At 43.9% G+C, this 71,270-nt stretch overlaps 6 protein-coding genes across 7 annotated transcripts in view; 3 read left to right on the top strand and 3 right to left on the bottom strand.

Moving 5' to 3' along the window:
* Positions 1-321, top strand: part of dtx3la (deltex E3 ubiquitin ligase 3L a) — a 2,556-nt gene extending 2,235 nt beyond the window's left edge. Inside the window, exon 4 of the mRNA XM_029458223.1 lies at positions 197-321. Coding sequence (XP_029314083.1) covers positions 197-266 — 70 coding nt within the window. The 3' untranslated portion in view covers positions 267-321. The remainder of the gene's footprint in view (positions 1-196) is intronic.
* A 21,749-nt stretch (positions 322-22,070) lies between these two features.
* pde1ca (phosphodiesterase 1C, calmodulin-dependent a) lies at positions 22,071-31,768 on the top strand. The gene is given in 18 exon segments (XM_029458245.1): positions 22,071-22,352; positions 24,627-24,637; positions 24,639-24,678; positions 24,813-24,972; positions 25,139-25,252; positions 25,657-25,839; positions 26,025-26,091; positions 26,298-26,414; positions 26,621-26,761; positions 27,350-27,450; positions 27,653-27,781; positions 28,018-28,119; positions 28,307-28,427; positions 28,564-28,645; positions 29,127-29,247; positions 29,827-29,972; positions 30,253-30,480; positions 30,848-31,768. Coding segments are annotated over 18 exon segments (2,109 nt in total). The 5' UTR covers positions 22,071-22,267; the 3' UTR covers positions 31,009-31,768.
* A 901-nt stretch (positions 31,769-32,669) lies between these two features.
* Positions 32,670-34,548, bottom strand: ppp1r17 (protein phosphatase 1 regulatory subunit 17). Of its 2 annotated transcripts, XM_029458243.1 has the most exons (5): positions 34,525-34,548; positions 34,258-34,402; positions 33,814-33,904; positions 33,378-33,536; positions 32,670-32,806 (listed from the first exon to the last, which is right to left on the bottom strand). In XM_029458243.1, exons 3-5 carry the CDS (start codon positions 33,881-33,883, stop codon positions 32,736-32,738), a joined length of 300 nt encoding a protein of 99 aa, XP_029314103.1. In that variant the 5' UTR covers positions 33,884-33,904; positions 34,258-34,402; positions 34,525-34,548; the 3' UTR covers positions 32,670-32,735. The 2 variants fall into 2 exon arrangements, with proteins under 2 accessions (XP_029314103.1, XP_029314104.1); XM_029458244.1 differs by lacking the exon at positions 34,258-34,402 and having other exon boundaries at positions 34,525-34,543.
* A 908-nt stretch (positions 34,549-35,456) lies between these two features.
* LOC115025816 (uncharacterized) lies at positions 35,457-42,555 on the bottom strand. The gene is made up of 6 exons (XM_029458290.1): positions 40,704-42,555; positions 39,166-39,293; positions 37,893-38,004; positions 36,995-37,273; positions 36,269-36,319; positions 35,457-35,713 (listed from the first exon to the last, which is right to left on the bottom strand). The coding sequence occupies exons 1-5, from the start codon at positions 42,243-42,245 to the stop codon at positions 36,272-36,274; spliced, it is 2,109 nt and encodes a 702-aa protein (XP_029314150.1). The 5' UTR covers positions 42,246-42,555; the 3' UTR covers positions 35,457-35,713; positions 36,269-36,271.
* Positions 42,529-53,359, bottom strand: itprid1 (ITPR interacting domain containing 1). The gene is made up of 11 exons (XM_029458291.1): positions 53,014-53,359; positions 52,114-52,165; positions 50,641-50,678; positions 49,358-49,411; positions 48,376-48,424; positions 46,347-46,424; positions 46,039-46,241; positions 44,980-45,485; positions 44,283-44,343; positions 43,398-43,510; positions 42,529-43,182 (listed from the first exon to the last, which is right to left on the bottom strand). The coding sequence occupies exons 1-11, from the start codon at positions 53,123-53,125 to the stop codon at positions 42,568-42,570; spliced, it is 1,881 nt and encodes a 626-aa protein (XP_029314151.1). The 5' UTR covers positions 53,126-53,359; the 3' UTR covers positions 42,529-42,567.
* Positions 53,360-58,712: 5,353 nt separating this feature from the next.
* neurod6a (neuronal differentiation 6a) lies at positions 58,713-61,590 on the top strand. The gene is given in 3 exon segments (XM_029457781.1): positions 58,713-58,922; positions 59,514-60,395; positions 60,397-61,590. Coding segments are annotated over 2 exon segments (930 nt in total). The 5' UTR covers positions 58,713-58,922; positions 59,514-59,519; the 3' UTR covers positions 60,451-61,590.
* Positions 61,591-71,270: the final 9,680 nt, after the last annotated feature.

Genomic DNA, 71,270 nt, shown 5'->3' with positions numbered 1-71,270 from the left:
AAATACAGTTTGATATGAACTCTACACATTGATGCATGAGCACTTTGGAGAGCTGCAGGTAAGTAGAATAAACCTGTGTCCCTGGAACTAAGTCCCCGGGTGGGAACGTGAATATTCTTTCTGCATCACACAAAAGGTCTGAGAGCCATTGCACTCAATGTAATGAAGTCATCGTGTCTCTGTTGTGCTCCTTTAGTGACGGCTACCCTGATCCTGAATACCTGAAGAATGTGAGAAAGCTACTGAGGGATAAAGGCATTGAATAAAACACAACACACACTGCTGGATGACAGACGCAGATCAAAGTGCAGTTTATGAATGGTCAGATTACCGATGATATAAATAACTCAAGTCAATGTGTTATCTTGAGTGTAGTCTGTGTATTCTTACATTATTGAAGTTCTTATCCTTGAAATATATTTATTATAACATTATTATTATTGTGTAATTAATAAAAAATACTTTTAAAACTGAACATATGGAGTCACGTCGTATTGTTTTTATGGGACAATATAAATGGGTCATTTTGGGTTGAATATTTAATTTAACTACACTCCCTGTAAAGACACATTAGGTTATACAATCTATTTGTTGTTTAAACCTCATCATATATTAAGACAGATGCCAAGTTTCAGGTCTAAATAGGGTGAAAGTATCATGTTTTATTAAATGATTAATTAAATAATACTAAAGTTATGTTTTTCCAGATGTTTGTTTAATAGATATATAATGAAATGAATAGATACATTTAGTTTTATCAGTGTTCAGCTGCAAACTAGTCTTAGATTCTGAGCCGACTGACTTCCTGTTGGCTTTCCACACATGTGAATATAAATACGATATAAAATCATTTCATTATCCGCTTCTTCTAGACTTTCTAAATGTTAGTGGACCAAATTAATCAAATTCTGACAATAAAGAGTTGTTTCGGGGGGTGTGTGATGCTCAGAAGTATGTATTCATGATTTTACAGCCACTCAGTTTCAAATGGGAACGATGCTTTTTGGGCCATTGTTACGTTTTGACAGGGAGTTGCAATACCCGGTGCAGCCATTACGGCAAAATCACTTAGTCCAGCACGGTTCTCTCGGGCTTGCATTGAACTCAGACAGGGGATACCATCTCCCCCCATATACAACTACCTGTAATTAAAGTTCTATACTTAGGTCATGTGGTTACAACTGAACAATCTCATAACAGCTGAGCTAAACTCCAACTAATGACGAGGCCACGAGATGCTTAAAGATAAAAATTAAACATTTACTGTGACACATAACTTGCTTACTTTAGAATGACCTAAACTGTGGTACTAATACGATCGCGTTGGGATTTACTCCGTGACCACGCTGACGTATGCTGGGCAGTCGTTCCTCGTGATTTGATCATAATATTTTGAAATATTTTTCTTCGTTAATCTGAACATTGGTTTCTCCCCACAGACGCCATTAAGACATTAGGGGATAAGAGAAGTACCACAGCCCAACTGTTACAGAGTGGTGGTGGGAAGAGCTCTGCTATTTATTGCTCTTATTTTTCTCTTCTACCTTTATGCCCTACCTAAAGCCTTGCCGCTCCCTTATTGGTCCATATTGCCAAGCGTGAACTTTCCCAGTTTAATGCAGGCCTGATGTTCTCTTCAAACTGAATTACAGCCAGGTCCTTGCACTCACAATAAAGTATAATCTCATTTGGGAGGCCTCTGTCATCCCGGAGCCTCTTAAACCACTTTCTCCTGGACGCTCACACACACACACTCATCTGTCCACCACTGGCAGGTCACACAGTCTGTCAAATCTGTCAACACACACACACACACACACACACACACACACACACACACACACACACACACACACACACACACACACACACACACACACACAAACACACACAAGGATGTAGTATTGTTTGTAGCTCCAGGGGAAGCTGTATACTCAATCCCAGTCTTTTGAGCTGAGGGACGAGGAGGCTCATAATTTTTTATTTGCTATGTCAAGATTGTTCAGTTGTGCAAAAACTATAATCCTTTCCTTTACATATTTCCTTCCAGTCAGCTTTGAAAATATATAACAAGTGCATGGGATTTAAGCCTAAATGTGCAAATTGTGAAGTTCAACCAAAGCAACACGACATAGATGTTTTATGTGTTGGCGTTCTCCTTCCTCCTCTGTCATCACTGTCCTTTTGTTAGTGGTGATGAATGGTCCACAGCAGTGTTTCATTAAGCGCTTTAATTTGGCCCACAATTAGACTCCATCCCTTTTGGAAGACAAAGCAGATCGCGTGGCTGGTAATTACAAGACTTACGATGGTGGATGTCTAAGACGGATGTCATCTAGATATCCATGTTTTCTTCCCAAAGAAAGCCAAAATAAAATGTATCAGACAATTTATAAGAGAGAGAGAAATAAGTAGATGGATAGAAAGGAATTCAAAGACACTTAAAAACAACAACTAAGACATTAAATATAAACGGTAAAACCAAGACCTCTGCGTTTTTAATATCTAGAAATCTTTGGAATAAGATGGCCAGCAAAAGCCTGTGGATCTTTAGAGAGGCAGTCTTTCAAAGAGTCACCATGATGCTTCCTTTACATTTATCCTCTCACCCTTTATCTCTCAATAAGCAGCTCTTCCTACCCTGCCCACTCACTCATCACAATGCTATCAGAGCAGAGGCCACAGCCAGACAGTCACCTTCCCCTGTGCTCTCACGTTATCTCTTCACAGACTCAACAATGACCTATGTAGACGTATTGTACAGTGAGGTTAATCCCAGTCATGCTAAGTGGAATTGTATGTGTGTGTGTGTGTGTGTGTGTGTGTGTGTGTGTGTGTGTGTGTGTGTGTGTGTGTGTGTGTGGCTATTTGCACAGGCTTCCAGGACTCTACCAGATCTTCTGTTATGTGATAGTATCTTCACCCTTCTTTCCTTTTTTCTGCTCAGGAATTCTCCCCGCCGAAGATGGAGATGTGCGATAGCATATACATGAGAATGTCCTAATGTTTGTACTCTCCGTCGCCTTGCTCGCTATTCAGAGAGAAGTGAAGGAGTTTTAGAATGCTGATTCCCTCCGGACACAACCATTCATCCTGGGCCAAGGAGCTGCATTTGGTCTTTGTGGATTTTACGGCCGGAGATGGAGGCCTTTTACCGTCTGAAAAAGAATTCATGAATCTGAATGTGGTTAAGAGTGAGTGAATGTCACAGATTTTATGTCAAAGGTGCTGATATAAAAGCGTCTTACTGCTTACTTGCAAATGCATCCAGCAAACTTACGAATGCATAAAAAAGAGACTTTATGCCTTAGTCAGGGTTGTATAGTCAATACTTTTGTCAAATATTATTAAATATATTAAACATAGGTTTTGGGATTAGTTGGTAATATAGGATCCATTTTTTTCCCTTTAATTATTTGGTACAGGAGAAATTATTTGTTATCACGTATAGGAGAATTAGTTTGCGGCTATACCAGCTACCGACAGTCGAGAAAATATACTGCGTGCCTTTGGTGGTCCTCTTTCATCACGAACCGTACACTGCATTGGTTTCAGTTTATTTAAGTTTCACAATTAAATATAGAGAGAAACTAAATCAATATACTTCAGGGATGTCCATCACAGTGTGGACACAGTACTTCCTCCTCCCCTCTTTCTCTCTCTGGTGTCTTCCCTCTGACAGACTCATATCAGATCAGGTCTGCTTTCTTGATGTTCGGTAACCAATCAATAGCACAAAGGGCCACCACGAGACCTTTTCAGACATGGAATACGTAACAATGCTGACTTCCTCAAGCAGTTAAAGTGATTTTATGGTCATGGGTTTCTTTCACTTTAATATTTCTTACGGCTTTATTCAGACATGAAAAGCTCCTGAAGTTTACAGATGACACCACCCTTTATTGGGCTCATTCGCCTGGTAGTGCAGATGGAACCACGTAGAGCTCAACGCTCTAAAGAGAGTGGAAACGGTTGTGGATTCCAAGAACAACTGAGCCCCAAGCGACCTCGTGTGACTCCCCAATCACCACCCAGGACCTTGAGTGGTAGCTAAACATCAGCTCTTTCACCCAGAAAGCACAACAGTAGATGTACTTCCTTTGGCAACCTGGCAAAGTCAATGATGGTGCATCCTCATCTCCCCCCTCACCATCGTGTACGCTGCTGCAGCATATCATTCGCTCTGCTGAGAAGGTAATTGGCTGCAATCTGCTATCCTGCCAGGACCATGACGCGAGCAGGAAAGAATATATGGCCGACCCTAGCCACCCCAAACACTTTTTGAACACTCCCCTCTGGCAAAAGGCTTGTATACATAGTGTTGCCTAGTTCGAGATGATGATATAACATTTTATGCAATTATTTCAGAAGGTAAGGTGATACCCCGATGATATCATGCTCTCTCCTAAGGTACAGTGATCACGGCCCACTGCTTATTGGTGACTTTTCATCAGACCAATTGGGTATGTACCATGTTAGGATACGTTCCTTTAAAGTTGAAGGTCTTTAGGACCCCCTGATAGAGTGGTAAAGGCCAAGATGTCTGTTGGTGTGGTCAGGTAGTTCCCGAAGGTGCTCGCCCTCTCCACAAGTGTTCTGTTGATTCTCAAGGGTGTGTAGTTCCTCTGCTGCTTCACCCCCTTGTACGTGTCCAGGAAGTACAGCAGGAGGCTGAATATGCAACAATTTTACAAGGATAGTTCCTGAAGATTAATAAATGGAATTAAGTTAGATTGACAGATGTATGTCAACATTTAATTAATTGTTCTGTGAGCCTAAACGTGTGTTCCAAATGTTGACAGCCAACACTGAACAACATTGGTGGTTACAGTTCCTTACTGTAGAGCTTTGAGTTTTGATCTGCTTTGCCTCTAACATTGTATTCACCTGAGGGTTGGTTCTCCACCTTGGCCTTGAACTTACGCCTCAGGGTTTGTGTCTGTTGTCTGGATCTTGTTGTAGATGGATGGGTGGTCATGCTCTGCCTCTAAACAGCACTCCTCCGCCCTCCCATTCAGTGATTAATGGTCTTTTAGTTGACAAATCACCCCTGAGAAGGGGGTAAGCTAGACAGACAATGGCTGCTAGACAATCAATGCCACAAGGTTTCTCTTTCACCCCTTTGAGTCAGAGCTGTCTTTTTTCAGAGCCCAGTTGTTTCACTTTCATTCATTTTCATTTTGAATATGTGACGTTTATAAGTCAAACAACCTCGTCCTTGTTTCAATGAGGACAATTGAAGCCAGCATGAGGTTCTAAGTAAAGACTTGTTTCACAGTGGATAGAAGTGCCACAGATTCAGTTATGTTATGTTATGTTATGGCTGCATCATCCGCCACATACTCTCACGTCAGAGTTTAACATGTTATTAGTTGAAGCAACTTTCAAGAGGGTATACTAACTGTCTCAAGGGTCGAGGGTAAGCCTCAAGAAAATGTTTTTACAGCAATTAAATCTCCCCAAAGATCACATAATCAAACGTGTACGCAAGATCAGCTAAATTATTATTTATTATACAATTTATTATTACATTCTATCGTTTTATCAATTCAAAACAACAACATTGGCGTCATACTCCTCTGTAATGTAACATTTCATTTATGTAGGATTATTTTCTTTTACGTTTCATTTGACCTTTTCATGTTGGATAATAAACTTTTAATAATGTACAATGTTAATTATGTTTCACTGTGATGAACCATAAGAGAATTCTTCAATAATGGACACACACACACACACACACACACACACACACACACAGCGGCATAAAGGTCAAACCCTGGAGAAGATTAGTTCCTCCATATTGAATTATAAATGCGATCATCTTCTCTGTGAGGACGTTTTTCAGGTTAAACAAACGGTGAGCAGATTAGTCTGAAACCACCAAAACCAATGACCAGCATGATGTCATTCTTGACACCTCTCAGTTTAGCACAACACAACTGGGTCCGGGCAGTGTCACATCACAAGGGGGTGCATATGCATCAGTGTCACAGAGATAAACAACTCACCTGTCATAAGTTATCTATTAAACAGATTGCAAATTGAGCGTGCAATTATGCTCCAGAGATCAAAACTTGCATGGAACAGCTCAAAGACGTGATGTTGATGACCTGCACAATTATAATTGCGTGTAGAGGCCCATGTGACAGATGAGCACGGCATCACAATCTGGTGAAGTCTGGTGACCAGTGAGGTCACGACCTCCAGGTCTCTCACCAGTTACAGCTGACAGGAGGGACGGATGTGAGTTGCGAGTGCTGATTCCACCGTTGGTGTAAAAAAAATATGTCGCTGCGGAAACATTTCTTGCACAGAGTTCACATTTTCAGTTATTTAATGCGTTTCTGTTATATTCAATAGAAATATTCCAACCAACACATTTCCATCACCTCATGCTCCCTTCTCTTGTCTCTCAAATAACCCGGCCAAATTACCAGGCACTTCGTCCAACTGCCAATGTGTCAGTTTGCATGTGATGTCATCACGCAGACAGTTTCGGGGGAAGGGAACTCTAAACTACAGTGAAAGAAAATATGAAACCATTTCTATCAAACTATTTTGTATTTCAAATACATTTATCAGAAACACTGCCCATGCCTGCCTCCAAAGGGGAAATTAATCCCAAGCTGCTTGTTAACTAAAGACTCCTCATCATGATCTGAAATGCAGACTTAATAAAGTAAAATGTTACGTCTTCGGACCCTTTATCTTCTACTAATTGCGTGTTTCACACACACACAAAGGCGCCAGACACCAGGACATTCTGTGCAGTATCTATGATTGCCAGGGATCCATTTGCTTCCTGAATAAATGTCACTGTGCTGGGATTTGAGGAGCCAAGGTGAGTGATTTCAAGGAGAGGAAAGAGGAGGGGATATAATGGATGACGTGGCACTCGAGCCCAATTCCCTCCACTTACTTTATAAGAAAAGTATTTTGCCTCAGCACTAATGGTTGAAAGATATTTACCCTTTCTCTTCTGCCTAGTGGAGCGGCAGTGAGAAGAGAGACTCGAATACAGAAGGAAACATTTAGAGGATATATTGCGTCTTTAAAATGATATAGGTTGCACATTTTGGTCAGAAAACCTCAGTTCCTTGTGGCTTACTCGCTCATATCTTTCCCTTCTCTTTCATTTGTGTCTTTTGTCTCTTCCACGCATTTGCTTCTCTTTTCTCCTCTTCCTTTCATGGCTTCTCTCTATCTGCACATTCTGGTCTCTGGGCTCCAATAAATGTCACCCTGCATCATTCACCCTGACCGGCGGCCAATTCCAGCCAGACGACTCAGATATGGCTTGTAAGAGGCAATCCATCCTACCTAGACCCTCACTGTTTTCATCATGGTCTCTCTACCACTGCATTCCCTCCTTCTTTCCTCTCTTTTTATATATCTCTTGGCTCTCTATGTCTCTCCCTTACACTAGCTAATTACCACATCATTCTTTCAGTTCTGCCTGTTTAAGTGTCAGTTCTCCATAGCTTGCATTTAAAGCAGTGGTGTCCCTTTCTAAGCATTGTCTGGGGGGGGTTCACTCTGGCAGGATGTGGGGGTAAAGGTAATATTTCTAGCATGTGTGAGAGACTTAATGAATGAATCACCGGGTGAGGTGGAAGAGATACTCCTGGTGCTTTGGGGGTGATGGTTACGGAAAGAATGAAGATGCCTTTGTCTTTGAAATTGCCTTTCATACATCAGCGTCTATCATTAGGTTGGTTGATACTTTGCTCTGTTGACAACTATACGATAAGAGTAAATGTCTAATGTTAGCGGCCCCTTGAGGCTGCAATGTTTATTACATTCAACCATGCGGCAGGATGACGGACTAAATAAAGAAAAACCAATGGGGCTTCTGCCGTTTGATAGTTAGATCATCGTGCACAGTGGATTTGGCTGGAAACAAACCTGCACATTCTCGATCCTCCACGTACCTGCTTTGATACATCCATCACCATTTTCTTTAGATTCTTTAAGTTGTTGGATTGTTGGATGGTTTGTGGTAAGGACGTGTCTGGATGTTTTGAAAAGGTCGTCGATCTGGAATGTGTCTAAGTCTCATGTCAAGGAAGGACTCTCATTATTCATTTCACCTCTTGGCTCACAGATGTTGTGCCAAGTGTGAACACATTCTTTAAGGCAGGGGTGTCAAACATGCGGCCGGGGGCCAAAACCTGGGCCGCCAGAGGGTCCAATCTGGCCCGCGGGATGACTTTGCAAAGGGTACTTCTACTTTCTTGCACTAAAACGAAGGTTTTTGTTATTTACAGGTTATTATGCTGTGATGTTACTGGTCCGGCCCAATTGAGATCAAATTGTGCTGCATGTGGCCGCTGAACTAAAATGAGTTTGACACCCCTGCTTTAAGGCATCTTTTCTGTATCCAATAAATGCTCTCTAAATAAACCAGACTTTTTAATTTTGTCGGGAATTCGTATATTCCAAGCAAGTTACTGGCCACCTTATGCCTGACCTGTTAAAGAGTGTTGTACATGTGTTATGCCAGCGGAGGGAGGGAAATTGTAATTAGTGAATAGTAAAGAAAACTTTTTTTTTAATTGACGCCATTTTTGTATTATATGGTGGATATATTCTCAGCAAAAAAACAAAACACTCCCTTATAAGTGCCAAATAGTACCCAATGTATTAAAACTCAAGACCTTTGTACAAATCATTTTGATTGTTATCTTTAGCAATTCAAGGATGACCAAACATGATTATGGTCAACTAAGTATGAATAGCACCAAGGCCAATGGGAGAACACACAGCACTCCTCCCCAAAGGATTTGCAATTCTTACGTCAGATGTTTAGTCAACAAACTATATTAATCATTGGCAGTCTAGATGAGCAATATGTCTGTGTCCCTGGTGTCAATGCAATATTTAGCCATTGCAATGATTTATCATCTACAGAGAACAGTAAAGGTTATTCAACACGATGCTGTGTGTGAATCTGTGCACTGCCGATCAGTCCGGTCCTCTCAGGCATCTTAGTTGTTTTAAAACAGGTTCAACAATGCATAAAGAACACAATATAAAAGGTATTCTGTACCTGGGAAACAACTATGCAACAGAAACTAAACAACTTCTTCATGTTTAGTTCATGCAAATCATGCTCAGCCACACACACAGAGCTACAGATCCACGAGAAGCCATGTAGAGATACCACTTTATATCTGTACCGTATCCGTTCGCCCTGCGATAGACTGGAGACCTGTGCAGGGTAGACTCATGGATTTACACTTTGTGTAATTCCACCAAGAAGAGGCTTGTTAGTGTAGCAAACTGATCTGGACCTTTCTAAGTCTTTGTTACCCAGTTTAACAGATCATTACTCTGGACTATCCAGTTACCATTTCTTTTTAATACTCTATTGGCATGTACCCACGTTAATCTCAGGCCAAAGCATTCATCTCACCATCCAGGCCTCAGATCTGCTCTGACACATCTGCTGTCAGTCACTGGAAGCTGAGACCTGCACGGCTCATGTTACACGTCTTTCAGAAATAAAGGATGACTCACTCAGTCAGAAACAATAACTTTTCTTTGCTGGACCATTCAGCATTTTATAAGATATACTTATTCTTTTGTTTTACAAGAAATGCAGTAATAAACACAGAATAACCTGAAATAGCTATTTAAATGGGAAAATACATACAAAAGTCAGTGAAAGATTAAATCTAATACTATGATGTGATGGTTTGACTCGTTAATGGACAGTAAGGACCCGACCAATATGATCAAATGTGAGCGCTGCTTATTGCATCTTTTCAAAGCACCATTTAGATCCATATAACCCACTCGGGTGCCCAGTCACCTTCCTGTCTGCTCCCCCTTTTCTCAAACTGTCAACCCGTTGACAGGAGCCGGCCATGTTGGATGAGCAAAGTATCCAGCTGTGACAACCATTTATGTGTGATTAATGGGCAAGCCATCGCCCAGTGTGGGTGACTAGAGGTCAAAGTGACATCAAAACCTATGTAAATCACAGCAATTTGTCCATGACCATGAACCGTCTATTTCCTGATGGATATCCAGGGATTCTGATTGCCGATATGGTCAAGTTTGCATTTAATTTTTTTTTTACAAAAGGATTATTTGTGTGTAGAATCAACTGTTCAAGCACAAAACAAATCCTGGTTGATTGCTCACTGTTACATCCACACGGTGTAGCTAGGGGAAGAGGGGGACAATAACACAACAACCAATGATTGAGCGAGTCAGAGTGAACGTGTATAATTGTTTATTTGTTGAAATGAAACTGGTTCCAATGAACTCTCAAAAGTAAGGGTGAGGAAGGGACCAAATGGTTGAGGCAAACAAAAGAAATAAATATAACAAAAGCCTTCACTAACTGATCTAACAACAAGTGTAAAACACATACAGAGGTGACAACAACCTGCTAAACTAGTGTTTCTAACAAAGAAGTCTCTACGTGGATGAAACATCTACAGGGTACGCCAATTTACCTAAATCCACAACCTCACACGTTAACACAAACATAGAATTGTATATCATTTGCTTGGTCAAGGACGTCAGCAGTAGACCCCGACGCAGGCTGACAAGAGGCCAGCTCTTCCTGGTCCTCCTTTATTGAAGGCCCTTCCTCCTGATAGGCCAGCCAATCAGGTAATCAACACCTAATTAGAGCACAGGTGAGAGAAGAGGGGGAGGAGAGAGAAAAACACAACCTGCCTGGCACGTAACACCTGCAATGTACGGCTATAATAATGATTCAAATAAGTGAAGTGTGAATAAACACTTTCTTACCTCGTTTTTTTTGGGTCGTTTTTCCCCCTCACTACTCCCAGCAGCTGCAGGAGGCCGACATGTACACTAAATAAGCTTTGATAAACTGTACACGGTTAAACCCTCCTGCACAAACAGTTGCACAGACTGAAGCTAACAAGCTAAGAAACACAGCTAACAAGCGTGCTAGAGTTCGCTCACAATGAATGCCAGAAACTTGTTGTATTGTCGACGTCTTTTGTCAGCAGTAAGTTTTAATAAATAGGTGATGAGGGACTGACAGTGGCAATTATTTTAATTTAAACTCTCACTCCTCAGAGTTCCTGGTAGGATATGGCTGATTTGGCTATTGAAAGACTCAGAAAAACTGAGAAATGTAAAAGAAATGTGATTTTGGAAGCAAATTGCAATTATCCTGTTAAAAGTGACGTTTTCCCCCAATGCTTAAAAGTTACACACACAAAACAAACACATTCAACCAAACAAGTCCAGCAGACTTCCACTCCTGAAGTTATTCCATGTGATTGCATTTGTTAAGTACAATACAACGAATAAGAAATCAAAGCTCGAGGATTGTTCGGTTATGTTTTTAGTTGTCTTTCTGCACTCGTACATGCTCAGCCCATCTCAAGCACACAACACACACAGACACGCGCACGCACCACCACACACCACACACACACACACACACACACACACACACACACACACACACACACACACACACACACACACACACACACACACACACACACACACACACACACACACACTTGCAGAGACTAACCACATATGCACACACACTGCCTGATTATTATGGTTCAGTCGCCTCCTCCCTCCACTCACTTCCACACCCTCTGAACATTGTTTGTCAAAGCCCCGCCTCAAATCCAACCCTCTTCCATGTGAAAGGGAATTACAATAATTTGTCATTGTTCTGCTGCGTGGCCCGGGCGGGAGCAGAGGGTACGAGGAGGCAATCAAACAGGAGGAGGGACTTTGGAAAGAGAACAAGTCAAGGATTTTTGATTCATCGCTTTGTCTCAACAACAGAGATTAATATTTGAATGTAATTATTACTTCCCTGGCTATTACTGAGCATACGAAATTAAATCATCTGTGTAAGAGAGAGATTGAGTAAAACACAGGTATTTCATCAAAGCTTCAACAGAACTGGAGGAGGTGGTATCACTTACTTGCCAAATGAAAGAATGATTGGATATGTTGAGCGGGCGAGGATAAGGAGGTACCGAGAATCCTAATGAGGACAAATGTCATTATCTTGAGCAGGTGCTCTGCCTGTGATTCATTTGGCCACTCTGCTATCATTTGGCGAACATCAAATGAGGCGTAAAGTAATAGCAAAGTGGGAGATTGTTTTGTGTGATTGAATTGGATTTTATACAATCACTTCAATCACTTTCCAAAGCTCAAAACAAATCCAAATGATGAGAAAGTGAAGATGTGTCAGTTGATCGTTCTCACAAATATCTTTTAATTTGTGGAGCAATGGACATTGTTAAAAAACACTCCGTTTGTCTTCGCGTACACGTGATAGTTAAGGACACTGAATGTGATTATATTGAGGTTAAGTATAGTAAGATCTCTATACATTAGCATTTAGTGTCCATGTTGTTTGTTGTTAGTTACAAACCATCTCTAAATGTGACGTCCCAATAACTCACATCCTTAATCTTTAATCACATATCGTTGGATGGTTTTATTGTTTGTTTTTATTAATGGACAGAATTAATCCCAGAGACGAGTCTGCTCCAGTGTTTCCTGACTGAATCAACACATACCCTATTCAGTATTGGATTTTGTGATACTTTACTCTTCCCATAGTGTCACTATGTCAGTAAGCAGTTTGTGGAAAGAGCCTCTCGCTGTCTGATTTTCTTCATACATCTATAGTCCGTGTCCTTGTGGGGAAGGCAGCTACTGAATTGACACTGGAAAGGGTCATTGCTTCCTGTCTCATTAAAGCAACAAGGAGAAGCGGCTCTAGTGATTTCTACACAAACGATCAAACACAAGGTGCATCAAGCTACTGTAACGTTCATCTGCTCCCTGACCAGTTCAACCACTCGATGATCTGTGTGGACCAAACAGAATCGATCTGTGTGGTTGAGCGACTGGTGAGACGCTGAGGACAGTTAAAACTTCTTGAATACGATTCATCAGTTTATGTTGGGTTATGGATAATTGTTAGCTGAACTATTGTTGTTGTTGGTAAACTGCTACAGTGGAGAAGTTCTTCTTCTGGTATTACCGCACAGCTCCAGGTATTGTTACGTTCACCCCCATCTTTTGGACTGGAGTTCTAACCCGGATTTGCATCTAGCCATGAAAAAAAAAGACGAAGATGAAGATGAAACCCTTTCCACTCGGCCCTGTTCCCCAAACAGCATTGTGATTGACAAGTTGCTACCACAGTGTTGTCTGGTTTGGGTGTTGTCCATGTTTGTTTTTCCACCCTCCCCCTCGCGTCACTTCTGGTTCCAAAAAAGCCAAGATGGCGACGGCCAAAATGCCAAACTGGAGGCTTCAAACAGTTGTGCACAAACCAATATATACAGTCTGTGGAGCCCACCCATCTTCAAACTCAACCTCAACTACACACCTGTAAAATTTTGTGACTGCCAAATGAGGCCAGGGACGTAACGTAGGGGGGGTTAGGGTTAAGGTTAGGGTTAACCCTTCGCATCTTTTGATCTCAACTACGCATCTGCAGCAGGGAAGCATAACTTGAAGTGGCTTCAGGCAGAACCTCTGCTAATTTGACAGACCTATAATAATATAAGGCAGGACATAAACCCTGGATGCTACTGGTAAAGGAAAACGTTTTATACGATCATTCATATTCTAGTCCCATTTCACTGCTGCTTATGAACGTCACTCTACATCCTCCACTGACACTAAAAGCTGTCACTGAGCATAAATCACTGATGCAGAAAAGTTGCATATGAAACTAATTCATAGGAGACAGCCCTTCATCAAACTGTCACAGCATGTATGTACTAGTGGAATGTGTACACATGCATACAAAATCAAATGTTTCCAAACAGAACAAAGTGATATAAGAGCATTGAGACATCTCAGTGTCCAGTATAGCACTACTGTCATCCAGGAACACACGCAAAATAATGGCATCCACAGCGCTACTGTGAACGCAGTGAACACTGGGTCAAAGTGGAGCTTCTTCCCTCTCTTCCTGCCCTCCTCGGCTGAGCTCATGTTCTGTCAGGATTAATGAGCTGGTTGAGGGTTGAGTGATGGATCAGAGCAGTGCTGCAGGGAGCCTGTTGGATCCAGCTCAGCTGCTTAACAGCCACTAAAGGACTCCTGAATAATGAACACACATTCAACTTTACAATAATGTTTTATTTATGATGACTGAACACACAGTAAGTCCACACTTTCAGAAGAACGCTTTCTTTTTGAAAAGAAAAAGCATCGTTTGACTCATCAGTTGCTTCTCTTGTGTTAGCGTAACTTCCACGCAGTTGGTATTGTAAGTGTTGCAAATGTAATGCTGGAGCATTGGTCATTTTGCACGATACATTAAGACCGAACGTGTGGAAACAGTGGTCCACCCGCAGCAGATTTAGGACCGACTACAGTCCCAGCTTGGTGGTACTGTGTGCTAGCTCTATTGTTGCTTACCTGTCCAACACGGTCTTACCTCAAAGGCCACCTCCACCTTTTTAATGCTACATCAATGTTTGGGTTTTGGGAAAACAAATATGACTTTGATTCATTGGCTCTGGTTTCCTACGCAGAGCAATGGCGCTGTGGTTCATGGGTATCATTACATCATTGTAAGTCACTTTTGTCTAAATCAAGAGCATTTAAATCATGTAAGAGTGAGAACCAGCGGCGCAGCAAACAAACAAACATCCCTGTTGTGATGATGTCTACAAAACATGATTGCTTAAATATAGGAATTTGGATTTGGATCTTTGTGTTTGCTTGTGTACAGTTGTTGGGGCCTCCTCTGTGTTTGTGTGTTTCCTGCTCCTTCAACCAGCCACTATTCTTGTCTTCCCATATCAAACAAGTCAATGTCTATTCACTGTTCCAGGGCTGATTTATGGCCTGCTATTGTTGTTCCTCCCTGATATTGTTGAATACTGCACACTGTGATTGCCTCTTCAGACCCCTTGCCACTCCGTACCCTGTACTGTCACCGCGGGGCCCCCCTGAGGACCTTACATACACTCTAATTGGTTTGGGAAGGATTTGGCAGCCTTTGAACTAAAGAGAGACAGAGAGGGAAGTGGAGAGTGAGGCAGAGAGACGGAAAGACAGAGAAAGAGCAAGAAAAAGGGGAGAGGTGGAGAAAGTCTTTGTGTGGATGGGTGTGTATCATCGGTTCTCTGTCCTCATTCAAACAAACACAACAACACAAACACATGCAGGGATAACACTGACATTAAAACAGTATGCATTTTACTCTTGAATAAACAATATTGACATGCGCAGTAATGCCGGTCGCATGCAAAGTATCCCTCAAATTGGACAGATCGGGGTGGAGTGAAATGCATTCACATGCGGACTCAGAAGGGGCAGATAAAACGTGTCAGCCAGACAGAAAACTGTCAATTAAAAATGATCTCTGAAAGCCCAAGCTATTTTGAAGTCAGACCTACTACTGCCCTCTCTCAATGCAAGTCTGACGAGCAGAGTTAGTTATGAGACACGGCTCTCTGCGTTATCTTAGGAACCTTTTAAAGCAGAAGAACAGCACATTATAGGACAATTAGTCCAATACAGTTACATGAATGTCTTTAGCAGCATGCAGAGATTTCACAGACGGGGGCGCCAACAGACGTGTTGAGGGATGAGGCTGCTTAAACGCCACACAGTCATGCTCGCTCTGGGTGTGTCTCAGACACTTCCCTACTCCACTGAGCAGTGAACTGACCATTTCCTGAATGATCCAGTACCAGAATTATACTGGATGTCTGGCTTCCGAGAGAATTTCCAGAATGCAGTGAGACTCTTTGGAAGAGTCAGTCAGCACTGTGAGCACTTTTGCTTCACTTCACCTGCCAGTCAGTTGCTCAGCCCTGAGAAAAGAGACACCAAAGTCCACGTGCTCCAGCCACAACGTGAGGGGAGGGGGGGGGGGGGGGGACAGGTCTTAGTGATGGATGGCAAAGCCCAGCTGAGCATATTGCTCCCTTAATAAAAGCTGCCCTGCAATCCACACGCAGCTAAGGGTGTATTTTCTCTTGGTGGCTCCCTCCGCCCTCCTCACTCTACCATCATTTTTAAGAGCGAAAACTGGTTTAGGTGTCAGAAAGAATGATGCCCCTCGTCAGGCTGTGACTCACCTCTGAGCGGTATCCACAGCTATATTCACACCAAGTGGCTCTCTGTTGGTGCGATGCTGTTTTCTTTTTTCGCTTTTGTTTTTACCAAGGGCCCAGAACAAACAAGAAAGACAGAAGACATCATCAAACTTTCACCCGGTGACTTCAGACCCAAAATGATGTTTCAGTCTTTATTTGGCCGTTAGACAGACACGAGCCACAGGACAGCCTTGAACATAATCCATGGTGAATTGTCATGAGCCAGGAAGATTGATAAGCATTTAGAAACATGGAAGCTGGGCTCTGCTCTCTGTACGTGGAGTGTTAGCTTCATTTGATTGTTAGTGATGTGGCACAGCAATAAGCAAACAAATGACTGCTTCCCTTATATATGGAATAGTTTAATTATCAACATTTATTTAACATAATAAAAGTAAAATGCAGCAACAAAACACGGTAAAATTGGGTACACAGTAAAATAAAAGTAGTACGTGTAAGAAAAGACCAATACAGATTTAGTTTGCAAGATTATAAACAAAAGAGATGAATTCAAAAAGTCATAAAAGTAACGGCACATACGTCTGTTAAACTAGATTACATGTACCTGCTGCATGAGCATACACTGCCTACACTTGATTACGATTAGTTATATCTGAGTCAATTTGATAAGTAAGAGATTATTCTATAAGAAAGAAAGAAAATAAGAAAATGAAAACTTGTAAATTGTAAGAGATCACTCCTGATAAACTGTGACGGTGTCGTCCTACATGTGCAGTCAGTACAGCGTGCAGTTCGCAGAGGAGCGTTGGGTACACAGGAAGTCACTGGTGACCTCTTTATAACCTCTGGCTTCAGTCAGACCACTTCCTGTTCAACAAATGACAAGAGAAACAGGTATGAGGAGCATCGTTCCCCGACTGAAGGTTAATAGTGTGATGTGGAATATGCTGGCCGATGCTCGGCCTCACCTTCTATGAGGTTGTAGAGGTTGCAGTAGTTGATGCCGTGGTCTTTGATGGCGTACCAGGTCTCAGAGATGGACATGGCCTACGGACAGAGTTACTGCGTGTGTTAAATAACAGACAATGCTGCTATGAAAGGAAACACTTTGAGGTTGACGAGGATGTGACGAGAGAGAAGAGAGTGAAAACCTACTGAAACGTGACAGCAAGTGAAGAAGTGAAAGGGGACCAGCCGGAAGTTGATGTCGTCCACATACCTCCTGAAGGGCGTGGTGTGTTTGGCTGCTATAAAGTGAACAGAGGCAGACTGCAGCTGCAGAGACAACACACCAAAAACATCATTCATTATTTAATTCATCCATTTATTGTATTGGTTTTATTGATCAAACACAGAGATCATATTAAGTGTTGTATCCCATCACAATAAGTATTCAGCTGTAGACACAAATGATGACAATAAACCATTTCAATATATCATACTAATAATTGCAGACTATTGCTGAAGAACCAGAATGGAAAGAAATAATCTGATTATAGAGTTGAATACAAATAATAAAACAACACTTAGTAGTAATGTTAGTGAGAAGTTTAAAATGATCAAAGTATTGGATCTCCAACTCCCACACACTGGACCGAGCTGCTGCCGGCCGGGGTTTAGGTGGACTGCGCTGGGGAAAGGTTTGGTGAGGGTTGGGATGCCCACCAGCACTACTACCTATATGAGGTAGCTGGTGGAGCTAGTAGACTAGAATGAACAGAAGGATAATATTTAGCATCATATAAGGAAATAGAATTTCTTTAGTGTAACAAACACATTTGCATCTAATCAAATTAGCACACAGTAATTGCTCCACAGACAATCTGATTGAATGAACTGCGTTTGACTTTGGTAAACACACTCTGAAGAAGACAACAAGACAAAGCTCAGTCGTTATGCAACTTTCTTCAGGTGTACCTGGCACCGCATTAACGGGCTGTTTGGTGTTGATTGGGTGGCACGGTGCAGTTTTGGTGCTTATTCTTCAGCCCTGCTCTGACCAGCTCTTTTCACACACACACACACACACACCTCTCAAAAATCACAAAGCACCTTCCCTTTGTGTCGTTGTTCCCTATTCAGCAATTCATATGGCAACTAACAGCTCTAAGACCCTGCAGCGAGGTTCCATTCAGGACATCTACAGAAACCAAATGCATTTGCACGCCCATTAACATTATCAAAGACTCCTCACACCCCTCCAATGGGCTGTTCCACCCACCTCCATCTGGAAGAGGTTTCAGCAGAAACTAGTCCGGAAACCACAAGACTGTCAGCTTTGTCCCACAGGCTGGTGGGTCACTGAACTCTTCACTCCCACCTGCCGAGCACTGCTGATCCATACAAAGGTCTAACAACAACGTCTTGGATCGTCAATAACCGTTAGATCCGCACCAATCCTGCCCCCGTGTTGGGAGATTTAATGTATTTACCGATGCTGTGCCATGGGTGCATAAAAGGTCACGCACTGCCCTTCTCCCAAATCAGAGACTTTAGTGAAACACATGCATCATTCCTGCTACTGTGTGATGACAACCTGTGTTGACTCAACTACACAGAAACGAAGTTTGTGGGAAACTCATTCATTAAAAAGGACATTTCTACGGAACTGGCAGGAAAATAGATCCGATCTTTTATTTAGGCCATTTCAGCGAGTTATTGCAAATGATCCTTTGGTGACCATAGCAGTAGAGTGGTGGGAGGAGAGAAGCTCACCCACTAACATTGTTGGCGGTCCAATCCTGCTGTCCACATATGGAAGTGTCCTTAGGCAAGACACAGAACCCCAAAGTGCTGATTGATGGTCAGACCAGCCACTTGCATGGTGTGTGTGATAAGGTGAATGACGCAAATTGTGAAGCCCTTTGGATAAAAGCACCATTTAAAGGTCTGTACCAAATTTCACAGCAATCCAATTCAGGAGAAATAACCCAAAAAAGTCAACCTGCTGATGTCATGAGACGTCATAGGATCATCAAAGGGACCAACGTTGTGGACCAACTCATAGACCGATATATCTATAGTAGTAAAAAACATTTCTTTAATTCAATTAGTCAGCGGTCCATCAGTCAACTGGATTAAAGTCTGTGACAGTTCAATGAAGTGAGAGGGGCACACACACACACACACACACACACACACACACACACACACACACACACACACACACACACACACACACACACACACCTTGTATAGGCACCTCTGTCCTCCCATGGTGCAGCCAGCCATGGTTCTCCATTTCTGTATCTGTGAGACTAAGGACTCAGAAACCTTTTGGCACGGAGTCCCAAAGTACCTGCATGAGAAACACAAGCAGCGTCTCTGAGTGTGTGTGTGTGTGTGTGTGTGTGTGTGTGTGTGTGTGTAGGTCCATGCGAGCCCTCCAGTGGTCTTCAGAAACAGCTGAAGTTGTTATTGCAAACAGAATAGTGCCATCTGGTGGATAATAGCTGTAAGTGCAGATTTCATTTTAACTGCATGACATCTTTCTGTTGTCTTTACTATGAAGCCTTTGAAAGTCTGACTTAACATTAACGCTTATATTAAAGCATTATTTTAATGACAGCAGTACGTTTTTTTTGTGCTAAACATAATTTTGCCATAGTTTTTATTGAACTCAAAACATAAAATAAAGATTAAATGATGAGAAAAAGAAGAAAAGCTGCACAATTATATCACCTCACATAGAAGTGAGGCCTGTTTTTCTTTCTACTTGTAAAATGTCATGTAAAGATGGCCAGAGCCAATTAAAAAGTGTGTGAAAGTGAGACCAACGCTCTTTGTAACGAGGAACACTATCCGAGTCCATGTTCAGGGCTGATGCTCAGCTGAAGCATCTCAGGGGTCTGCTCTGGGGTTTGACCGGCGGGTTGAGTTGATTAGAGATAATGAGATGATCATAATAAGATGAGAAGATGATCACATGTTCTCTCACAACATATTATCCCAAATACATACAGTTGTTTTGACTCGAAACACAAGAAGTTGATATAGAAAGAATGTGTTAAATATAATAATGTCTGATACAATAACACGTCCTTACTTAGGGAAGTTCAGAATGTTCTGTTTATGTTGAGAAGGTGTCAGAGAGGACACTCTGATGTGTTTACAGTGTAACATCATGAATGATTGACATAATCAGCTCCTTTAATCTCGTTGTGTTACACGTTACAGGTGCTTTCTGCTAATAACAAGAGCTTTTCTGGCCGTACTCATCGTCTACACGTGGCCTCAAATGCCTTTTGCAGACCACGACTTCCAGCTGCACACAGGAAATATTACAATCTAATGGGCCGATCGCCATGAAGTTTGCTGGCATCCATCATAAATTCAATTAGAAACGACCTCATGGCCTTCCCTGTGCTGCCACCCAATGGACAAACTGGCTGCAAGAATAGCGACATGCAGTTGCTTTTCTGTTTCTTTGTTCTCCCCATCACAACTATAATCACAATTACAAAAGCAGCCAAGAAAGGATCCACTCAATCCTCCCCGATAAGGACAAAGTAGATGTAAATACAGGTCAATGCAATATAAAGGCAGTGCTAAGAGACAAATCATACTTAAGAGATTTATGCAGAATTCAGGTATTCTAAGTAGAGTTTGTGATACACAACATAACACATCCATCAAGTGTGTACAATAGAAATCAAGCCTACCAATCTACTTTGCACTGGGCGTGGAGAGGTCCGGCACAGCAAAGCTCAGAGGCGCCGGCTGCCAGGAACACTGCGAAGAACCAACGGGCTGGATGCATTTTTGCTCCAAACTGCCTCCGCAAAGTTCAGCCGGGATTTAATACTCACACTGACAGCAGCTCAGCTGACAGACACATGGAATCACAGGACAGTCATGTGCTGGAGAGGAAACAGCCTGAATTCAATTAACTTCAGAGGAAGAACCAAGAAAGAGAAGCTGCAAAGACATTTGGTTTACAGAGAAACTATTAATGTCTTATTGGATTATGTGCAGAGTGCCGACTTCTCCTACTTGACCAAATACATGTGGAAGTATAAAGGAACATTCATGGGGAAGCTCATTTAGCCTGTTCAACCCGCCACACTCTCAGACGACACGCCGTCTCACATTTATACCTCAGTAACTGGGAGGAGTAATAATGAAGCCGAGTGATCGCACACTGCTGTCTTTCACTCATGGCTGAGCACAGAGATGTGCGGGTCTTATCTTGTCCAGTGTCTTCGTCCTTCTTCCAGCCTGCTTTTTTAAAGCAAGTGTTACATCCTCCCTTCCTCCACTTAATTGTCTATAATCTAGAGGCTCATTAACCCTCCTGAGGGCTACACTTCAGATATCCCTCCTCTCATTTGTGGTCTTCTATAATTTGACCACGATGACTGTGAGTCCTTTATTGTGACTCAATCAGGGAAACCTTTTGTGGACTCATCCCAGACAAGGTTCCCCATCATCTTTACTTCCCATCAGCTCTGTTGAGGATCTTTTTCATTTTCAGTTTGCTCTCTCAAGTTCTCAAAGAGTCCATAGTGTCCCGGAGAGTCTGTCTGATGTGTGTTAGACTGCAGGGAGAAGTGGCGATAAAGTCGCAGCGAGAGGGGGCCTCCATGTGTAGATGAAGGCATTATGATTTCTCCTGTAGATAAAGACTATCATACATGATGGGACAATAGGTCAGGGATACTTAACAATGTCATTTGTACCTCAGAGAACATTCTTAATAGGAGGAAAATTGTTGACTGCCACAAATGATGTTAAATGCGTCCTACATGCCACTTAAGATCTGTTGGTACATGTGGTTCCTCCATTGTCTCGTCACATTTACAATGTGAATGGCAAAGTGTGAAATCATCAAAACAAAATGTAAGTTTTTAAAAATACTGGAAGCAAACGGAAAATGTACCTTATAGCCACAAACTGTAGCCTGTCGAAGAGAGAAACCGTAGCGACGAGAGAGCTGCTATTGTGGGTGCTCTTGCTCAGTGGCCTTGAGGGATGAAGAGCAGGGAGGAGGAGGGGGGGGGGGGGGGGGAGGAGGCCAGCATTCCTCCTGAACACGACGGCTTAAAGCTCCGCAGCACCTCCAGCCTCCAGCGGGACTACGAGCACTGCCAGGGTTACAGCCACTCAGAGGGAAACAGCCTCTGGGATCACTCCTCAGGGAAGCTGCTCTCCACACTCAGCCGCTGACAGACCTGGCAGAGGAGTGCACGTCCAGAGCCACGATGACAGAACCAACGTCTAAAAAACAGGGAATTAAAAAGTGTCGGAGTGCCACTTTTAGCATTGATGGCTTCAGCTTCACCATCGGTAAGAGACTCTTTGTTACGGTGTGGTACATGTGTGTGTGTGTGTGTGTGTGTGTGTGGAAGAGAGAGAGGTTGTGCTTGGTGCTATTGTGTTGCTGACCAGATGGTGTTCTTTACTTAAGGTTTATTATATTTGGATTGCAGGTTGCTCGCTCTCCTGGCACATTTTCCCCTCGTCTGTTGCGTGTGCTTCAATGGAAAATGTGCTTTAACACTGTCACTATTATTTTTACTACAAAGTTTAGTACAAAATATTCTTATCCACAATCCATAACATGACCTCTGAATGTGATGTCGTATAATTGTTTTATAGGCTCTTAAATCTTCTGTAAGTCACTCTATGGTGAACGTGGACGTACTTTTGGCCCTTATAGCAGCCGGTACCTACCAGGACACTTGAGAGGGACTTCAGTAATCTTTATAAACAGATATCTGCATATGACTATGGTATTACAATGGATCAGTTTCGAGAAGGCTTCGCTTGCATGCAGGTGAACAGTCTCCGTGTGGAGAGCATAAGACGCATGGCCGAAATGCCAATTGGTTATCTTCTGATGACGCTCGACCTTTTTATTATCTTAAAATGAGCTTGTAAACTGTCAACTCCAACTCAACTCCACCTCAGACTGTAAACAATTGACTGGCGCACATCTTGGTGCGGACGTCTGCTGGCTTCACCTGAACCCCTGAAATATTGCTCCAGAGGCTACTCGTCGTCAGACCGACAGCTGATGGTTACCACGACTGGGGACTGAGTAACTACTAAGCACCTCTGGAGTCAGATAGTTGCATCTGACTCCAGAGGTGCTTAGCTAATCCTTCCCTTTACTCGCTGGCTTGACATTTACTTGCCTCTCTGTGACACCTGTGGTCCAGAACTTTAATAACCTTCTACTTCCTGTTTCATTCCCCGAGTCCTCAGGTTGTATTCGCCAGAGATCATCAAGTTGAATAAACTGGTCAAAGAGTTTGTTCAGAGGAGTTGTTGTTCAGGCAGACTTAGCAGTTAGTTTGAAGACAGCACAGTTGGGTTAGGGTTAGGGTTAGGGTTAGGTTAGGGTTAGGTTAGGGTAAGTCCTTCCCAGTATTCAGCACCGGCCACCGACTGGAGGTTGAGGATAATTAATGTTATTAAAGATTGTTTAGTTGGGGCGGGCCATACAGATTATGGACATGACATTGAGAGGAGCTCTTCTCCTACATCCAAGCGTGATGTGTGCAGTCTGGAAGGCTTCAGGGAACACTAACAACGCTACAGCAGTCAGGTATGTTATTCAACAGGAAGCTCCACAGTACTTTTCCCACATGTCATATTAGAAACACGTTCATCTGCTGCAGTTGACCTTTAAGAACTTGGAGAGTGCTGCTTATCTTTAAATACAAAACCATACCTATGTGACAGAATGGTTATTTGTCATTACCTTCCCATATGAGCGGCCTTTGATCTAATGCCGTTACTGCTGATGCAATGCCAGCAGATTCATATGCTGCTCAAAGTGGTAGTTTGAAGACAATATAACACAGAAAATATCTTTGTGAATCAGATACATGTTTGTATTCACACACGTTGAACAGAAGGCCAAGTCATTTTACAGTATGTGTGTGTGTGTGTGTGTGTGTGTGTGTGTGTGCGTGTGTGTGTCTGTGTTTACTGACTGCTGTCTCTATGGAAACCAGAAGAGATGAAATGGCTGTGACATCATTTTGACTGGTGCAGATAAATGTGTTGTCAGTTGTTAGGCTGCTGAGCTCTGGGAGTCATTATCACTAATGAAGGAGCTGTTCTTGGTTTCCTCCTTCTCTGCCTAATTCCAGCCGCACTGCATCCCCCAATCACCATCACACACACACACACACACACACACACACACACACACACACACACACACACACACACACACACACACACACACTTAGTAATCCTTTGCTGTTTCTCGGTGAAGGTTCAGGTGTCCTCCTAGGTCACAGATTATTCTGTATTCATCCTGCTATAGAACACATTTAACATTCTTTCTTTTACGTCACTGATTATTTTGTATGCATGCACATAACATCATTTTAGTTATTTAATTGGTTCATCTGAATCACAATCAGTTGGAGTTATGGTACCCTTCGTTTAAACTATCACAGACAAACAAGGGTACTGACTTGAACCTTAAAGGATTTCTAGTTGCTGCTTGCTGAACGTACGTTCTAGTAAAGGTAAGTTATACTGTAAGTGAACACACCTGTGGCGCTCAGAGGCCTTTAAACATCATACTTCTTCTTTTTACAGTTGCCAATGAGGGGGGGGGGAAACAAACGACATCCACTGGCTCGCTTTGCACGTGAGTTCACCAACGTTCACCCCTTTCCTGCTTCAAGTTGTTGTTGTTGAGTGTGTGATAGAGGGTATGTGCATCTCACCCCCAAACACCTACGCCGCTGCTAAAGCAAGTTTGTCTGTGTGAACATTGTTCAGGCTCACGGTCCCAGAATGCACTCTGCACCACTGCCACAGCCGGCATCAGCATCAAGGAAGCCAAAGGAATTGTGATGGACCCGCGCAGCTCCGAGGAGATCCTGGCCGATGAGCTGCCCGTCCCTGATTCTGCCGACGCCATGGAGAAGACAGCCATCAGGTCACACACGTACACGTACACACAACACGTTTCCTCCTGAGACATGGAACTTTACTTCCAACACCATGCGTGCAGTTTATTTTAAGTTCATTCTTAAAGCTGGATTTATACATGAAAGGGCTTGAAGCTCGTCCCATCGTATTTCGTACGGCTGTGTGTGTTGCAGGTTGCGATGTCTTGTGAAGCAGCTGGAGCGGGGGGAGGCCTCTGTGGGGGACCTGAAGAAGAACCTGGAGCACGCCGCCTCAGTCCTTGAATCTCTGTACATCGAGGAAACCAGGCAAGAAGATCTCAGCTCAGTTTCTGTTAAAACAACATGTTGAGTTGCTGAGCTGAAGCTTCAAGCAGCTCGTCAGTGTTAACGAACTCGTGGTTTACACGTGCACACTTCACGGAGGCCATGGAAGTTCTAAAATGTATAAAAACAAAATCCTTTCTACTTTTAAAGAACAAGTCTTACTGTGTCAGTTGCCGAGCAACACTGATCTCAGCGTTTAACCACTTACATGCTCAACTTCCCCTTCAACTCCAAATCATGAATGTCCCGTGAATGCTGCGTTCATTCCAAGACTTACCATGAACTCATTTCCTCATGAAGTTCAATCATCAATCAGCTTTGGAGAAAAAGAAAGTAGATGTAACCTGTAACGTTGTACATATTCTGAGTTGTGTCTCTCCCTGCAGGCGGCTGGTGGATCTAGAAGATGAGCTCAGTGACATCCAGTCAGACTCGGTTCCGTCAGAGGTTCGGGACTGGCTGGCTTCCACTTTCACCCGGCAGAGGGTCCTGCTGCTGCGGCGTAACGAAGACAAGCCCCGCTTCCGCAGCATCGTCCATGCAGTGCAGGCTGGCATCTTCGTGGAGAGGTGTGCTTTGTGCGGTTTACTGGAGTGACCGGGCCTCTGGGATTGTTGAGTCTTATTAATGATTTAATCACGTACTATTATTATAAATAATAAATAATAAATGGCACGTGTGTGTGTGTGTGTGTGTGTGTGTGTGTGTGTGTGTGTGTGTGTGTGTGTGTGTGTGTGTTATATCTCTGTGACAGGATGTACAGACGAACCTCCAACATGGCTGGTCTTAGTTATCCCCCAAATGTCATCACTGTGATCAAGGTATTAATGTGTGTGTGTGTGTGTGTGTGTGTGTGTGTGTCCGTTGCTGAAAAGCTGGTAAAACATTAATACACAAATAGCATCGAGACAATATTTCAGGTATCTCTCATCTTTTCACGATTCAAAATGAGTGAGCTGCATCTTTGTATGAAGAACAAAAGCATGTCCATGTGCTAATGGAAGCTGCTCGTATGAATGTGTTGCAGCACGTGGACACGTGGTCCTTTGATGTGTTCGCACTGAATGATGCGAGCGGAGATCATTCTCTGAAATTTGTCTTCTACGAGCTGCTCACCAGATATGACTTGATCAACCGTTTCAAGGTACGCCAACACACTTCCAATGATCAGTTACTTCACACTTGTGATTGTGTGTGACCGTGTTTAAATTCCTTGCTGGAAGTCTTGAGGAATGCCTGTGCACCTGTGCACCTGTGCACCTGTGTACCCGTGTACCCCTGTAGCTGTGCACCTGTTACATAACACTGCAGTATTTGTCAGCGTGCTTCATTGCGTCTCCTCTCTTGCAGGTCCCTATTTCAGCTCTCATGTCCTTCGTGGACTCGTTGGAGATGGGCTACAGCAAATACAAGAACCCTTACCACAACCTGATGCATGCTGCTGATGTAACGCAGACCATCCATTACCTGCTCCTCAAGACTGGCATGGTGGTGAGTGTTGTGTTGTGTTGTGTTGTGTTGTGTTGTGTTGATGCAAACTCTCTCAGAAGGGAATGAAGACTTTGTTCAGTGAATCCTACAAGTCACTGCATAGAGAGCTTTTCATAACTCAACATCCAGAAGCAATGAGACAAACACTCATAAACAATGTTACATCAGTGGACTGTCAATTTATAACAGATCTAGACACAGCAGCAAGTGACGTCTCTCTCACCCCATCTCCCTATCGATAGAGAAGAGCTGAGAGAGAGAGAGAGGGGAGAGAGAGAGAGAGAGGGGGATAGAGAGGAGAGAGAGAGAGAGAGAGAGAGGAGAGAGAGAGAGAGAGAGAGAGCGAGAGAGCGAGAGGGGCGAGAGAAGAGAGAGAGAGAGAGCGAGAGAGAGACGAAGGAAAAAAGAAGAGAGGAGAGAGGGAGATAGCGAGTGGAGATAGCTCAAAACTCTCTTCCTCTCTCATCTCTGTTCTATCTCTCTCCCCTCTCCTCTCTCTCTTGTCCTCTCTCTTCTCTCTCTCTCTCTCTCCTCTCTCCCCCCCCCCCCCTCTCTCTCTCTTTCTCTCTCCCCCCCCCTCTCTCTCAGCACTGGCTAACTGAGTTGGAGATCTTTGCCACAATCTTTGCAGCTGCTATCCATGACTTTGAACATACAGGGACCACCAATAACTTTCATATTCAGACCAGGTAATTTCCACCCAGCATCATTTGTATTATTTGAATCACTATAAACATATCATTATAAAAAATATATATTATTATTAATATTATAATTAGTATTATTAGTATTTATTTTATTTATGATATATTAATATTTCCATTTTAAAGCAAAAGGTTTTATTAAAACAAGGTGAGCCTGCTGATGAATGTAGCTGTGTGGGGTTTGCAGGTCAGACACAGCCATGTTGTACAATGACCGAGCAGTTCTGGAGAACTACCACGTCAGTGCTGCATATCGTCTTCTGCAGGGCGGAGATGAGATGAACATCTTTTCTAATCTTTCCAAAGACGACTGGAGGTGAGCGGTAACACCTGAGGTCGACGTGTCATTACAGGTGTTTCATCACAAGTGTTTGTTGCCCCGGGAGGTGTCGTGGGGAAAAACAAACATCATTTGTGCTCTTGATTTAATAACTTGAGCTTTCAAAATAGTGTTTAGAAGAAAAAGAACAGTTTTAAAATGACGGCAGCAACGAGATGATTGGCATGGCAATCCAGCCAATAGCTGTTGAGATATTTCACTCTCGTCCACAGAGAGCTGCGGACACTGGTGGTGGAGATGGTGTTGGCCACAGACATGTCGTGTCACTTCCAGCAGATCAAAGCCATGAAAAGTCTCCTGCAGCAGCCCGAGGCGTGAGTACGATTTCACTTCTGAGTCTTTAGAGGGGCAGGAGCTCAAAGTATAAGTGGTCTTAATGTGTTACAATGTGGTTCATTGTAACATCCTTCTCTGTTGCCAATACAATAAGTTCTGACAAATTCTCCTCTTGCAAAGGCTGCAAAGTTTATTTTCCCCAGCAGTGACTGATTGTATTTGCAGGATAGACAAACCGAAGGCCTTATCTCTGCTGCTGCACACGGCTGACATCAGCCACCCTGCCAAACGCTGGGACCTCCATCATCGCTGGACTACATCCCTGCTGGAGGAGTTCTTCAGACAGGTAGTTAATAAAGCAATGGCTGTCTGCATCAATGACACACGTTCAGAGAAAGAAAGAAGTACAAGAAGATAATGAAATGATGTGTTAGTGAACCTGCCCATGTGACCCTGTATTGGGATGCTAAATTGGTTTCCAGGGTGATAAAGAAGCAGAGCTGGGTCTACCTTTCTCTCCTCTCTGTGACCGCAAGTCCACCTTGGTGGCCCAGTCCCAGATTGGTAAGTTACACAAATATCACCACCAATCCACTTAATTTATATTCAGTCCTCAGTGGTCGTAGTCCAGCACATTATCTTGGGAATGTTTAGCTGCTGTACAGTTCAGGTTTCCATCATCACTGTGTCTCTTGAGAATTGATCCTGCATCATGCAACCTAAACCTTGCGTCATCCACGCTCTGATGAAGTAATCATGCGGTGGACAAAGTGGTGAAACTGTTCATCTCAGGTCTGTCACTTCGATTGCTACATGCTGCTACATCTGCTACATGCTACATGCTAACATGCTACCTCTGTATCTCCTCACAGCAAAGGCTTTCTTCTTCCCTGACCTCTGTAGGACGATGAGCCTCGCTCAGATGGTTTTGCTTTAATCTCAAACTAGCGACGCAACCTTAAGATATCTAATGTGTTCCTGGTGTTAACAACACGCAGAAGGTACAAAGTGAATGTTTATCGGGCATGGCTACTGTGTCCTGCAGGATTCATTGACTTCATCGTGGAGCCAACATTCACCGTGTTGGTGGAAATGATCGAGAAGATTGTGACACCGCTTATCGAGGAAGCAACTCGCTCTGGATTGACCGGCTTCAGACGCTCTAGGTGACACTCAAAAGACCTTCATGTTGTTAGATAATACTGACATCCTGAAAGAAGAGTCTTTCTTAGATGCTTCTTTGAGGATGTTGCCTACGACAAAGCCACCATGTATTGTTGCTCAGATATGTTATGGAACTGTATTATTTCTCATATTACCAGGCACTGCCCACCTTATCCTCAATTACACCTTTAACTACTGCTATTGAAGATTAGCACATAGTATTAGAAGCAAGAACACTTTGCTTTAATATTAATGTAGTCCGTCTCGCTTTAGTGATATTTGACATTTGTATTGTTCTTAAAAATCTAGAGGGATCTGGATGATTTCTATAACAAATCAAATATCCAAATCCATAATTTCGACACTAGATGTCAGCGTGGGGCCGTGAGATGAGGAGTGACACACTGGCTCCTCTGCAGAGCTTTTTATCCTATTCTATAGCTCAAACTTTGACTGTATGTTTGCAAGATTTCAAGGTTTATACCTGAATAACTTCACAGTTCACCGCATGTGTGTGTTTGTGTGTGTGTGTGTGTGTGTGTGTGTGTGTGTGTGTACATGCATGTCTACACTGTCCACAGTGACAACAGTATCAGTGGCAGTGTGAAGAGTACAGGCTCAGAGGCCAGCTGCTCTCTGACCACAGTGGACTTCAAGTGCTTAAAGGTCACGTGGAACAAAGAAATTTACAAAAACAGGGAGACGTGGAAGGCCCAAGCAGCCAAAGGTATCCACACTGACCTCTTAAAATCTTTCATTCCAATCATTGTTAGCAGTATACCGAAAGTTATCACAATATTCAACATTGTTAGCGCATATTTTCCTCATATTGTGCAGTAAACTTCTTCACTTCTGCTCCTTGACTCAGCACATCCCAGCTAACTTCTTCTTCTGACTGTGCTTATTGAGTGTGCATTTCTAATGTGTGTGTGTGTGTGTGTGTGTGTGTGTGTGTGTGTGTGTGTGTGTGTGTGTGTGTGTGTGTGTGTGTGTGTGTGTGTGTGTAGACCTGAAAGAAAAGGTACAGGAGGACGGCCAGGTAGAAAAGGACACAGAAGAGGAGCAACAGCTGAGTAGACCCAACACAGCACAGGAGCAGGTGGAGCAGCGCGGGGAGCGAAACGCTGAAGAGGAGGAAGGAGACAGTAAGCCAGGTGGAGCTTCAGGATCCCCCGACACGGACAAGAAGGAGCCTGGTGGCCACACGGAGAGGAAGCAGCGGCAGTGTCAGAGTAGTACGCACAACCTTTTCACACATTTACACACAAGTACTGTGTTCACATACTATTATAAGGTGCTTGTAGTGTTCTATGTGACTGTACTCCTCTACATTTCTGAGGCCAATACTTTTTAATTCACTAAATGCATTTGACAGATATAGTTACTAGTTACTGTGCAGACTAGTTTATTTACAAGTACTGTGTTTGTTATATGCACCTGCACACAAAGACACACCTGAGGAGACCTGACAGTCAGACACCCAAGATGCATGGCGTGTGAATCTGGTATAACACTGACTTTTTGAGATTTTTTGAAAGCTGCACACACACTCACAGACTAGAATGTGATTCCCTGCTAACTTAGATGTTGCTGTCTCTGCAGCCCCTCAGCCTGAATGCCCTCTGATCCATTACTGCAAGAGGCCCAGCTACTCTTACAGCTCCCACCGGCTGGTCAGGTCAAAGGTCACTGAGATGCGGCCTATTGATGCCAGGGGGAAAGCCAGGAGACTGCAGCGCATCTCCCTGCGCCGCCGGAAGTGACCTTATAGTACAGAGTGTGACATCAGCGTGATGTAATCAGTCTTTGTGTATATTTGCATACATCCTTGTATTCCAGCTGATCTTCTGCTGAACTTTAATCTTGTAAAGGTAACTGTTGCTGCACCCTCTTTTGGTCACCTGTCTCCCCCTCATCACCGCCGACTCCTCCTTTGTGTGGAGCTGCCACTTCCTTTAAAACTCTTCTAAAATACATTTTTATAAATACTTTCTTAATAGTATTTTTTATGTAATTGATGAAAATATTTTAGCGTTATAATGTATGTTTTATTTCCCCTTTACTTCTGCTTGTCCTTCTTCTCTGAAACATTTCTGTGTTCTTTAATGTAATTTAACTTATTCTCAATGTGTGTTTTTGACATTTTTGTTACATCTTTGATTGACAAGGTGAAGGCACTTCTGTCCCTCTCAATGTTATTACTGATCTCTGTAACTGCTCACAGTGTTACCGGTGAGACCTATGCACAATCGGCAGGTTTGTGTGCTCGGTTATTGTTTGAGTATTACTTTGTCTCTGTCATGAGGTGCCATGTTATGTGCTTCAGGGAAACACTTGTATTGTTGGACTGATTTACAGAAGCCCAGGTGTTTACGGAAGGTTTACACCTGTTAAACAGTGGCGTACAGGTTATTATACATTTATTTTCATAACGTTTTATTGTGAAAATCTCTCACATCAAAAATTGTTATTATTCATTTTAGTATCAGATTTATAAAATACTAATAAAATTTGAAGAGTCAAGCTGTTTATTTGTGTATAGTTAGGCTGTGATTGTGAACCTAACATTTTAATAATTGTTCACCGCATTTCATTGAGTAAAGTTTGTGTACTGTGACTTTTAAAATGTTTCTCTCAAGTCCTGAGCTGCAGTGATGGACAGTAACGGAGTACACTGACTCGTTACTGCACTTAAGTACAGTTTCCAGGTACTTGTTCGTTACTTGATGCTACTTTTTACTTCTACTTTACTACAATTCAGAGGGAGCATTTGTACTTTTTACCGCAGTACAATTATTTGAAAACGTCTGTTATGTAATGAACTTCTTGGACCTAAAGGGACATCATGTGTCCCAACACGTCCTGATCAGCTCGTGGTTGATTTGTGCATCACATGAGCCGCACGCAGAACAGTCAGCGGCTCAATGCAGGAACGTGAAACAGGTGCGCCTCTTCACGTGTGAGCAGAGACGGGCTGGGCACTGATGTAGGAACATGGGTAACATAGTTCTGTAATATTTGTTGTGCTCATTGGGTGTCCACAGATAGACTGAGACGCCTGCAGTACCGTAGAGATCTTGTGTGATTTGGATGCTTGCCTGGTTCAGCCCCCCCTCCTCTGCTTACAGGTGGTATGTTCCAGTGAGCTCAGGCTAATGCCCTTCACTGGAGTGAGAAGGGGAACGATACGCTGTGAGGCTGCAGCTTTCTTTTGTTTGCTGGTTCCCAGGTTTTTATTTCTGCACATGCCCCCGCTGATCTTCTGAAGCCGAACTACCTCGACTGTGGCACTACCTGCACACTGTTATGTTGATTTTTGAAGAAGATATGTGTCCTTCTTAATTATTTCCCTGCCTCTCAAGAAGTCTACATATCCCAATGCGATGTGCGTGTGGCCCGTGAAGTAAAGAAAATGAAACGTTTGGTCAAAGCAACATTTAATAAGACTGTGAACATTAATTAACGACAAAGTAAAAGTGAAATAAAGGCTTTAATCCTTCACATCTTTCTCCTCGTCCTCTAAGTGGACCATCTGCTTCTCCGCTCTCAGCAGTCTCACTCCTGAAGAGAAGAAAAACACAGGGTCAAACCAGTTCACCGGGATGTTTGGGCGGACACGCTTCTTGGTTTTGAGGCAAATGCATGATTTATAACTTATTAGAAAAAGAAAACAAAGGTGAAGAGTAAAGTTATTACCCACTTATCACAGTTTACACTTCCTGCTTCAACTGGGACCTACTGTACACACTGCAGTCACTGTTGTCCTGTGCAATGAGGGATTATACATTTACTCGCTTTCAGTTTGACCTCTAAAGGAAGTTTAGATCATGAGGATGAGTCCGATCGTGTTTCTTGACCCGTTGGACTTTGCTGAAGTGATGAAGGAACAACTGACGGGTGTATGACATCATCATAACTCATCAGTGCGACAGGAAGGACCCTGCACAATAGACTGTTGTCTGTGAACACCAGACCGAAACCACTCACAGCCTCCACTGGGAGGAGGTCAAAGGTCATCGCACAGAGAAAATGAGGACCAGATTTCTCCTCATATACGACCATCAGGCGAGGTGTATGTGTGTGTGTGTGTGTGTGTGTGTGTGTGTGTGTGTGTGTGTGTGTGTGTGTGTACCTGGTATATGTGGAGGAGAGTTAAGGACGGGTGTGTCTTTTCTGCGAGGTTTCTTCCTCTGCTCTGCCTCCTGATTCTCTGCGCAGACAGCCTTCTCCTCCTCTTCATCGTCCTTCATCTCTGACTTCCTGTCCACCAGGCTCTCCAGCGCCTCCTTGTCTGCCACACAGCCAGATAAATGTTACATTGTCAATGTTTTACCTCCTACTGTACTGTATCTAGACTTTTTATTTTCAGTCAAGATGTTTCTGTGAAGTAAAAATCTATATATATATATATATACAAAAGTATTAGTTCAATTAAAAAAATACAATTTGGAACACCAGCATTTACTGATGTTCAGTACGATCTCTTTTGCTCATCACATAATAATTTGCGTTATTTAATTATTATATAATTATCTTTACGAGCATGTTTTATTTATCTCTGAGCTCACAGTGTTTGCTCTCCTGTGTCATCAGTCGATGTTCAGGCTCCGGGGTCGACCTCACACAGCCAGTCGTCATCTCTGAGACCCTCTGGGCTTTCTACGCAGATCACATAACACACACACACACACACACACACACACACACACACACACACACACACACACACACACACACACACACACACACACAATCAATTATTCATGAGTGGACCTTATGACACTAACAAAGGATAAAGCTTCAGGGCTGTGTGTGTGTGTGTGTGTGTGTGTGTGTGTGTGTGTGTGTGTGTGTGTGTGTGTGTGTGTGTGTGTGTGTGTGTGTGTGTATGTGACTGCCTCACTGACACATCTGCTTTACTTTTAGACAAAGCTGCATCAACACAAGCGTTGATGAAACCCCGACATTCAAAAAGTCTATATCTTCATAACTTTCATCTTCTTCTTTTTTACCTCGTTTTATATCTTTAAACCTTGAACATCCAGATTCAACACAATGTTGTCACGTAACTGGATACAATCCTATGTGATTTTCCAAAGGGACAGGGAGGACAGCCAGCAGGGCACATGAAAGAGGAACTGAAGGAAACCAGAAGAACTAAAAAGAAACACAAATGCAAACGAATAACAGAATTAAAAGATGAAACAGAAACATAGAAAGCTCGATATAGAAAAGAAAAAGAATGAAGACAGACACGAAGAATCAAAGTGTGCTCTTACCTCAGTCTCAGCAGTGTCACACACAGAGGAGCAGAGGGGGTTATGAAGCTCGGAGGAGGAGCATCGTCTCTCTGATACCATCATCTGCCCCACACACACACACACACACACACACACACACACACACACACACACACACACACACACACACACACAGGCTCCTGGAAGAGCTGCTGATTATCAATACAAGTGTCATTATGTCCTCTGCAGAGACGGACCTCCCTCACATTGTACTCAATACACACTCACATGTTATTTGTTATGTATATTTTAATTTCTTCCTTTTGAGCTGGAAAGAAATGAAGATGATTTTTAAAGAATTGTCTATTTTACAGGCTGACAACTTTGGACGGATGCTGATAGAACAGAGATCTGTTGCACTCGTAGCATCGGCTCCTGTCACAGTTTGAAGCTCTGAACGCTGTGAATCAGACCCACATGTTTAATTAAACTTGACTTTGTTTAGTTGTATATTAAGTTACATCGTGCTGTTTCATGTGAACACACAGCGACTCAAGCCTACAAAACACAGCATGGACTCGTTGCATGCACAAACTATGAAGACGTATCCAGGTAAACTATATTACAGGTCAACTATTATTACTTCAGGAACATATCTCTTATATAGCTCGTATATTTGTTTTACATTTAATGTATTAATACTTTTAATAGGAAGTGACATTGCGTATGAAGTGAGCTGGAGCAACGCGCTGTTTCTATAACACGAGTTACATCAGCTCGCTTTCCTACAAGTAAAACACTCCAATCAAACCGAAGCCTTTTGAAGTCTGGGGGATTATTCTCTGGTAATTGGTGCATCCCGCTGAAGTGTATCAGAGCTTTTGTTCCAAACCTCGTCTGCAGCGAGACGGCATCAATGTGTCGCAGACAATAAAACAAAGAGAGTACACGAACACACCAAACAAACATGCTTCACTCTTCTAACGTTTATTGTAGTGGCGGTATTCATTCATGCATTCATAACATCTTCATTAAATAACTCTTACATTTATATTAATATCATTTGGTAATAAGCATCCCTATGTAGTTATTGCTTTTGTTTTATTATACATTTTTCTTTTACAACAAAGACAGTAGTTTGCATCTCATGCAGCTTATAGTGGTTCTAGAGTCAGATGTGAAACATCTGGAAAGATAAGGCCTCTTCTTCAGAAGACTTCCGGCGCAGCTGAAACACAGGACGAGGAAACAGTTAACTATAAAGACAAAGCTCAATAATACAGATGAGTTGTCTTCGAATCCTTATTATAAATTACAATTTATTTGTGTAGCACCTTTCATACAAGAGTTAGACGGAGCATTTACAGTACAATAACCACAGTGTTGATGTAAATGTGGGAAATAGACTTAAAACCACATTCCTCACACCACTCTTGTAAATGTTTTAAACTATCAGAGCCATATTTTGAAAGCATGAGATCAACAATGGGCCCCTGTGGCCCTTCAGCTGCTTTACTCCCTTTGCCACCCGTGCTTCTTTTCTTTGTTGCAGCACATTAACCAGAACACAACCTGTTTCATAAAGATAAGCTTCGTCTATGTTACTCTTTAGTCAGGAACACATTTCAGCTGGACGGCAGAAAGATATCATGATTACTCTCTATGTTGTTGCTCTGCTCTGGTTGTTTGCTGTGCAGCTGTGATGCAAAGGATCAGGATAGAATATGTTTACAATCTTACAGACTGTTCAACAAGGATTAAATAACTAATGTTAACACCTCACCTTTTATTCCAACGAGTCTGTGTTGACAGAATGACGCAAAGACTCCTTCAACTGGAAAACAGGACACACATTTAGAAAGTAGAATGACTTCGAATACATCACACAATGAATATCATCTCTGTGTATATGGTGGCTGCCATCCATCATGGTATCCTGCATATACTGCACTCACCGAGAGGGGGACAGTGAGACATTAACGATCCTACAGTATCACTAAAGTAACAGTGAAGGTTAAAGTATACAGATTATTTGAAATCAGCAGCTTGTTACAGGGCTGCTCATTGTTTGTCCAGACTGCTGTGCTTGCTGTGTGTCACAGTTTCACATGCAGAGATCAGTTTGCATATTTGGCAGCCAGGTGGAACATTTTGATTGTAGTGGGAGGACAAGCTAACAGCCGGGTAAACACACCCACTGCCTGCTGAGCTGGCTTCAGGCTTGACCGCCTACAGCCTCCTTAATGCACACTGACACACTGAGGCATTGTGGGAAAAACTGTCTGAGCGAGAGGACGGCAATTTACAGAATAATATTAAACAAGGTTCTACTGTAAAAACCTTCACAGGGAGTCACAGAAATACAAGAATATTTAAAGCTATTTATTACAAAATACATGTTGATTGATTGTGTTGCAGAACTACTTTCTTCTGAATATGTGCACTGTGGAGCTTCATCAAGCTTCGTTAGACCTCAGACCTTCGTTAGAGTGCGTAAAGATGTCCTTACTCTCTGGAGGATGCCCATCATGTCCAGCTTATCTGCCTTAGTGTGAGAACAGCGCAGGCCCTCACACATGCACTTTGATCCAGGAGGTGACTGTCTGAGGGAGTACGCATCCCAGGTTCTCCAGGAGGAGACGTGAGCGCTCTGCAGGTCAGCTGGAGGGATCCAGGGCAGCAGACAGCACTGCGTGGCCACCGTCCTGTTGGGGGCGGGGCTTGGGGATGCGGGGACGCTGAGCTGAGAGCAGAGCAGAGACTGCTCATCCAACAGTCTGTGCATCTTCTATTCAAAAACAAAGAATAATTTGTCAATCAATTAATCAAAATTCATTAACAAATACATTCTAAAAATGCAAAGGTGGGGTGTCCTGGTGGTCGAGTGTCATGGAGCCTATTTTCTCCACTCCTAATATGTAATTCCCTTTTCCTTATCTGTTCAACATTTATATGAGGCGTCAACTTGTGATGTTTGAAAAATGCTTGTTCACTTGTGTCTAGTCTTCTTTTCTGTAGGGGGACTTTAATTCCCTGACCCTTTAAGGAGAAGGAGTGCACTTCCCCTTTAAGAGGTCTTTCTTCTCATTATTTTTCTCTTTCGTTTCCTGCTGTAATGTTAGCCAGTTCCAAAGAATAACTATAATGTATGTTATGTTTTGGTTGGCACATTTGATCCACATCTGTTGTCAAAGTACAATTGACCACGAATCAGCTCCAAACGAGGGGAGATTGATGCCACCTGGGTTAAAGTGATCCTCCCTGATTGGCCACAGACATCAGGTGACAGGATATAACAAGGTGTTGGAAGACAGCAAACTGGTTTGGAAAACTCCCTCCCCCCCCCCCCTTTAATTTTGCACATCATTTCTATAGGTGCTTTTTATAAGCGTGTCAAAGTGTGTTACCATTTTCAAGCTGTCATCATAGTGATGGGCCAGTTCATTCAACTGCATCTCCAGCTCCCCAGCCTCCTGTTTCACTGCTCGCCTCAGCTCCTCTATGTCCTGAACCTTCTCCCTACACACACACACACACACACACACACACACACACACACACACACACTTATTGTTTGCTTTTTGCAAATACATTTCAAGAATGATTCACTGTTATGATGACAACAGAGGATTCTTTTCATGTAAACGTGATTGAATCTACACGCACTGTATATATTAATACTCTTGTTGGACATGGAGGTGCTATTATAGAGAGAATGTATCTTTTAGGTGCTTGAGTTGCTGTTGTTTAACAAGGAGACGTGTCTGTTAGTGATGGGCAAATGAAGCTTTTGTGAAGCACTGAACCACTTCAGCCAATTGTTTTCGAAAATGTGTTCATTACTCGAAGCTTCAGGTACAGTGACCTCTACTGGTGAATAGCAAGGCTGCAGTGGATTTAAAGTATCTTTGCCTTGAAAGTTCTTTGACGAACACATCTAAGACTGAATATCATGTTCTATTTAAAAATAAAGATTGATTGTGAAAATGTTGGGCTTTTTTACACCTTTAGTTTAAGATTGGATAGAGAGAAGGGGAATGACATGCAGCAAATGGCCACGGGTCGGATTCAAACACCAGGCCGCTGCAGGAAGCCTTTGAATGAGGGATGCCTGCTCTACGAGCTGCGTCACCGGAGCAGGGCATGAAAATGTGGGATGTAGATTTGGTTTCTTTACTTGCTCACAAGGAACAGTTGATGCTGGCATGCATAACAATTGTTTCGCTAGTCTCCATAATGATCCAATACAAACGCAATACCAACAACTCAACAGCAACGCATACTACGACGACAACAACCCACAAATTCAAAACTGTCTCAACCTGTCAGAATCGAGATGAGGCAGTGCCAGCGAATCACCTGATTGGACCGCGAACCAGTCCGGCAATTCATTCAGGCAATGAAGCAGTTACTATGGAATTGCAGTTCTGGGTTTGAAGCACGTATTGAAGCTTCTGTATCACACTGCTATCACTAGTGTCTGTTTTGTTTCTGAGTAAAGAGACAGAGCGTATAATCCTCCTGCTGTCAGTGACAGAGGTTCCATGTACATGTCAGGGGCAGACAACTTCACAAACTGAAGTCCAATGTTGTCAGAGTGTAAAGTGTTGTACCCTTAATGCTGACACAAAGTGCAACATGTCAGGGTCCAAACAGAGCTTTTTAAACTATGCTGTGTACCTGTCCTGGTCAGACAGAGCATTGTAAACTGCAGCCTGATCTTCAGAGAGCTGCTCCTCCATGTTACCGAGTACAGAACGAAACCGCTGCAGACACAGCATCATCTCCTCCAACTCATCCAGAGAGTACTGTGGAGAACAAGTTCAGGAGTTACCTTTCAACCACATATCGAGATAATGGAGAATATGGAAATTCAAGAATGATAGAAAATGTTCAGGCTAAGTAACATTTACGCAACGTGGGTCCAAAAACAGAAAGAAAACATAATTAAGGTGACACAGAGTTTTAAAGACGTTTTTTTTAGGTATGCTTACTGCCCCCAAGGGTCCGAACTAAACCTGGTGAGGCAGTACTCAACTTCTGTACAACACATTATGTGCCTGCAACACACAGAACACTGTCCAGGTCTCAGAGAGCTCCACAAGCTCCACATGCAAATTAGACATTGATATGTTAATATGGTCCTGGATTTGAAAGGCCTCCATCTCAAGAACTATGGTACAAATATACTCTTTATATCAAAGCCCCAACATCGTGACTCATTGGAAGATTGACACGTCATAGCTCACTGCTCTCTCCTGTTTCTAACATTGGTGAATACAAAATAATGAAGATCAACAGTCAGAAGAAACAGTTTCAGGAACAAAGAATCATCGATATTCAACTTGTAGAATAGTTGGAGCATCGGACGTACACAGAGAAGTTATTTGTCTTATGTGTTTTTTTCCGTGTTTGTAGCTAGAGACAGAGAAGGAGGAGAGTTTCACTGTGTTTCAACACAGAGAGAAACTACTGTGGTAGCACTTGAAGATGTCCCACCCTATTGCAAGAAAGCGTTATTAATACTACGTTTGTCTTGAGGGTTTAAAAATGGACCTACATTCCACGTTGTAAACGACCACAGTCAGCATGTCTCATTTAAATTCACACGATAGCAGAAGAAATTGGCAAAGTTTGATGCTGAACTTGAATTCTATGATAGGTATATTAAATATGACAATTTAACTGTGACTGTGGTTCTGGTTTTTGTTAAGATTCAAAAGAAAATGAAGGTGGGAGCTGCTGTAGGCGAGTGAAAGATGATGCTCTCTGGAGCGATAATGTTGAACCATTAATAACTAAACATATAAAGATCCACGTCTTTCTTTCCAAACTGATTCACCCCTCCAGGGGATTTAAAGTACCTGACAAGTATGAACTTTGATTGTGGCTTTAAAAATACAGGTTAATGACTGCAGCTTGACCATAGGATCGGCTATATTGACCTTTAAAGTGAGTGACCAGAGATAAGAGCGACAACAAAAGGTTTTCTATATTCAAATACAGCCATAAACCATTTATCTAACTGAGCTGCAAACATGTATACTGTAAAACACATAAGATGTTTGCAAAACAACTCTAAACTATATTATCAAAGTGTCACCAATTCTAAACCGCTTGCAGGGATCTGAACCGGATCCTAACCGGAACTTGAAACACAAGCTATCAATGTGTTTGAATACATAAAGTAAAGCTATAGAGAGAGTGGTATTACTCACAGAATTGTTTCCTAGAGCGTGTTGCTCGTCGTAGCTCTTCCGAGTACAGGTACACTGATGGTCACAGGAGCGGCAGCATGCCACGGTGGCAGTCTGATTGCCCTCCCAAAACCTCTCCTCATCTTCAATTCCATTCTTGTCCACCTCTTCGTCCTCATCAGCCCACAGCCCTTTATCCACAGAGACGGAAATAGGATGGTCATTTCTAGCCTTTCCAGGAAGAGACTCTTGTGACTGCGAGTCATTAGACATCAGAGGGAAATATGGAGACGAAGAGGAGTCCAGCGCAGGTGTCGTGTCTGTGGCACACGTGGATACGGCTTCCTTTGGGGCAGCATGAAGAGCCCCATGTGATAACTTCTGGGTGTGAGTGTTTCGTTGGATCTGCAGGTCTGTCCATGACTGGACAGCGCGGAAAGGGGTGGAGGTGTCCAAAGGGAGGACACTAGGCAGAAGGGTGCATTTTGAGTCAGTCATGTAGGGAACATCCGTCCTGTGGACAATATGAGAAGAGGGAGATGAAGACATCTGGACAGAAACAGAGCAGCTTGATGGCTTGGGGTCTGGGGCTCCCACAGGGGATGCTAATGGAAGACTCAAGGAGGAGGGTGTGTCTGAGGAGGCAGTTGCATCTCTTGAAGTCTGGTTAGTGTCTATTGTTGTTGAGGATGATGCAGATAAAGTCATAGCTCTGTCGGTGGATGAAGATTCATCTAGAACAAAGCTGTCTGACTCCTCAAGCACAGGGGATGCATTGGATACCAGGATGGGTTCTGCCCAGTAGGCTCGCCCTTCAGTATCAAGCTGCTGAAAAAAAGCCTCCATATCTCCATTTTCCTCTTCCGAGCCATCCACTGAGGTTTGAAATACCAGATCTAAGCTCTCAATCCTGATTAGATCCTTTGGTTCCACTTCAGTTATACTGTGTGTTTCTGGCACAACATCAAGTAAAACTAAAGAACTTCTGAGTGATTCACTTTCTGAGCCATTAACTTCCCTTTGACACTCTTCCGGTTGGGTTCCAGTTGAGAGCTTGTCATGCAAACTACAGGACAAGACCTTTGGATCTATTTCTGTTTGGTTACATACTTCCTTAGAGACTAATCTAGAACCTTCTGACAGGTCTGCAGAACTCTCCGTATCTGAGATGTAAACAACAGTCTCTCGAGTCTGCACAGTGTCAGTATGTCTCTCACCCTCTAACCCTCCCGTTCCATTCCTCTGATGGGTGTCCTCCAAGTCCAAGGAGAGGTGATTCTTCTGAGCATGAAAAACATCTTGGACAGGAAACGCTGGAGCAGGGTTTGTATTATCATCATGATAACTTGGTCTGTCCTGTTGGGAGATGGACTGCTCTGTCAGGTCTGAAATTCTTTCAACAGCTGGAACTATCAGACCATCTGAATCATGTGATTGTGATGACAAGGCAGAATGACAAACTGGAAAGGAAGGGTTAGGCAAAAGGCAGGGCAGCGTGGGACAAAGTTCCTCAAACTCCAGGACGAGAGAGGATGACGCTGAGGGATGGATGTTGTCCGACATGTCTGAGGAGAGCGAGGAGAGTGAGGAGGGTGTTTTTTCCTCTTTCTTTTGTGTATTGGTAAATGGATCAGAAAGGCCTGTTCCATTTAAGTCTGGGACAATGGACTCTTTTAGATTTTCTTCTGGACTCTGTGAGAGGGACTCAGTTAGTCGGGGAGAGGCTAAAGAGGGAGGACAATTTGAATCAGAAAAGACAGGGGGAGGTAAAGAGGACGAAGAGGGAAGCAGAGATGATAATACAATAGAAGCAGAGAGGGAGTTCCCATGCGAAGCCACCTCAGTCAGTTCTGACTGTGTGTTCCCTGGACTCCCAGAGGAGGAGTCAGACTGTGTACAAGACATAGCAATCGAGGCAGAGAACGGGACAATCCAAATTTGGAGAGGGAGAAGGAGATGAGGCAGGAGGAGGGGCACTTGTCCATGCTGAGTCATGAAATAGAGGCGAGAGGTGGGGGGATGCAGCATCCTTGTCTTCAGTTTCAATGTCCTCTGACCCTCGAATCAATGAGGCAGGTTGCATCAGGGAAGATGTAGGGGAGAGAGAGGTGAAGGCGGCAGGAGAACCGAGAGTTGGAGTTCGGGAGTGTGTTACGTCCTGTAACTCGGGTGAGGGATAGCAAGGAGCAAAGTAGTCGCACACCAATGCAGGTAGCGAAGTAGGTGAAGACGTATTCTGATCTGGTGGTGTCTCTGTCTCTGAATTTTGCCTTTTACATTTTGGGAAACACAACGAGACGGGAGATGTGGAAGGGGGAAAGACTAATGAAGGCTCTGGTGAAGAACTGCATGAGGAAATTAGAGATTTGTCAACACCAGAAGAGGTCGGAGATGAGAAGAGCAGGAGAGATGAAGTGGTATGAGGGAAGGAATGAGAGGGGGAGCCTGGCCTCTCACTGCTCTGGCTGTCAGTGCCCCCTCCTGACAGGCCTGACAGAGCCTGCAACCAAACAGACAATACAGACAGTCAAACAACCGGACACATTAACGGTTTCACATATACTGTATATGTTATACTGTATATATCATACATCACATTTTAGCACATTCTGTCATCTAATCAGTGTGAGTCATTTAAAGGCATGCAGTGATTTAGTATTGCATTTCTAATGGAGGCTCGAGAGGGGAGTTAGTATGCATTATAAGCCATGAGACCTTGATGAGTCCAGGTCCGGGTGACGCCTGCAGAGAGACGGAGGGGATGAAGGGCTCCTCTAAAAAACCACTGCTGTCTGACTGGCAGCTGTTGGTCCGTATCACACCCTGCGCTGCTCACACACACAAACAAACAAACGGAAGTGCATCATAATCATAACTTAACATCCAGTGTATTTAGCCTGAAACAACAATTTGTGAAAGTTTCAAAGCAACAGTCCAGTATTTTGGGAAATGTGGTAAAAATGACGTTCCCATACAACGAAACAGTGTTGTCAAATATGTTTCCCTCTCTACGTTTGTTGTTGAGTTAACACAAATACGTTTGAATGCAGTTTAGTTGTATTGTAAGTAATATTTAGGAGACATGGATGCAGTTTCCTGTCAATATGGATCCAGGATGTGTTTAGCCTAGCTTAGCACAACGCCTGGAAACTGGGTTACTGCTGGCATCGTCTGACTAAGATGGCAATCAGGAATACTTCCTAAAATGTCTGCTGGCCCTTTAAGATGGCTCCTGGTATCTAATACAGTATGTCCTACTTTGTAATATACAGTACATTATACTGCCATCCCTGCACATGAAGGAAAGAGGGAGAGCGATGCAGGCAAACCAGCAATGATCCGTTTATGAAAAACCTTGACTTTGCATTTCTGCATCATCCTGGATATGATGTTGAAACTGGATGCTTATGATTTACATATTCATGGAACCATTGATGTGTCTATCATATCTAAAACAAACACTCTTCAAATCACTCTGTGTTTTATAAGTTTCATTCGATTTGTGTGATGAAAACGCGTGCTTGTGTTTCAAAATTGGTGATAGAGAGCGAGAAAGAAAGAGAGATAATATATAAAATAATGATATCCTTAATGACCCACCTGCATGTTCTGCTCCTCCCGTGTAGCTCCCTGTGACACTGCTGTCATCAAAACTGTGGATCTGTAATGATATATGAAATAAAACAATATTAACAAACTGCAGGGTCGTCGGTGGTAATATGACGACAGCAGGGGAAATGTTACACACACCTACATTATCAATCAATTGCAAAAGCTCTGCAACAAATCCTTTCTTAGTGAAGATACAATGTTTGTTTCTTTCACGACTTTGTCACCAAGAACTGAGTTTGGCAATATTTAACCAGCATCCTTTCCAATTCTTAAATAAGTGTTTTAAATTGCCATAATAGAAGCATCAACGCTTACATCATGCGTTATTCTCAGGAGAGGACACTGGAGGTGAAACTAATTCATTTGATTGAGATTTTTCTTGAAAATATGGTAAGTTTCGTAAGTAGGTTCAATCAAATGTTAAAAAATAAAGAGAATGGGGGCTACTGGCCAGCGCATGTTGCAAAATGTAATGAAGTAGTTATATATGAATGCAAATCGCTGGAGAGTTCATAGCAATAAAGCATTTAACAAATATAATGTTGTTGGAGTTTAATACTTTTGGTATTAGGTCCCCCTCAATAATATTACTTTGTTATTAATTGTATTACTACAGAGTGATTCCCACATGGGCCTCGTGTCCAGCAGACTTTGAGAAAACCTTTGCAGTCGCAGTTCTACTTGCCTCTTCCATTTCAAATGATTCCCTGACCTGCCCTGGACTCTTCTTCCTCAGTAAAACAGCGTTAGCTGGGGGTCGGGGGTGACTATCCGTCAGGGGCCAGTGTCCGAGTGCTCCCTCCTGGGCTATGATAGGAGCAACGTTAGGATGAGGGTCCGGAACAGCTTGTTCCTCTGCCAGAGGACTCAGACACACAGTCTCCAGAAGTCCAGGCTTGACTCTCTTAAAGGAGAGCTTCTTGTCTCCGAGGCTGAACGGAGGTTGCAGTGACTCGGGCGCAGCACAGGGAGAAGATGTGGCAGCAGGTGTGATTTGGTCTTGCGTTTTAAGGTTGTGCAGTGACTTCTTTGACTGCTCGTTTGAACAGCATGCTGACACGGCTTCCTCCTCTCCTGGGCCTCGGGAGGCAGGGCTTTCCCCAGCGGTGCTCTGAGAGGTGAGGAAGACCCCACCAAGGAGGCAGAAGGCTGTAGTTACCTGCTGGAGAACCTCAAGCTGTCTAAAGCGATCTGAAGGAGAAAGGAGAGAGAAGGGAAACGTTTGACAGCAGAACTGTAACTCACTGACACCAGTATCTACAGCATCATCCACTGATGTTATACCAGATGTAACATTTCTAAAACACCTTATGTCACTGACAGAATCTCAAACACCATCTGCAATGCAGGAACCAACCTAATCCAAAACAAAACCCCAGCACCTCCATGACCCCTACCCCAACAGCTACACCAAACTATCATGTCATGTCAACAGTTGCTTTCATATTTAACCGTGACAATGCTCAAAGGCAGCTCCATAAAGAAATGGAAGAACTTGATTGGCCTGCACGGAGCTCTGACCTCAACCACATCCAACACCTTAACCAACCGTGAGCCAGACCTTATCACCCAACATCAGTGTTTGACATCTTGTGGATGATTGGGAGCAAACCTCTGCAGCCAGGTTCCCATATTGTGTAAACAGAGAGCATGATTCCAGTAGGATGGCATGATACAATTCAACATTGTCACTGTTGGAAATGCTTTTCCACACACGTGATCGTAAACTAAAACGTAGACTTACTGCTGACGTCTGGGTTCTCCAGGTCCAGCCGGTTCTTCTGGGCCTCCAGAAACACCTGCAGGTTTATTCCTCTCGCTTGAGACTGATGATTGATGAATCGAGCCGGGATGCGTCCAGAGAGGTCAGGTTCGTCACAGCCAAAGCCCAGGTCCAACAGAACCTCCTCTGGGTCATCATTCCACATGTTGAGTATGTCCATCACACTGCCAACAGAACTGAGTATATGTCTCTGCTGTACACTAACAAACAGATCCATCTGAAGTGTGTGTGTGTGTGTTTGTGTGTGTGAGTGTGTTCATGTGTCTAACCTGAGTGGCCCCGAGTGACCTGAAGTTGCTGAGTTGAAGCTGTTCCACCTGCCGAGAGCAGGACTTGACCTGCTCCACCTGAAGAGGTGCAAACACAACAAAGGGTTCAGGGTTCCAGTCGCACACAGTTTTCCACATACAACGCCCTGCTGCCGCAAACACGTGTGGATGTGGATTAATCCGCCGCTGAAGATAGTCCTCAAATACACCATTTACTTCTGTTTGAAGACTACAGTGACCAGCTGCTTTTGGAGATGACTGAGCCTTTGTAAAAATGAAACTATATAATTGTGTCTTTTAAAGAGTTACGTTGTAAACCAATAGGCGTGGGGCTTAGAGACACAGACAGGGAGGGAAGACGGAAAAGATTGAGAGACGGACAAACACATTTTTTGTTTTAGTCTTTGCATGGAATTTGTTATATAATATATAAATAATATATATTATAAGATTAATCTTGCTTTTGATGTATCATTGTGACCGCTTCATTTGCCACTGTAGTGGTTTTACAAGTTATTGTTTGATAATCAATTACCTGACAAATGACTTATTATAGGCAGTTTGAACTACTACGACCTTATTTGGCAACTCTTCACACATCCTGTGGTGCCGTACTGTTTCAAACCAACTGCGTATTAATCTCCACGCACACGAATCATCATCAACACCTTGTTGTCTCTTCGATACGTCGAGATATGATCTGAGTTTAGAATGATCTTCAATAAAAACAAAGCAGCCGTCTAGTGAATAACAGCTGTTGTGTACTCACATGTTGCTCCTGGTCTTTGTTGAGCAGAACCCTGTGTAACATGTCCTTGATCTTTTACACTTATCCCGTCTGCTAGCTGATTCATATTTTCTGGACGGCTGTCAAGCATTGTAATAACTTTCCTCTGATGCTTTCGCCTCCTATGCAAACTGTGCTGTGTGCTGTGCAGAGGGGGAGGTGAGGCTTATTTGCCTGGTAAATAGGACTTGTAGTTATATGTCGAACTATCTGTTCAGGTTCAGAAGCTGCCTGAACCAACAACTGGCAGTCAAAGACACACTGCAGTGGAACCTTGTGACCGTCTAATAGTGTCTGAGCGTAATCAGAGGGATGCTACAGAAACATCTCTTCCTTGTAACACTTGTGCATATCTATAACAGATTACAGGAACAGCTATTAAACTAATCTTCTAAGCCTACTTTGCATAAGGTTATCAGCTGTTCTCAACATAATGGTGCTTCTGTAGCACCATTATAGGTAATGCCTTTATGACGCTCACGATCTGCTTCAAGTGAATGTGATGTAACATGTTTATCTTTATGATGTTATTATTCCACTGGACAGAGAAAGAGCTCTCGTGTTGCGTTGGATTTCTCTGCCTCGGCGTAAACTCTGAGCAGAGAAATGACCAAAAGTTTGTTGCAACCAATCTTGACGCACACGTTACTTGAACTTGTAATGCAAAACGGGGCACATGACACCATAATGACAACTCTTAAGAGATTTGACAAAGCGTTAACCACTATGTTGAGTTATGAAAGTAAACTGAATATGTTACAGGTCTGGGCTTCGTAGGGAGAGTCGCAAACATCTTTCAGTGGTGTTCAGGGAACTCTGCTTAGTACGAACACAGTCGGTTAAACTCCGCAGCTGTGTTTTAAGATTATTCCACTAACAATACAGCATTACACGGGGGTGAGGCAACATTTAACTCATGTACTTATTCACTTATAGTATTCACATACACAGTAGGTTTGATTGAGGGGATGTCAAGAGTTGCACAGGCCCCTGAATCACTGAATCAATGCAAAATAAAACCGTTTAAAAGGCAATAAATACACTTAAAATGCTGCAAATCCTGATAAATTCTGACTTTAGACTTTTAAAATGTGCACACATAATTGCATTTCCAACACTGAATATCTAAAAGTTGTGTCTGGAGTGAATTCCAGCAGCGTGCAGTGTGACAGAGTTCAGCCTCACTCTACACTGCCGGCTGTGACGGGACATGAGAACAAGAAGAAGAGAGAGCGTCCTTACCGCAGAAACTCCTGGACCGTCCTCACTCCCCGGCTACCATATAAAGACGCTGCAGGACAGAAGAGTCGTGTTATATGGACGAGGAAGCAAACGGGACATCAGGAGCCATACACACATGACACAAGCAGAGAAGGAAACATCAGGACAGCAGATCAGTCTCCTTGAATCTTTGCTGGTTGAAAGTCAGCACATCCTGTCAAGGCTCCTTGAGCTATATTAGGAAAGTGTTCTCTCACTCTCTCTGTCTCTACTTCCCTCTCTTCTTTTGGGGGTTTTGGCAGTGCCTCTGCCTGCCTCTCCCAGACTCCATTTGACACTGGCATGGTGTCAAGAACAAAGTGGTCTTTCTCTTCCTGTAGGTATGCCACTACTCTGACTACCTGCAGGCGTTCATGTGAGAGATGTATCTGTTTCCTTTAAAGGGCAAAACTAAAAAATAACAAACAGTATGTGCCGTGCAGTTTGCTTTTATATGAGAGCAGACACAGATGCAAAGGGAGGCTGGCACTGGAGGACACAAAGAGAGAGGCCTGGGTCTGCATCAGTATGTCTCCAGGAAATAGTCATATGCTTGCATTCTGAGTCCAACAACCTTAAACGAAGGGACAAACCAGTTTTCCGTTGTGTGTAGCGTGCCGCTTCATGTTTTGAGAGGATACTGAAGTATACCGCTTCCCATGTCACATTAGTTTGCCCTGCAAGTTGCAATACCCGATGCTGGAAAACTCAAAATACTTGTTCCATTAAGAGGACGTGTGTTTACTGAGGCAACACAACACTTGAACTTCACTGCACCGTCCTCAGTATAAATACACAAGATATTCTGGCAGTTCTCTGTCTCTGTTGGTGTTGGAAGATACACACTGATAAATAAATCGTTGGCTTGCTTTCCAAAACTGCAGAGTCTGTCTGCCAGACTGTGCCTATAAAGATTCCCTGCTGAAGATGTCACCTTACAAGTCCACAGTAGGAGGCTGTTTACCTTCTAGAACCAAAGCCAGGTCATCGTCAGTGCTGGGGTTCCTCTTCAGAGGCTCTGCAGGAGACACAGGTCACAGCAACATGAGCACCAGGAAGTACCCACAGTTCAGCAGCATGGAAGCTGGTCACTTGTGAAGATGGGTGTGTTAGAAGCATTGACAGTATTGGGAAGAGTAGAGAGACAGAGAGAGACTTCCTGGCGCTGCTTCGCTGCTGTAAAGCTAAACACTTACTTTTCATTTCAGTTGGAACCTCTACTGCCACCATGAGGTTCATGTGTGTGGGTCAGAGGGACATTACAACAGAGGTGTGAACTGTATTCCCTCTGGTGACCCCTTAACTTTCTATATACTGTCATATACTTTGGCTCATGACTAAATACCTGCAGAACTGATGTCCTTCACATTCCCAGCTCCCTGTTGCCCTCGAACAGACCCAGTACAGTGGACGCAGGTAGAGCAGCCTGAGGGACAAACAGCCAAGTAGGGCTGCTTTTACTTGAAGGTGACAGGGGGGGGGGGGGGGGAGACGCATGAGGAGCAATTTGCCGTTCCCATGGAACCACCATTTGCATGCTGTTTGAATGGGCTGATCTCAGGGTGGGGCAGGGGGGGTAGGGGTGGGGGTGTTGTTAGATAATACACACTGCTTAACGCTAACCATCAACAACAATATGTGTAAATTCATCAAAGTGTGCTCTTTGATTTCAAACCGCCACGTTCATTTTCAGCCTTAATTAATTCATGAAGACATTTTTAATTCAGCGTTATGGAAAGGAAATGTGAACGTGTACAACGCTCCTGCTCAACCGATAATAACTGCAACTGATGTGAAGGAATAACAACAATTACATTTAGAAAAGAGCATTAAAAATGTATTTAAACATTAAAAACAAATGATTCCTGACACTAACACAGCAGGAACATGTTCTATTAACCAGGCTGCTGTGTGTATTCCACAGCAGCTACTGTACGTCTGCTTTCTCTCTCCCTCACTAATGACTTGTGTGACATAACACATGCAGCTTTAACATTCATCGTCCACTCGGCGGTTTTAGCAGGTCAGCCAGTCGTCACCCAACTAGAACTATTCACCTCGTTTCACTCCACTCACTACAAACCTCACCCGACCACTACAGAAGTGCTGTGAGCCAAACAAACGCTGTACTCACCATCATGTACCACTGAATCACACAAGGTGGAAGACAATATAAGGTGGACACAGAATAAAGGGGACAGACACCTCCCTACACTTAAAGCAGAGAGGGATTTCCATTGGTCGTACCTGCAGCTTCCTGCAGAGGCTCATGCTTTGCATCGTCCCTGCAAACACAGGTCGGATTTTATTAGAAGGAGGGACAGAGTGTGAGAAAGCACACAAACACACACACACACACACACACACACACACACACACACACACACACACAATGTGGGTAATATATTGTGATCGTTTTGTGCAATATCCTATATAAGCGTATGGCATGGTGTCTGGAGTGCATCACCCAAATGTTTATACAGTCTCTTTCAAATACAACTGTGGACGTTAAAGCACACGATACTTTCATTGTAAGGAGTGTCATAGGAAACCACAGTACAAACAATTTAAGCTGACTCTCTAATAAACTATGTGCCCTCAAGAACATTACGATCATCCACTACTGGTTTATTAAATGTTCCCAGAAACATCCAAAAGAAAAATCGGGGATGCAGCCTTCTGCAATTATGCACCAAAGCTATGGAACACTTTACCTGCAGACATTAGGGAGGCAAGCTCGCTCAATATCTTCAAAAGTAAAAACATATCTCTTCACTTTAGCCTTTTAATGGTGATATTTTATACAATCTTTAATGCTTCTACTTTATGCCACTTTAAACTCATTTAAATGCTTTTATTAAGGCAGCTATTTCATCTCTTAACTATTAGCCTTTTCCACCTTTTTATTCTGCTATTTAATACTATTTTTAATGCTATTTACTATTTTTATTCTGCTATTTAATGCTATTTTAATGCTATTTTAATGCTATTTAATACTATTTTTAATGCTATTTACTATTTTTATTCTGCTATTTAATACTATTTTTAATGCTATTTTTAATGCTATTTTTAATGCTATTTTTAATGCTATTTAACTATTTTTATTCTGCTATTTAACACTATTTTAATGCTATTTTAATGCTATTTTAATGCTATTTAATACTATTTTTAATGCTATTTACTATTTTTATTCTGCTATTTAATACTATTTTTTAATGCTATTTCACATTTACATCAACACTGTGATTATTGTTCTGTAAATGCTCTTATTCTAATCTCGTACTAATTGTTATGTTTTTCCTGTGAAGGCACTTTGGGCTGCAACTCTATACTATACAAATAAAGCTTATTATTATTACTTAGTCAATATTTAACAAACTGATATAGTTGATAAGTGCCAATAGTAACACTAATCATTATGTAAATATTTTAAACTTAAGTGCTAGATACCATACATTGAATTAGTAACTTTATATATTTTTGTTTCTCCCTTCATTTACATGTTTATGCCACAGTCAATACACATTGTAGCTAAGCATGTCACATGATCAGAATAAGTTATGCTATACTATACACCACCTCTTCTTTATTTTATCACTCCTATTGTTTCAGTGTAAGTGTGATGTTGGCATGTAGCTGCATCGCCTATTAAAGATTGAACTCATTATCTGGGAGCGTTAACGTTGATGCAGCAGCCTATGTTCCCATCCTGATACTCACTCAGTGCCGGTGGTGGTGAGCCATTTCCTGACACTGTCCTGGCTCGAATTTCCTGTGGTTGACATGATGCAACAAGTTATAATAACACGGGTGACAAGTAACCACTGATGGCAAACACATGAAGTGACAGAAGTGGGAAGTCTCCTCTGAGAGCTGAGCGCTGAACAACAGCAGCATCTCATGTGACAGATTCCCTCCTTGCACTGTACAGACAGCACAGCTGCTCACACACTTGTGAATATTCTGTCCATAACTAGTTACTAATACATGCACAGTCATAGTGTCTCTGTGAGGTTGTTGCATGCACAGAACATTGTCTACATGAACAAAGATGATATGAAATGAATGATGTAACTGCTGGTTAAATAGTGATCGTGTACTCACTAAAGTACTGCTGAGATGTCTGACTGCTTGTGTTTCTTTACCCGTCGGATGATGTAGTGATTGCATTGAAGTGATATTACTTTGTTGTGTACAATATTATCATAATGTGAAGTGAAAAAAGAACTATTAAGAGAAAAAACCCAGTTGTAATAAATCCTAATTCTCCTTTAAGTCTCTGAATGTGTCGTATTATCGTTGCATCAGGACCATAAGTACAGTACATAAGTATAAACATCACTTCTGATGATTTACTCACTCATATTTGAGTCCAAAGCATTCCTTAGTTTATGATCAGACACTAAAATGAATAAACTACCTGTCAGTTCTGTCCACACTGCATCACTGAGCAACAATAACAGCAGACCTGGTGTTCACTGATGTTAAGTATTGTGGGTTGAATGTCATACATGGAAAGTTTAAAAGCACTCTTCACATTAATAATACCACCACTAGTGACATTCTTTAAATTCAGTGTGTATTGTGAGCTGACAGAGTACATCTTCATAGCTTCCATACCGTGAGCCTCCTGGTCCTGAGCTGGGATTAGGTCGGGTAGGTCCATGCTGCTCCAGTGGACCCTGGATGCAACCAGAATGGTCCTTTTGGCCCGAGCTCCCTCAGACGCCATGGAAGGAAACCACAGAGGGGATCAACAGCTCATCATATGAGAACAGATGCACACAAAAAACACCAGGAAAGCAGAGACACCTATGCACACAGCACCTGGGCAGCTGGTTTTAACATTGTCCTAAGCAGCAGCAGCAGCAGCAGCAGAGTTGATCCCGGGAGTGAGGAGCCTGTACACAGATGCAGAGCGAGCTGGAACTCACAGGCAGAGCGAAGCCACCAGCAGTTCTCACTCAGCTGCTGTTCTGCACAGTAAACATGCCAGAGCAAAGGAGGGACATGCAAATGACCTGGTTGGACTTCTCAGCCCTACAAGGAAATATTACGTCCTGGCAGACTCGTTAATGCCTTCCATCCACTTCCTGCTCCACTTTTATCCGTTTCTGCTGCCTGTGTGCAGAGGAGGATTCAGGAACAACTTTAATTATAATGTTTGTAGAACACATACTGTTGGATGCAATCAATAACAGGAGAGAATTCATTATTCTAACACTTGCATCTAGTGCTTTAAATTCAATATTGCATGTTATTAATAGAGGTTAAGAGGTCATTTTTTGCTCTTTTCAATGTTTTGCACTGTTTATTATTTGCATAACACGGTATCTATTCCTGTTTCTGTTTAACCCAAACAAGTGCATTTGTTTCACGTGTATATTTATATCATCATGCAAATGCTGTGGTGTTTTTTATGTTAAACCATGTCACACACACACACACACACACACACACACACACACACACACACACACACACACACACACACACACACACACACGCTCATTGTCATTGGTATTTCTGATGTTTCTATAGAGATAACTTAGCAAACACTTGATTGGTTTGAATTGTGCAAAACCTTTAGATCTAGTCAAACTTTAACGTTTGGAGCAGGTGACTGGGTTGGAGTGTTAGGGTATGTCTGCAGAGTGAGTCTGCTGATCAGCAACACTTTTTATTACTGGAAGTTGTAACCGGCAGCTTCTTCGCTGATATGCTGCCTTTAAAATGCAAATTGTTCCTCTTTCAACAGCTTTAGGAGATTGAGCTGTGTGTGTCTGTACAAGAGGAATAAGTAAATATAGGAAGAAAGACAGTAACAGAAAAAGGAAGACGCCAGCGTGTGTGTGTGTGTGTGTGTGTGTGTGTGTGTGTGTGCAACTGCTGTATTTTCTGTCTCCACCACTAGAGGGTGAGATAACATTTAAAACACTACACACAGTAGCTTTAAGTAACCCAATTGCAATAGTTTATTTTCTTATTTACCATTAATTTAAATAACCTTCTCTCCCCTTGAGGGAGCTGAACAGACGGGGGTGTGACTGATGAAATGTGTGTATGAAATATCAATATGTGCTGTGTTGCTCCTCAGGCTCTGTGGCGCCTCAGCAATTCATTTTTCTAAATAAAAATGAATAGATTGGGGGGTTGGATGTTTCACTGTAGTAACCCTGCTTATAGAAACGTGTTAAAGTCTCCGTACACTACTCGGACTTGAGAAAGGACTGAAAGTCTCTGAATTCATTTAAGAACTGAACTTCATCGCTGCTTCACATTGTTGTAGATTTGGGCCAAAGGCTTCTTAGAGGAGGCTGCCATATGCACAGCTTGTATGTGGGTGGCACGGCACCCAAGGGAGTCAGTAGGGGAGTGGGTAGGGTGCAGGGGGCTGAGTCCATGACTAATCAGCACCCTGAGCAGGCTGCCAGATGGGCCTTTTTGATCATCTGTGGCTCAGAAAGACTGTGCCAGTGGCCAACCAATCACAACAAAGAACAACTGAAGGAACACTGCGGACGCCGTGTGGCTGCTACATGTGTGGTTGTTTAATTGAAAAAAGACGATAATATAATAATACAAATGTGGGTTTAGGATACTTTCAGGATTAGGTGAGGCATCATGATATCTATGGGCTCTTTAGTTGAGCACACTGGTTATTGGTAACACACTTAATATATATGCAAACACAGCACATGCATGCCTCCTGCACCACATCCCCGCAGGAGGCGCAGCGCGATGAGCACGTTAAATGACACATAATAAATAAAATGCCCACCCCAGCGACAGCCCGTTGACCCTGCTGCCGCCTGGCAAGTGATCCAGAGGTTCCCGCTGCCGTACCACCGTAACACACACACACACACACACACACACACACACACACACACACACACACACAGCAGGCTGACCAGATTTCATTAGAAGACCACTATAGTATCAGGGGCTTGTAACAATAACTAACGCACTATAATAACTGCATTGGCTCTGAATGTTGGCATAGGACATAAATCACGAGGTGCAGAATTGTTGAGCTGTGTTGTGTCCAAACTCTTTTCGTCTCTCGTCTCTGTTCAGTGTCAACGTGTTGGCTGGGGCCTTCATCATTATCTGCAAGTCTATACTTCTTCTCCCGCTGTGCTGCCACATCTTTCTCTCCAGCATCACTCGTCCTCTGCGAACAGTGTGTGTGACTGTGGGACTGTATGACTGCGAGCTGTGGCTCTGCCACGATGAGATCTGCACACCCGCAGGCTCCTTAGTGGGACATGGATCATTAAGCAGCTCTATTATAAAACAAGACTTTTAATGAGACCAAAGAATCATCATCCCCTGGAAGATGATTCAGTGAGCGAGATTTAATCATAACGCTTATAACGTTTACTTATAGCACACGGAATAGAAGTTTACAAAGTGCCTCATGCAAAGACATTTACAATGATATCAACATGGTGGGGGTTGGTGCTGGTTGAGCAGTGCTTTGTATCTAAAGAGCATGAATCTATCTAAACATTACTTCCCACTGCTCATCCCGTTTGTGTGACGGCTGAGTTCAAGTGATGGTACATGACTGGATGAGCAGCTGGGGGCCACATACGCTACTGTACTGTACTGTGCCACTAATACTGAACAGTGTAAACCCAGACTCATGGTGTGAATGCCACGAGCGTCATTTACAGACCGGCCTCCTATCACTTTGTCTTTAAGAGCAGGGAATGTGACAATGAGCTGCTTCCCTGCCTTTTCCTTTCACAGCGAGTCAGGGGCCTTTTTTTCCACCTGCTATTTTGGGATATGCCTGCATATGTGTGTGTGTGTGTGTCTGTGTGGGTGTGTGTGTGTGTGTGTGCGTTCAATTGTTTTATGTTGAAATGGGATGGAGCCTCCTCTTTGTCTTCTATCTGCTCAGCTGCACCATGATTTATTGTTCCCAAAAGCCCACATTACTAATTAACAGAGTAATTAATTAATAGGAATTTGCATATTTGCATTTGCAATTAACGTAGAGAAGTAATTAGTTTGAGATGGAAGAGTTTGACTCATCAGATGTTGGTGTGTGTACTGGACCAGAAAGACCCACGCCAGATGAGGCATCCAGGGAGGCGGGAGCACTACAGCGGCCCCACTACAGCGGCCCCACTACAGCGGCCCCACTACAGCGGCCCCACTACAGCGGCCCCACTACAGCAGCCCCACTACAGCAGCCCCACTACAGCGGCCCCACTACAGCGGCCCCCACTACAGCGGCTCCACTACAGCGGCCCCACTACAGCAGCTCCACCACTACAGCGGCCCCACTACAGCGGCCCCACTACAGCGGCCCCACTACAGCGGCCCCACTACAGCGGCCCCACTACAGCGGCCCCACTACAGCGGCTCCACTACAGCGGCTCCACTACAGCGGCTCCACTACAGCGGCCCCCACTACAGCAGCCCCACCACTACAGCGGCCCCACTACAGCGGCCCCACTACAGCGGCTCCACTACAGCGGCTCCACTACAGCGGCCCCACTACAGCGGCTCCACTACAGCGGCCCCACTACAGCGGCCCCACTACAGCGGCTCCACTACAGCGGCCCCACTACAGCAGCTCCACCACTACAGCGGCCCCACTACAGCGGCCCCACTACAGCGGCCCCACTACAGCGGCCCCACTACAGCGGCCCCACTACAGCGGCCCCCACTACAGCGGCCCCACTACAGCGGCCCCACTGGCCCCAACTACAGCAGCTCCACCACTACAGCGGCCCCACTACAGCAGCTCCACCACTACAGCAGCTCCACCACTACAGCGGCCCCACTACAGCGGCCCCACTACAGCGGCCCCACTACAGCGGCCCCCACTACAGCGGCCCCACTACTACAGCGGCCCCACTACAGCGGCCCCACTACAGCGGCCCCACTACAGCAGCTCCACCACTACAGCGGCCCCACTACAGCGACTCCACTACAGCGGCCCCACTACAGCGGCCCCACTACAGCAGCTCCACCACTACAGCGCCCCACTACAGCGGCCCCACTACAGCAGCCCCACTACAGCGGCCCCACTACAGCGGCCCCACTACAGCAGCTCCACCACTACAGCGGCCCCACTACAGCGGCCCCACTACAGCGGCCCCACTACAGCGGCTCCACCACTACAGCGGCCCCACTACAGCGGCCCCACTACAGCAGCCCCACTACAGCGGCCCCACTACAGCGGCCCCACTACAGCGGCCCCACTACAGCGGCCCCACTACAGCAGCTCCACTACAGCGGCCCCACTACAGCGGCCCCACTACAGCAGCTCCACTACAGCAGCTCCACTACAGCGGCCCCACTACAGCGGCCCCACTACAGCGGCCCCACTACAGCAGCTCCACTACAGCAGCTCCACCACTACAGCAGCTCCACCACTACAGCAGCTCCACCACTACAGCAGCTCCACCACTACAGCGGCCCCACTACAGCGGCCCCACTACAGCAGCTCCACCACTACAGCAGCTCCACCACTACAGCGGCCCCACTACAGCGGCCCCACTACAGCGGCCCCACTACAGCGGCCCCACTACAGCAGCTCCACCACTACAGCGGCCCCACTACAGCGGCCCCACTACAGCGGCCCCACTACAGCAGCTCCACCACTACAGCGGCCCCACTACAGCGACTCCACTACAGCGGCTCCACTACAGCGACTCCACTACAGCGGCCCCACTACAGCGGCCCACTACAGCGGCCCACTACAGCGGCTCCACTACAGCGACTCCACTACAGCGACAGGTAACGGCAATGCTAATACACTGCGACAACATCAGGTGCTTTACTGTTACGTGACATTTGATGCAGGAACTATACTACAGGAACTAGACAGGTGGCAGCAACACAAAAACACAGAACTTTAAATACTGATTTGGCGATAATGTCACAGTAATCTGTCTCTCTTTGGATTAGAGGAATCCTTCAGTGTTTTCCTGAATAATGGCAGAATGTGCATGTTGACAGCACAGTGGTCTGATTAAATGAGAACAAACTGGTGTGAACAAATCCCCCCAGTACCATCGCTTCACAAGATCATGTGACTCAGAGTGCTCAGACTTTCATCTAGAAACTCAAATCAGTCCCCAGGGAATAAAACTGGCACTGAATCCCTGCACTGCAGCCAGACCGCGAGCACTGGGAGAGAGGCATGTGGGGAGAAAGAGTGAGAAAGAGAGACACGAGAGAGAGAGAGAGAGAGAGAGAGAGAGAGAGAGAGAGAGAGAGAGAGAGAGAGAGAGAGAGAGAGAGAGAGAGAGAGAGAGAGAGAGAGAGAGGGTGAGAGACAGAGAGGCACAGAGAGAGACATCATCCCTGGGGAGCTAACCTGCCCAGTGACGTCAGCAGCAGATGGCATCACTGACTTTACTGCTGCTGAAGAGAGAAGAGGAGAGAAGAGGAGAGAAGAAGAGAGAAGAGGGAGGAGGAGGACTGATATCTGCTGCTGAACACTGGTTTGATTGTCTTGAAGCTTCAGGAAGATGCTCTCTGGAATTTAACTCCAACATTGGGTGAGAAGCTCATCCGTCTACTCACAGAAGGATATGTACATTAAAATGGACCACCATTTATTCTTGAGGTTGACTTGTCTAATTGAATAATAATAATAATAATAATAATAATAATAATAATAATAATAATAATAATAATAATATAATAAAACTAGGTGGATTGGTTATGTTCAGTATATCTGTAAGACAATTCTTCTAACTTGTGATTTCTGCTACATCCCAATTGTGCAGCAGAATCCTTGTTGTTTCCTCACGTAATAGTGTTGAGTGTGATGTTGCGCGTTATTGTTGTAAGTTATGTGATGTCCTTAGATATTTAGAGATGAAACCGTTTATTCTGACTTCAACAGTAACGACTGATAATCTTATACTATTATTATAATAAGAAGAATAATGGTGATTATTCGCCACTTTGTTAAAGATGAAGGTGGGAATTGTAATGATAATAATAATAATAATAATAATAATAATAATAATAATAATAATAATAATAATAATAATAATAATAGGTTGGTTATGTATGCAATGTCATATTTCCCGTTGAGGATCAATATCGTTTTATTATCTTATCTAATATTCATTTCACTGCAGGAGAACATGCTGACTTGTGATGAGCCGCCCTCCAGCCGCACCAGCGATCCCTTCAGGGCCAGCTGGGCCACCAACCAATTAGTCAGGTCGGTTAAGCCTGAGCCGGGCAGAGCCCCGGAGGACACGTTTGAGTCCAGGGGAGAGGATGGAGAGAGGGGTGGCAGAGATGAGGAGGAGGAGGAGGAAGAGGAGGAGGAGGAGGGGGAAGTAGAACAAGCATGCGGTTTGAGAAGAAGGGGTTCTCATAAAAAGAAAGGGAGCCAGGACCGGGTTCGACTGCGACGCATTGAGGCAAATACGCGGGAAAGGAACCGGATGCATGGTCTGAACTGCGCGCTCGACAGTCTGAGGAAAGTTGTTCCCTGCTACTCCAACATGCAGAAACTCTCCAAAATAGAGACGCTCCGCTTGGCCAAGAACTACATCTGGGCCCTCGGTGACATTCTGAGCACCGGGAAAAGGCCGGACCTACTCACGTTCGTCCAGACTCTGTGCAAGGGACTCTCCCAGCCCACCACGAACCTGGTGGCCGGCTGTCTGCAGCTCAACACCCGCAGCTTCGTCTCGGAGCCAGGCGGGGAGTCGTTCTCCCTCTACCCCGGCTCTCAACACCACCACGGGCCTGAGGGAGTCGGCTCCAGCTCGGCGGACAGTGGCAGGCCCCTCCGGCCCTTCTGCGGCTCGGCTCTGTATGACAGTCCCTCCCCAGACAGCCCCAGCCCCCTGGATGCAGCGACCCTCAGCCCACCTATTAACTTCAACGGGATTTTCTCCCTGAAACACGAGGAGCCGGTGGACTACCGGAGCTGTCACTACGGCCTCCGCTACTGCTCCATCAGCCAGGGCTCTTCTGCAGGCCTCAGCCCGTACGACATCCACCTGCCGGGGCCAGTTTTACCAGGTGCAGGAGGAACTAAACAAGCCTTTCCATAATTAATGAACCCTATGGACATGTAGATTAGCCTACATTTAATCCCAATCGTCCCGTTGTTAACGAAACTGTTTTGAACATGTTGTGGGCGTTGGCTGCTGCCCACAGATGAGTTATAGTTAATTAATCTTATTAATCTTAATTGAATGCTAATTGTCAGGGGACCCGCGCCTTTTGTCGAGGAATGCTGCTGTGGTCCTAGAAAGACAGGTGTGACACACACACACACACACACACACACACACACAGGTGGACGCAGGCCAGTGATATTTTGCATTTTTGGTTTTGACATGTTTGGTTCTTTAGTTGAATCTTTACTGAAACGGATCACAGCGCAATAACAGAAAATAAAGGCGCAGGGAACTATGCAATCTGCATTTCTCAATATCGGTATAAATGAATTCAATGTTTCTTTCTTCAGATTTTGTGATTTGTGGAAAGTGTTGAGTGAAACTTTCATTGAAAATATGTACATAACGAATTATATGTTTGTATATGGAAATGTACAGCCATCAGGCCCACATTGATGTAGATATTGGTGGTAATAATGTCGCCTGACGCGCAGGCCTTACCATGTTCGGGAGATTCTTTAACGATTAAATAATGCAGAATAAATATTCCCATTGCGGCTATTTAAAATAATTTGACTTAATGTACAGACAGATTAAATGTACACACACTATTTGTTGTTGTGTTGCTACAGATGGGCCGACATAAGAATGTGCTGTTGACATGTGATGCCCATAACCTGTGGATGTATTTTGGCCCTCGGTGAGCGTGGGTGGGTGAGCGTGGGAGGAGGAGGGGGGGGGGGGGGGGGGGTAATTTATAATTGCATCACAAACTTGACTGGTGCAACGTGTGTGTCTGTAACGTTGGCGTTTTATTGGCAAATTGTTCTGAGATAAGAAGTGGATTTTTGTGAATGATCTGTTCTGGTGCACTATAAATGTGTTTCATTTAACTTTGTCACAGCTTTGTTTCACTCAAGAAATAAAACACAAGTTAAAACAAATGATGAAGGTTTACGGGATGTTCCTAAACTGTGTTCTCTGCGCGTGTTCTTGTTTGATTTCATTTAGATTCAACTCCAACTTGTTTTTGGAGGAAATCTATCGAGATGTTTATGATTTTCAGTCTATTTTGCGTTTCAAGTCAATACATGTCTTTATTTGACATGCAGTGAAGAGGATGTGTGTGTGCGCGAGGCGGTGTCCTCCTGAAGAGAATAAAGTCCCAATTTATTTTAGCACGTGTGTGAGTAGAAGATCAAACTCTGATATCATATCAACGATCCTAGAATATTTTTACTTGTGAAAACCAACTTTCAACCAGTTTTAACCCCAAAAATTCAAATTAAATGTCCAAATTAAGGAGGCTATAAAACATGACAGTACAACATCGAATATTTGTGTGTATATGTCTAGCCTATATAATATTATATATATATATATATATATATATATATATATATATATATATATGTACAGGCAGATTTCTTTGCAGCTAACATTTTTTATTCCAATAATTATATCATTCAAATATTTAAATCATTATGTAAATCTTCTGTAACTGGCAGACATTTGTAATATGCTGCTGTAATTGCAGCGAAACAAAACTGACCAGCCAGTATCAAAACTTGCTATATATATATATATATATATATATATATATATATGTATATGTATATGTATACTCATATATATACTCTTCTAATTTCCTGTATTTAAGTATCTGACTGCACCTGACTGGTTTATTATGTGATGAGAATGCGTGTCAAACCCCCAAAGGGCTTTTTCACACTATTCCTGCCCATATGTACTTAATTGCAGGGCGACAGCTAGCACTTCATCTTCACACCTTTGAATATCTCACTTATGCTAACATTAGCTGCAAGGTGTCAGCTTCCCAACAGTCAAACGCAATGAACACATTCTATGAAATAAAGCCCGCTCCGCTTGATCTTTCTGTTTGCGTCAATGTCAGCTTAAAGGAAACTCTGTTTCTGAAGTTGTGGTCGTCATTCAGATCATTCAGATCAACTCTGTACTCATCAGGACACATTACACTGATCTTCCCAATTGGACGTTGTTGCAATATAATCATGTTTCCAGATCTCAGCATTGACTTTGGTTGGAAACATGATGCTACAATGAAAATAAAACCCAACATGTATTAAAACTTCATTTAAAAAGGCACTCCAGTGATTTAATACTGAGATATTCTGATTTAGTCCGTACTAGTATGGATGTACTGGATCAAAGGACGGATTATGAGATAATGGGCCCCTTGGCACGGACATTTAAAGGGCCCCACCCCTCGTACATAAGAACAAGAGCCACCGATTCATAAAGACGCCTCTTTGTGGTCGCTCTGCGTCTCTTTGTGGTTGTTTTGCATCTCTTTGACAACCTGCTGTGTCTCTTTGTGACTTCCGACAAGAACTGTTAGGAGTACCTTCAAACAGCGGCTCTGTCCCGGGGCCCCCACATCTGCTGGGCCCCTGGGCCTGTGTCAGCCCGTTCAGTAATCTGTCATGACTGGATCCTACATTTCCCGTAACGGTTGAGTAAATGTAGCCTTGCAGCTGAAGGTTTCCTCTTCTCCTCTCTTCTCATGTTATGCCCCTTGAATCTGACTGGTGATATCTGAAGCTGGGTGTTGCTCGCGAGGCTGATCTCCGTACGGTTTACAAAGCAGCAGATACCTGAATACTTCCCGGAGGACTTTAATAAATGAGAAGCCTGTAACTGACCTGCCTGTAATCAGTAGTGAAATATGTCCTGCTGTGACGTGTGTGCACAGTGTGGTGCATACTCGATCACTCTCTGTACAGCTGCCTCTTGTTGCTTAAAACACTGTTAGAAGCTGCTTTGTAGAATCGTGCATGTATCATGTAGCAGAAAATATAAAAACTGCAGTTTTCTTTTAGTTCAACTCACTTCAATTGTGTAACACTGACTGATTATGACCACACACATTCCCCTCTGTGGGTCTTTGTCTGTCTGTGGAGTGCATGTGTACAGAAACACACACTGTGTTCTCTCCCTCTGTCACCATTTCCAAAATCCTTCCCCAAGTCCCGAGCCACAGATGGCGTGGGACACACAATTTCCTCCATTAAATTCTGAATAATCTGCTTTTTGAAGAGGAGGGTGCTGCGTAGCCTGGTGGTGGGATTCTAGTTTTAATTAGAGGGTTTAAGATGCTAAGCCCCTCAGAACAGTGGCCTTCAAGAGCGGTGGTTTGCAGGTGACGCTCCAAAACTGAAGTCACGCCGTTGTAACAGCCAACAAGTCATTTGCATTTCTTCCTCCCGCTCTCCCCCAGCCCCTGAAGAACTCCTCAGATTTGTGTGTTTGGCAGCGTCCAACATTTAGTTTTGGCAGGGGTGTGGCTGTGAGGCTGTCCTGTAAAGATATCTAGGTTGTACGTGTGACTATGCTGTGTATGATTAGGAGAAAACATTTCATATTTCAAGCCTTTTATAAGAAGATAAACATCTCATGGATTCAGATGAAGTCAAAGTGAATCACATTCATCTTTCCAAACATGTATTTATTCTCTGAGTAGAGCCAAGCCGTGTTTGGTTGCTGTCCATGTTTTCGTCTTCACGGTGTGTTTTCAGAAGTCCGTGTTCGGTTGCACTCGTCTCGTTTCTGGCTCCAAGAAAACAAGATAGCGGCGGCCATTTTTGAGGCTCCAATATTCAATCAGCCTCTCTGCACCCTAGTGGCTCGTAGGGGGCATTGCATGTACAGACAATACACTGAGCCATTACTCCATAGTGATGTTCTTAGATATTCTAAAAACACTGTGTTCAGATGATTCCAAAAGAGCACTTTAAATCCAGCGTGCAGTGTTTAACAGCTCTAGTGGGACGATGGTGTGCATTCTCCAAACCCTCAAGGCCTTGGAACTCCAAGCCAACCATCAGCCATGGAACAATGTTGTCTGTAGTTCTGACAGCATGATATGCATGGGGACCTTCAGTATTGCCTTTAACACTCAGCCACAGTAGCTGCTGCTTGAACATAAAGTATCTCACAACCAGTCTAACAAACATCCCTTAATTCTGTCTGCATATCACGTCCTCCCACTGGATCCTCATGTTGAGAAACGTCTAACCTTTTACCTCCAGGACGGGGAAATGTCCGTCCAAAGGCCTGCACTCCAACAAGTGGAATGAGAACTATTGAGCTCATCTATCTGGAAGCTTTGAATAATAAATATCAGTTCATACGTATAAAATATGTATGAACGGATCCTATCTGGACAAATTACATGAAGTTTGTCTGTCCTTGACTCCGGCTAATCAGGGCCACATTAAGAGCTATTTGGAACGGCATGTCATACAATGAGGCCATTTATATTACCAGCTAATCCTGACGTCTACTAACTGCTAACGACCCCATCAAAGACCCTAAAAATACCATTAGTTTCTTCCCCCCATTTAACATGAAAAGAGGTATTTAAGATTAAAGTAAAATAATTCTGCTTTTAGAAAATGTCTCTTTCTACAATACTTAGTTTAAAACCGGCGAAGGGTTACAAGATTAATTTTCACATAGAGATCTGAGCCACCGGAGGGATGTAGGATTCATCGTGGATTTGATGAGGTTGCGCAACCTTGTCCGCTCTGGTCAAGTGCAACAGGACCGGGGACATTCTCCCACCTGTGGCAGAAACTATTGGCAGGTACATGTATTGCACACCTGCTGTATGTGGAGTTTCTAAAACACAAGAGATTAATTTCTGCTGTGCAGTGATGGAAGAATAAAGCAGAAAGTAGCTGGTGAAGAAGCTTGAGGGTGAACAACTCTGTACATCAGTGAACATGTTCCAACTACTACCATCAACGCAGCACGAGAGAGGAAGACGAGCTGCGTGTGGTGTCAGATGCTGCTACAGATGTGCGGCATGTTAAATAACACAGACTAAAAATATTACTAATAACGCCACAAAGTCAGGATCCAAATCAAATAAAAGGGTTTAATCTATATTCTTGCAAGAAGGAGCGAGTTTATACATACAAAGGATGATCAAACACACATACAGGTTTGTAAGATCTGCTGTGTTGCTCAGAGAAGCAACTGTCCCAGCCCTAGTATTTATATGCATATATCACAGGATGAGGTATCAGACGTGCTAATTCACTAGGCTGAGGACTGTTCTTTGAAAGAGCAGTTCACCTCCTGTCCCCTGCTGTGCTTAACAATTAGTATTTCCTGTATTTTCCTATCACACAAGTAGTATGAAGAAGTAGCACAGAAACCACGGAGGCTCTTTAGGGGTATCTGCACCAATTTTGGGCAAATATTTGATATTTTTTGTAACATTCAGGAAATAAAAAAGGACAAACCATACGGCCAATGATTTATCAGGGATGCTTGGATGATTCCAGCCCACCTGGTAAAACATGTGATTTATCTGGATACTTATATTCGATCCACCTGAAGAGTGCTCATTGTCTCGATTCTGCCTGCATTGTGATCAGATGTCAATATGCAAATTTGCCAACAAACACGTAGCAATTCATTCATTCATTTTCAAATCACATTCCGCATTGAAGACTTCCGAGCTTTGGCTTTTACTTGTAGCTTTTACCAGGCAGCAAAGTGACCTTTTCTTCTTGTGAGGCAGATTCTGCTGATGTGTTTTTTCTTATACAGATCAGATCTCCAGTAAATGGGATGATGATGTCTTCTCTTAAACTGACTGATGATACTGATATTTACATAATAGTCGGTATAAACGGTATGTACTTCCTGATAACTGTGTTATTAAATATCTGTATTCAGTCAACTAAATCAGCTCCTGAGCAAATACCAGGTGTAATAACTACAGCACAGCACACATTAATGTTCATACTGCTCTCTCCTGACACGTCAAAACCTTGTCCAGGGTGAGCAGTAAAGATGAGTTAACCACCCACCAAAGCCCAAGCAGCTTGCGCTATATCTTTTTTATATTTTCTCCTAAGCAGCAGGCAGTGAAAGGTTTACTGAGGAAAGTTCTTGAGAAAGACAACTTTGAAGGAAATACAATCCATCCATCCATCCATCCATCGTCTACCTCTTATCTGGGGTTGGGGGCAGCAGCTCCAGTAAGGAACCCCAAACTTCCCTTCTCCGGGCCACATCCTCCAGCTCCGACTGGGGGATCCTGAGGCGTTCCCAGGCCAGTGAGGAGATATAATCTCTCCACCGAGTCCTGGGTCTTCCCCGGGGTCTCCTCCCAGCTGGACGTGCGTGGAACACCTCCCTAGGGAGGCGCCCAGGTGGCATCCTTACTAGATGCCCGAACCACCTCAACTGGCTCCTTTCAACGTAAAGGAGCCAGTTGAGCCAGCGGCTCTACTCCGAGTCTCTCACGGATGGCTGAGCTTCTCACCCTATCTCTAAGGGAGACGCCAGCCACCCGTCTGAGAAAACCCATTTCGGCCGCTTGTACCCGTGATCTCGTTCTTTCGGTCATGACCCAGCCTTCATGACCATAGGTGAGGGGAGGAACGAAGATCGCCCGGAAGATCGAGAGCTTTGCCTTCTGGCTCAGCTCTCTTTTCGTCACAACGGTGCGGTAAAGTGACTGTAGTACCGCCCCCGCTGCTCCGATTCTCCGGCCAATCTCTCGCTCCATCGTGTCCTCACTCGCGAACAAGACCCCGAGGTACTTGAACTCCTTCACTTGGGGTAATGACTCATTCCCTACCCGGAGTAGGCAATCCACCGGTTTCCTGCCGAGAGCCATGGCCTCAGATTTGGAGGTGCTGATCCTCATCCCAACCGCTGCACACTCGGCTGCGAACCGATCCAATGACTGCTGAAGGTCACAGACCGATGACGCCATCAGGACCACATCATCTGCAAAGAGCAGCGATGAGATCCTCAGGTCACCGAACTGCAACCCCTCTGCAACAGGATTGGCGACAAAGCGCAGCCCTGCCGGAAGCCAACATTCACTAGTGGGGGCACTAGTAAATTGATGGGATCACCAAAGTCAGTAAGTAACTTACAAATGACTAAAGAAATATAAAGCGACTACAAAGACACGCAGAGCAACTGCAAAAAGACACAAAATAACAAGAAAAGGAGCTGAACAGCACAAAGAGACACACAATGACTACAAAACGTATAAAGCTGGAGTACATACAGTAGTTTTAAAGTATATTGCCTTGTATGGAATTCTATGGGTCCAGAATGTTAACTGATGTCATAAAAAGAGTTCTCGCACACAGTCTCTGAGTGTGTGAGAGAATTCTTCTTCAGTGTATCACTGCAGACGAGCTGGTGTGCACCTTCAATCGTATCTGTGTGACTTTTGTGTGGCTCTGGCTCTGTGTCACTCTGTGGGACTCTGTGTGACCTATGTGTGGCTCTGTGTGGCTCTGTGTCACTCTGTGGGACTCTGTGTGACTCTGTGTGGCTCTGTGTGACTCTGTGTGACTCTGTGTGGCTCTGTGTGGCTCTGTGTGGCTCTGTGTGACTCTGTGTGGCTCTGTGTGGCTCTGTGTGGCTCTGTGTCACTCTGTGGGACTCTGTGTGGCTCTGTGTGGCTCTGTGTGGCTCTGTGTGGCTCTGTGTGGCTCTGTGTGACTCTGTGTGACTCTGTGTGGCTCTGTGTGGCTCTGTGTCACTCTGTGTGACTCTGTGGGACTTCTGTGTGACTCTGTGTGACCTATGTGTGGCTCTGTGTCACTCTGTGGGACTCTGTGTGGCTCTGTGTGGCTCTGTGTGGCTCTGTGTGGCTCTGTGTGGCTCTGTGTGGCTCTGTGTGACTCTGTGTGACTCTGTGTGGCTCTGTGTGGCTCTGTGTCACTCTGTGTGACTCTGTGGGACTTCTGTGTGACTCTGTGTGACCTATGTGTGGCTCTGTGTCACTCTGTGGGACTCTGTGTGGCTCTGTGTGGCTCTGTGTGACTCTGGGTGACTCTGTGTGGCTCTGTGTGGCTCTGTGTCACTCTGTGTGACTCTGTGGGACTTCTGTGTGACTCTGTGTGACTCTGTGTGACTCTGTGTCACTCTGTGTGGCTCTGTGTGACTCTGTGGGACTTCTGTGTCACTCTGTGTGGCTCTGTGTCACTCTGTGTGGCTCTGTGTCACTCTGTGTGGCTCTGTGTGGCTCTGTGTGGCTCTGTGTGACTCTGTGTGACTCTGTGTGACTCTGTGTCACTCTGTGTGACTCTGTGTGGCTCTGTGTGACTCTGTGGGACTCTGTGTCACTCTGTGTGGCTCTGTGTCACTCTGTGTGACTCTGTGTGACCTATGTGTGGCTCTGTGTCACTCTGTGGGACTCTGTGGGACTTCTGTGTGACTCTGTGTGACTCTGTGTGACTCTGTGTCACTCTGTGTGGCTCTGTGTGGCTCTGTGTGGCTCTGTGTCACTCTGTGTGACTCTGTGTGACTCTGTGTGGCTCTGTGTCACTCTGTGTGGCTCTGTGTGACCTATGTGTGGCTCTGTGTCACTCTGTGGGACTCTGTGTGACTCTGTGTGGCTCTGTGTGGCTCTGTGTCACTCTGTGTGGCTCTGTGTGGCTCTGTGTGGCTCTGTGTGGCTCTGTGTCACTCTGTGTGGCTCTGTGTGGCTCTGTGTTGGCTCTGTGTGGCTCTGTGTCGGCTCTGTGTCGCTCTGTGTGGCTCTGTGTGGCTCTGTGTGGCTCTGTGTGACTCTGTGTGACTCTGTGTGGCTCTGTGTGACCTTGTGTGGCTCTGTGTGACTCTGTGTGACTCTGTGGGACTTCTGTGTGACTCTGTGTGGCTCTGTGTGACTCTGTGGGACTCTGTGTGACCTATGTGTGACTCTGTGTGGCTCTGTGTGGCTCTGTGTGACTCTGTGTGGCTCTGTGTGACCTATGTGTGGCTCTGTGTCACTCTGTAGGACTTCTGTGTGACTCTGTGTGGCTCTGTGTGACCTATGTGTGACTCTGTGTGGCTCTGTGTGACTCTGTGTGGCTCTGTGTGACCTATGTGTGACTCTGTGTGGCTCTGTGTGGCTCTGTGTGGCTCTGTGTGACTCTGTGTGACTCTGTGTGGCTCTGTGTGACTCTGTGTGGCTCTCTGTGTGGCTCTGTGTGACTCTGTGTGGCTCTGTGTGACTCTGTGTGGCTCTGTGTGACTCTGTGTGGCTCTGTGTCACTCTGTGGGACTCTGTGTGACCTATGTGTGACTCTGTGTGACTCTGTGTGGCTCTGTGTGACCTATGTGTGGCTCTGTGTCACTCTGTGGGACTTCTGTGTGACTCTGTGTGACTCTGTGTGGCTCTGTGTGGCTCTGTGTGACTCTGTGTGGCTCTGTGTGACCTATGTGTGGCTCTGTGTGACTCTGTGTGGCTCTGTGTGACTCTGTGTGGCTCTGTGTGACCTATGTGTGACTCTGTGTGACCTATGTGTGACTCTGTGTGACCTATGTGTGACTCTGTGTGGCTCTGTGTGGCTCTGTGTGGCTCTGTGTCACTCTGTGTGACTCTGTGTGACTCTGTGTGACCTATGTGTGACTCTATGTGGCTCTGTGTCACTCTGTGTGACTCTGTGTGACCTATGTGTGACTCTGTGTGACTCTGTGTGACCTATGTGTGACTCTGTGTGACTCTGTGTGGCTCTGTGTGACTCTGTGTGACAGGGTGTGACTGAGTTTGACAGAGTTATTTCAACAAATGTACCCATCTGGGAAGAGGAGCAGCTGCCGCAGAGGAATGTCAGCGGTGTCTGGCGAGCACCTCCACCTACAGCCTCTCCCGGCAACTTGGATCATCGGGATCAATGTTATGGTATAATATGAAATATGACTGAAACATCTGTGTGAGACAGCATCTACTGACTATTTGTAGAACTGCCAGATAAAATATTAGGGGGGGGGGGGGAGTTTCAATTAACATAAACACTAAATTCAGATGCTCCAAAGCTGTGTCTGTAAGGAAGTCCACATGTTGACATTTGCAGATATCCTGAACAGATGCAAATACACAAATGTGCACACACACACACACACACACACACACACACACACACACATACACACACACACACACACTATGATCTTTCAGTTAACATGCAAACACATTTATAGATGCAGTTTAAAGCTGCGTTTCTTCTTCTTCTTCTTCTTCTTCTTCTTCTTCTTCTTCTTCTTCTTCTTCCTTCTCCTCCTCCTCCTCCAGACCCTGTTGGACTTCACAGACTTAAAGATCTACCAGAAGATGATCGAGGGCCGTCAGGATACTTTCCTTCTACACGAGCTGTGTACCAGAGATGCTTCTTCCTCCTCCCTATCCTGCACGTTCACCAACAACTCCTGCTCCTCTTCCACACTGAGAGCGACCCTCCCTATCTCAGTTCCACCAGCAGTTTCTCACCAAGCAGAGTAATGGAGGTCTGACGAATGCAGAGACGCTCCACCTGAGACTTCAGTGCCTCACTTTTCCAGCCATGCTCCCTAAAAAAGACGACCAGTTTGCACTTTTACTGTTTACTTCTGATCCTTTACACTGTTCAATAAAGTTCATCATTATCTGCAGTCATCAGTTCGGTCATTTCAGTCCACAGGAATTAGCATAAAACACATTTTTGGGATCCGAATAAATGAGTAACTTTGAATGCTGTTGTCTCGTCACACGTTTCTAATTTCTTTTATCTTTTCTATTTGAGTTTGCCAGCAGAGAACTTTACCAACTAGTTACTTTCTGATAAGTCACCCCTAATGAATGGTTTATAAGAATAATTTATCATTAATAAAGGATTCTTATAGTAATCCATTGTTACAGTTGTACATTTTTTATTTCTATTAATTCATATATTATGTTGGATATCAATAACAAAAGGAGGTTCAAGA

This window comes from Cottoperca gobio, chromosome 20, assembly GCF_900634415.1.
Source record: "Cottoperca gobio chromosome 20, fCotGob3.1, whole genome shotgun sequence".
Taxonomy (NCBI): Eukaryota; Metazoa; Chordata; class Actinopteri; order Perciformes; family Bovichtidae; genus Cottoperca; species Cottoperca gobio.
This window is presented reverse-complemented; position numbering and strand designations above follow the sequence as displayed.

Excerpts from the sequence above, each read along its gene's own strand:
- ppp1r17 (XM_029458243.1), bottom strand. The coding sequence starts at position 33,883 with ATGACGACTGGCTGTGTGAGGTCGACCCCGGAGCCTGAACATCGACTG. Across the intron at positions 33,537-33,813 it reads GACACAGGAGAGCAAACACT|ACAAGGAGGCGCTGGAGAGC; the intron begins GTGAGCTCAGAG and ends GCTGTGTGGCAG. Across the intron at positions 32,807-33,377 it reads CTCTCCTCCACATATACCAG|GAGTGAGACTGCTGAGAGCG; the intron begins GTACACACACAC and ends TCTTCTCTTCAG.
- LOC115025816 (XM_029458290.1), bottom strand. The coding sequence starts at position 42,245 with ATGTCGGACAACATCCATCCCTCAGCGTCATCCTCTCTCGTCCTGGAG. Across the intron at positions 38,005-39,165 it reads GCTCTGTCTGACCAGGACAG|GGAGAAGGTTCAGGACATAG; the intron begins GTACACAGCATA and ends GTGTGTGTGTAG. Across the intron at positions 37,274-37,892 it reads ATGATGACAGCTTGAAAATG|AAGATGCACAGACTGTTGGA; the intron begins GTAACACACTTT and ends GTTTTTGAATAG.
- itprid1 (XM_029458291.1), bottom strand. The coding sequence starts at position 53,125 with ATGGCGTCTGAGGGAGCTCGGGCCAAAAGGACCATTCTGGTTGCATCC. Across the intron at positions 46,242-46,346 it reads GGTCACTCGGGGCCACTCAG|TGTGATGGACATACTCAACA; the intron begins GTTAGACACATG and ends TTCTGTTGGCAG. Across the intron at positions 44,344-44,979 it reads AATCATTTGAAATGGAAGAG|ATCCACAGTTTTGATGACAG; the intron begins GCAAGTAGAACT and ends ATATCATTACAG.